The sequence below is a fragment of the Centroberyx affinis genome, unplaced genomic scaffold (genome assembly GCF_046629955.1).
Source record: "Centroberyx affinis isolate AG114_WGS23_722 - 3 ecotype Tasmania unplaced genomic scaffold, CSIRO-AGI_Caff_v1 ptg000319l_1, whole genome shotgun sequence".
Taxonomy (NCBI): Eukaryota; Metazoa; Chordata; class Actinopteri; order Beryciformes; family Berycidae; genus Centroberyx; species Centroberyx affinis.
Window position 1 is genome coordinate 104,470 of NW_027278995.1, and position 72,089 is coordinate 176,558.

Genomic DNA, 72,089 nt, shown 5'->3' on the forward strand with positions numbered 1-72,089 from the left:
GTCTTCCTCCTTGACATCCATGTGCTCGGTCATGGCTAGAAGGTATCTGAATTTGTCAAACTCTTGTTGGCGGTGGGGCTCAGAACGTGTTTCCAATGGACAAACATGTATGACAGGTGATCTTACAATAATCAAAAATAAGATCCGTCTGAAGATCCAAGATCCGAAGATAGAGGGTTACTTTTTAATTGTTAGTCTTTGTTCAGCCATGTAGTCAAGAAAGGCTTTTTAATTTTTTTTCACCTGATCAGAACGCCTCTATGCTTGTTATTATGATATTCCCTGCGATCGCCTACAGCAACATCAACATCAGACAGCTCCCTGCTCTACTAGAGAGACACAGACCAACTCTCGCGAGAGACACGTCTCCTCAACAAAATGCGGATACCTTCTAGCCATGACCCATGTGCTCTCGTGACACTACAGATTGCCATGGTTACTAAATAAACACATTATGACAAAACTTTATTGTCCTGCAAATTGTTTGATGTGGTGGTAATGACGGCAATATAGAAATTCACAAATTGTACTTATGTTAAATATTTGAGAGGAAATCATTGAATCCACTGTATTTACATACTAAAAAGTATGTGATTTTTTTTCTTTTAGAGAATTACATGGCCAAATATAAAAAAAAATATCAAGAGAAAGGACAGTCACGTTGTACCTTCTCACTTCTTTTTCTACATGTAGCTGTGTTCCCAAAACACTCTCTCTCTCTTTAAATGAATTAGAAATGCCACCAGCAGTCAGGTTGGGCCTCTTTGTGAAATGAGGCAGGGCAAAATAATCAATATGTCCACCGCCTCTTCCTCTGACATTAGACCTTTCCATGTGGAGCCACAAATCTGAATTATATCTACACATTGATTTATACTAAAGCTGTGCATTGGTTCGTACTATACCTAGGCATTGATTTGTACTCTAGGCATTGATTTGTACTAAACCTACGAATTGATTTGCACTATACCTATGTATTGATTGGTACTACACCTCGGCAATGATTTATATAAAACCTACGCATTGATTGATACTATATCTACACATTGATTTGTAATAAAATCTATGCATTAATTTGTTCTAAACCTAGGCATTGATCTGTACTAAACCAAAGTATTGATTTGTAGTAAACTGAAGAGGGGTGACCTGTATTCTGAAGATAAAAAAGGGGGATAAACTGGTCACAGTCCTGTAATGGAACCGCCATCCAGGTCAAAATGACTCTTTCCCTTTTTTAAATGTTCCTATGTCTGTCAAAAATAAACAAGAACTTGAATCATCCAGTCCATGACTTGTATTTTACACCAACCCTTGGTCCTTTAGGTGAGAACTGATTTGTATATACTTTTTGAGGTTTTTTTGGGTGTATGTCACTTTATCCACTGATTTTACCTGCTTTGCAGTACACTTTTTGTTCACAACATCCCATATAAAGGAGAGACTAGAGACTTCAGAAAGCATGGCTGTGTTTTGTTTTGGTTGGGCTACCTCAAAAAAACTAAAGCCTTTTTGAGGATTTACTGCTGCACTAAGGAGAGATATGTGAAATCTTGACCTTCCTTAATCTTGTCCCTGACAAATTATTTGTTATTCTCCATGTTTTCTCTCACTGTGTGTCATTAAAAAGGAAGACCAACCTGTCCTGAAATATAACATGAAGGTAAATGGCTCACTGAGGCCCCCAGCCGGACAGCAGCGGTACCGCATCATTCCTGCTTAAATAAGTCATAGTTTCGGTTTCCAATTGTCAGAAATCAAAGTAAACCGTCTGCCAGCGCTTCAGTGTTCTAGTGGATGTGGAAGGAAACCGAGCAAGAGCCTCAACATGACGGAGTCCGCGGTAATGAAATTCATCTGTGCCAATCAAGGATCAGTCAACATTGATGAACTGGTGTTTATCGGCTGTTTTGGAGATTCCCAGGATGTGAGGGAGATTATCTCGAACCGGGAGAAGTTTGCTTGGTGTTCCTCCGGCGGGCAGCAGAAGGTGGTGGCCAAGACAGAAGTGCGACTGTGTAAAGCCAAAGACTGTCAGGGATGCAGCAGTTTACATCTGTGTAAAAAGTTCCTGCTGGGATCCTGTCAGTTCAGTCAGACGAGGTGAGTTACTGCCAAGTGTCATTATTAGTTCCTATTAATAAAGTCTGTTGTTAGGCCTACAGTGTGTCATGTGACAAGCCTCAAACTGGGCCTACTGTTACTTACAGTTGATAGGCGGGTAGGTTAAGGCCTGTGTCTTTTTAGGAAATTATATTGTTCATAAGGTTAACAGTTTTCAATTATTAGTAAAGGGGCCCTACTGAAATTAGCTTTTATTCTTTTTACATAAAAAAGGTGATTAAAGCTGTTTAATGAAGACCTGAACATTTTATTTTGCTTGAGTGGTTTCATTTAAAGTTACTGCAGTTTCAAAAATCAATTTGTTGTTAAAGACCTCATGAAATCTTTACTTGATTTGCTGGCCCACCATCAACATTATAAGAGACTTTACATCAGTGCATGGAGGTTTTCATTCCTGTATTGACTAGGAACAGGATAAATAAGATGTACTCAACTCACTCAAACCCATTGAATTTGATATGTATACCTCTTCACTCAAAATTGGTGTCAGGCCCTGTTAAAACTTCAAAATTAGCTTTACTAAATTTTAGATCAGTAACAAACAAATCATTTTTAATTAATGATCTAGAAAACAGAAACTAGATTAAGATAGCAATGCAACACTTATTGAAGCGTCCTCCAAACTGCAACTTTTATCACTTAGACAGGGCGGGGGGGAAGTAGCCCAATCAACCCAGATCAGTTACTGTACAGGCTGTAAAGTTGGCCTAGGAGTGTTCTCGTCTTTTGAATATCTGGCCTTTGTCCTCAAGGCTGAAGCTGCAGTACTTATTTTAACACTCTATCGGTCACCTAGGCAACTATCAGTTTTTCTCCCAGAGATTCACAAATAATATGTTTGATTCAAAGGCTATGGAATTCATCAACCTACTGGACAGTTTAGAACTAACTCAACATGTCACTGAGGCTACACACCAACACGGTAACACACTTGACCTGGTCGTGACGAAAGGGTTAATGATTGACAATGTATCAGTGTCTAATATATCTGTTTCCGACCACTACTGTGTATTCTTTGATTCTTGTTTGATTGTAACCAGGAACATGAAAAAAAACTGTTGTTCAAAAGCGGTTCGCAGATGTAACAGCAGCTTGAGTTCTCAGAGCTTGTAAGAGAATTGGACTCATGTCGTATAAACTGCTCAGTACATGAAATGGGTGATGCTTTCAGTAACAATCTGAGTAATACTAACAATGTGTCCTTTTATATATTTCATCTTTTTGTCTGTTCTTTATATGCCTTCTATTGATATAAAGCACTTTGAGCTGCAGATACAATGCAGAGGTCATTGTATCTCAACGGGATCGACCTGGTTAAATAAAGGTTAAATAAAATAAAATAAAAATATTGTGTATGAAAGGTGCTATACAAATAAAGGTTATTATTATTATGATTAGTATTATTACTTCCTGTTGAAACAGGATTTTTGGGGCAGGACATAACACAGGGAGAGATCATTCAAAAGTGTAAACCAATGGGAGATCAGTTAGGGAGAGAAAGGCAGTTTTATTTGATGGGAGGAGTGGAGGGGACAGACTGTTAAAACATCTGTGATGTTTTATTGGTTGGAATTTATATTTACACCTCCTGGTGCAGCATGAGGTCACCAGTAAAAATGCACTGTTTCCTAGGAAGGAAAAGTAACTGGAGTTCATTTCATGGGGACGTTAAAGGCAGTTTCAGACATATGGTGCGTTCAAGTGTTGGTGGGAAATTCCAACGAGGACTCCCAAATCGGCTGCTAAACAGTGTTGCATTCATGTGCTATTTTATCCTGTACAACAAGTGATAATAATTATATAATGATCTTTATTTATGTAGCACTTTTCAAAGCAAAGTTACAAAGTGCTTCACAATCAAGAAAATGATAAACAAACATGGACGTCCTGCAGCTTAAAGGAATAGTTCACCCAAAAATGAAGATTCAATCATTATCTACTCACCCTCATGCCAGTTGAAACTCTAGTTTAGTTTGTTAGTCCATACAACAATCCCGGTTCCAAGCATGACTTTGTAGCAGCGTTCTCCAAAACAACTGAAGTCTATGGGGACCGATCTTTAGAGTTCAGAAAAGAGCAGAAAAAGAACTGAAAATATCCATAAAATGACTCCATATAGCTCCTGAAGCATAATCCAAGTCTCCTGAAGCCAGCAATCGCACAGTGAGTGGAAAAGACCGATACTGACGCCATGATTCAGAGCAAACCTTCACTACAGCCAAAAAACGTTCAAAAAACATTGCACGTGCGCAGTTGTGAATCTCCTCCACTTCCGTGTTTACACTACTAGTCATAGGGCTACGTCACACAGTGAGAGGTCTTCCCAGATGGTTCAAGAGAGAGAAGCCTGTGAGACTCTGTGACCGGGCGTCATTGCAGAATACGGCTGTGACTTTTCACAACAATCCGGCTAATCGCTGGATGTCCAATTCTCTGCTAAATCCTTCTTTGCCGTCTGGTTGTGTAGTGAACTTTTTCCTCCGAGAATTACCGTTCCAAAGTCCGGGGAAGAAAAGCGGAATTACTGCTTCTGAAGCCAACTGCTGTGTGTGACGCGTGTGCTTATTAATAATAATAATAATAATAATACTAATAACAATAATAATAATAACTTTATTTGTATAGCGCTTTTCTAAAAACAATGTTTACAAAGTGCTTTACATACAATAAAGCCCAAGGAGACAGTGATGTAAAACTACCACAATTAAATAAATAATAGAGCTGAATAATACAAATAAATAAAAAATAATAAAAATAGGAATAAAAGGTTATACAAGAGATAAGCAGATACAACTAAAAACAAACAAACAAAACAAACAGAGATACAATTAAAAACAAATGGAACTTTACATAAAAGTGTGTGCCTAACCACAAGAGAGCAATACAATGGAGATACAGGTACAAGTGCACTACCGTTCAAGAGATCAGAACCACCAAGAAATCTCCATGCCCTCGAAAGAAACCGTTACCCCAATCCACCAGGGCAGCATCAAACGGATCAAGGAATACAGCCAAGTTTTCAATGGAGAGACAGTCCTGCGCGGAACACCAGCCGGCTACAAAGAATGGAGATATGTGAAATAATTTACATGTATAGTGTTAGAGTGAGCGGACATTTGAAAGTCTGATAACTAAACGGATAGCGTTATATAAGTCACTTTCAGCAGAGTTTTTCAGTTTGTGTGACTAGGCGTGTAAACAAGGAAGTGGAGGAGAATCACGACTGCGCTCATTATTCTCATCCTGAAGCGAATAAAAACTGAGTAATATGGGGCCTTTAATTTTAGGAGAAGATGCCGCTTCTCCCATGATCTGAAGTCTGCACATAATGTGAAGATACTGAGAGAGCATGAGCTGGAGGATCTGGACCTGAAGGAGCTGTGCACACTGCTGCTGCAGAACGACAACTTCTTCCTGCCTCCTGTAAGTACCAGACTGGAAAGAGGATCAAGAGGGAGGGGGGATTGAAATTTGATTGATTGATTGATTGATTGATTGATCAATTGGGCAAGGGCTAACCTCACACAGCCACACCTCCAGCTCAAACAGAGGTCTGGAGAAATTTAAACCCAGTTGTTGGTTAGAAAAGTGCGGTGACGCAAGTTTACATTGTTTCTAACCACCTTTTTCCCATTCTCATCCATCTTCTACAAGATATGTCATGATTACAACAACGGTGACGGGCCGTACGGCCGGTGTCAGGATGGTGATGGTTGCAACAGGCTCCACATCTGTGAGAAACACCTGAAGGGAGTCTGTTCCTGCCCCAGGACTCATGACTTTTATGATCCGCAGCCGCTCAAAACCCTGCAGGGTAGAGGCATGCCCGACCACCTCATTCGCTCCATGAAGTCTGTTTATATGAACATAGAGGCTTTGAGGAGCAAGGGCAACAGGGGCAACAATGGCAACCATCAACTGCAACAACGAGCCTGTTCCACCAGTGACATCCTTGCTGCTGTTCACGCCACAGCTGCTAGCAGCGATGACACACTGAACAGAAGACAAAGGCAAAGACCCAAGAAAAGCCAGTTTGCCAAAGGTAAATCCAGTAAGACAGTTTTGAAAGATTCTATGGTAGGATAAGCTGTATTTACGGGAATTCAAGGAATAGTTCCCCCAAAAAAGAAAATTTGTCATTATCTACTCACCCTCATGTCACTTGAAACACCAGTTAGGTTTGTATGGTAATATCATATAGAGCGAGTTAGCTGATAGAGCTTCGTTTCAGCTTAATCCAAGTGTTCTGAAGACAAACGACAGCACTTTGGGCCCAAAAGTATGATATTTACCTCATTATTGCCTAGATTTTCCCCACTTGTTCTGTACCTCGCAAATGCTGCCTTCAAATGCTATTGGAAATATTATAATTACATGTAGAGCGTGCTTGAACAATCCATTGAAGGGGTAAATACAAATGGGTTAGTCAAATCTTACATACCCAAGATACCAAGATGTGACATTCTCACTCTTTAAGTTTTAGGTGTCACACATATACACCAACTTTTAGCCAATAAACTTATTAAATTATCAATTACAAAACTGATGCAAAAATGATCCTCTTCATTCTGCCATTGCAGCACAAAGTAGCTCTGTCTTGGTTTCTAAAATAGTCACCAAAAAAGTTACTTTTGTTTCAGGGTCGATTATTAAAATTGAAAGTACTTGAATATGCGACAGGTTGTTTTTATAACTTTGAAACTCGGAAGTATGAACATACAAGGAGCACATGAAGACACCAAGACTCTTCCACCAGATTGCGGTAGGGCAACCAGAGCTCTGTGAGTGGGGAAAATCATGGCGATAATGAGGTAAATATCAGAGTTTTGGACCCACAGTGCAATCGTTTGGCTTCAGAACACTTCCATTATGCTATTTGGAGTAATGTTATGGTCATTTTTTGACCGTTTTGGAACTCTAAAGAAGCGGTCTCCAGCCACTTGTTTTGGAGAAAGCCGAAGTGGAGCTGCACCATCTGACTCGCTGTGTGTTAAATGGACATACACACTTCACCAGTGTTTCGACTGACATGAGGGTGAGTAGATAATGACAAAATCTACAATTTTGGGTGAACTATTCCTTTTAAGTTGTAGATAAGTGATTTTTTGTTTTTTAATGATCACTGCACTGCACTTCCCAGAGATCACCTGTCAAGCAAACAGTGTGGGCGGAGCTTGGATTTTCTGTTGATGCAGTTTGAGTTTCTCTCTTCTTTGTCTGTTCAGCCATGGTGGCTATCACTGCTCATGCTAACTACCCAGTTCTTCTTCTTCTCTTTTTTCCAAACAAATCAGAAACATAAAACGCATCACTTCCTGTTGATTTTTCTCAGGAAAGAGCTACCTGACACCGGCTGTTAAGAACAGCAAATGGAAAAGCTTTCAACTGGATATAGGTTGAATGGCTGTTGGGTTATATCACTCACAGTGAATGGCAAACCAGACATTTATTTATATGAAATCATCTGATTATTATTCATGTTGTTATTTTGTTTGTTTCCATTAGATAAAACTGAGATATGCTTGTACTTCATCAAGGGACACTGTAAACATGGTGGTGAGTGAATTATAGGTAATCCTTTAAGCTAGTTTCATATACAGTATATGAGAAAAAATAATCACATCACATCAGCTTGATCACAGTATTATTAATCTCTTTTTTTATACAAACCTTATTACTGATGTGTTTGGTCATACTCTTCTCAGAACGGTGTCTTAAAGTCCATGAGAAGCTGCCGTACAGATGGCAGGTCAGACAGGGACAACAGTGGACCGCTCTGCCTGACAATGAGGAGATCGAGAAGGACTACTGTGATCCTGAAAAGACATACAGGTACAATCTGCTGGCAATCACTGAGATTACCGTGCCACATGTTGATATGGCAATTATCGATATGGATTTTTGAAGGCTGATTCGGATACTTTTGGATTGAAGCTGCCAACAGACGATATTTTGTGGTGATATTCAATATATTTTTTAAAAATCTCTAAAAAATTAAAAAGTATTGAGTATATTGAGTAAGTATATTCCCTCTGGATTATCTTCTCCTTAGGGTGGAAAAGCCTCTGAAACAGCATTTAGACCATCATGGGACACTAAAACTCTCCACTGAACCCCAGACTAATGACTAGCTAACAGACTAATTCTTTTCAGGTTAGCAGCTCTTTAAGGCAGAGTGAGGCAGGTTTCATTGAAAGTTTTATAAACTGACACCCTAAAGCTGCTGAGTAAAATCAGATCCTCACCTCCATTACATCAGCGGGAGACGACAATGAATGGCCGATCCAATTTGTATGAAATACCGACCTGATTGTTCGGCATACCGATACATCGGTGTAATCCTAATGCCAATAGATCAAGTGATTTTAAAGGGAATTTCCATTTGCAATAAAGGGAATTCAAAGAGAATTTCAAGGGAATTCATAGGGGAATTCTTTCCTTGTCTATCATTAGAATCTAACAACTCTGGGAAATTTTATTCCCTTTTCATAATCTCACTATCTTAAATTGCTCTTTTTAACCTCTAGTGAATTCTCTCGCCAGGGGTTCTCGGAGCCCCAAATAGTCCTTATGCATCCTGTAACTGGGATAATGTCTTACTAGTTAAATCATTGTGAAATGTTATTTGATACAACGCTTCTTTCTGCCTTTTCTGCAGCAGTCACGGCAGCCAAACTGTATGTTTTGACACGATGACCTGCGGATCAAACAAAGTACGGCGACTCTCCACCGCTTCCTCTGTACTCCATCCGACCTTCGTTCTCACCACAGAGTGGGTTTGGTACTGGGAGGACGAGTTCAGAAACTGGAACCTGTACACTTCAGCTGTGAGTCAATCACAATCAGAATTACTTTATTCCCAGAGTAACAATAACGTACAGTTTGTCTTGGAACATGACGACAGCTCACACAGTGACATGAGGAAATACTGTTAAACATGACCTAGGGACAATGGCAATTCGCGCTCAATATCAGTATGACAAAATTCAATTCAATTTAGGCAGTTCAGATACAATCTCTTGCCACTAATCTCTGTCTGTACCTCTCATCTGGCTGCAGATTGGTCAGTTGCTCTTTCAGTTGTCTTCAGAGGTAAAAATGGGCTTTTCTTGCTTTATTTGACCTGAGTTGCAGACCGGTGGACGCCTTGGAGCAAACATCAGCAGTGCAGAACTGGAGCAGAAGTTCCTGAATGATGAGAAGAATGTGGTGGAGTTCAAAGCCGGTTCGCAGACGTATTCACTCAATTTCCAGGGTAAGCAAGGATTATTCAATTTACCTCAATAATTCCAGGTCCACAAATCTTAAAGTATTTTCTGATGAAGTAATCATAATAACATGCCTTCTTTGTCAGACATGATACAAACAAATAAGCAGTACGGCACTAAGAGGCTGGTGAGAAGACGGCCTGTGTTTGTCTCCTCAGCTGATGCCCAAACAAAGAAAGTGAGGTAATGCTGCTGCAGTTCAAATGCACTGTGTACATTTCTGCTACATATTTTTTCATGGCTTAGCAACACCATGCAGATGAAGACAGGCTGCAAAACATATTTATTGAATGTTTAGAGTTTTCTAAACTGGCAAAATTTTTGAAAATTGATGAATTTTTTTTGAAAAGTTAACACATGCCATCTGTTGGGCGCTTTTGTCCAAATCAACTTACTGTAAAAAGAACAAATACAGTACATTTTTAGTGGGAGATGGAAGTGCTAACCCTGGCAGTGCTAGTGCCTTGCTCATCAATTTGCCTTCTGTCTGCAGAAAGCCTGTGGGTAATCAATCAAATTTCAAAGCTGTACCAGCACACTGGGACAAGACACAAATTCCTTTAACAGGATTCAAGGTAATGTATTACACACTTTAAATAACTGTACCTTCAAACTGCAACTTAGTAAGAAAAGCCACCTTTGGACTCCTAAACGGTATCCACTGCTGCTGTTAAGTCTCCCCAGAAGTTTAGGGGCCCTACCAATGTTGAGTCTCTCTGCTGCTTCAGACCTGACTAGATTGTTGTTCACTGCATAGTGTGTCGTTAAATGTGATCTTGAATTTCTGCACATTTATCTTCCTCTGCTCATAAGATGCCCATAACTCCACTAAATATCCTGTTGAGAGGCAACTCTGTCACTCTGAAGCCATAATCCATCAATGCAAACTGAGAAATGTCTGCTTTATTAATAGAAATAGCTTCCGTACTCCTTTCAGGCACTAATAGGAACTACTTTGTGTCTATTGATGAGTTTGTCTCTGAAAGGGTCAGTATGACATGTGGAGTTCCACAGGGCTCAATCCTTGGCCCTCTTTTATTCAACCTCTACATGCTTCCACTAGGACATATCATACAGAAAAATAGCATTAATTACCACAATTATGCAGATGACACTCAGCTCTATATATCTCTTTCTTCAAGTGCACTTTGGTCTTGTAGATTGATTCTCTGATTCGGTGTATTGAGGAAATTAATGACTGGATCTGCCAAAACTTTTTTCACCTAAATAAAGACAAAACTGAGGTAATTATCTTTGGCACTAAGGAAAAGAGGCAGAAAATTAGGACTCACCTTGTCTCCCTGTCTCTCAAGAGTAAAGACCAAGCTAGGAATCTTGGTGTTATTATGGATTCCGATCTCAATTTTAACAACCAATTACAAGCTTTTTATCACCTTAAAAATAAAACCAAAGTAAGGGGTCAGGGTATAGCTCGGTTCTCACTATTGCCAGCAATGTTAAAAAGCCAACTTTCTGTCGGCCATAACTCTGTCTGTGATCACTTATTTTGTGTTTCAACATAATGCATAACACAATACAGCTGTTGTCACTGACATATGTTTCTGTTTCTGTTGTCAGAGGACTCCACCACTATAAAAAAAAGTGATTTGATCAAGGGTCACAAAATGTTAACAGTACAGAAATTAGCGTTAGCCAGTTAGCATTTTGTGACCCTCGATCACAGCTACTTGCGCAGTCGTCTGACAACAGAAATAGAAAGATATGTCAATGACAACACCTGTATTGTGTTATACATTACGTTGAAACACAAAATAAGTGATCACAGACAGAGTTATGGGCGTCAGAAAGTTGGCTTTTTAACATTGCTGGCAATGGTGAGAACCGAGCTATACCCTGCAGAAGTACGGCAGCTATGTTTGTGAAAAAAGGTCTATTGAGGCAGAAAGTAAAAAACCTTTTTTGCAGCGTACCGTCTAGTTCATCCTATTCCTTATCAGCCGGTGTTGTTTGAACAGTCTTATACTGCTTATGTTCCTGTAATCATTAAGCTAGACATTTAAAAAATATAATAACTGTCCTCTGTGTTGTGTGTCTCTTCCAGCGAGTCTCCCTCCAAAGCTCCTCAGTGGAGTATCAGGAGATTGAAGGCCTGTTTTGTAACACCATGAGAGGCTTTGACATTGTCCAGATAGAGAGGATTCAGAACAAAGCACTGTGGGAAGTCTTTGAGTGGTACGTCTTTAATTGCAACATACTGTATGTCGAAATGTCACTTTGACCTGACTCCCCTTCAGATAGAGGGCTTTCAAGTGATGTGTAGCACCCTTAGTTCTAACCACAGAACTGGAATGGATAAAATGGTCATTCCCATTTAAATCAGCGTTCTAGGTTCAAGCAGCGGCCATTTTTATGTGTATGGTTTGACTAGCTTCCGTATAAATTGACTTAAAGCAAGTTGCCAAGGTGAGAGGTTTTGCAGCAAAGACCACAGGAGCTTGTATGCCGCCTTGCTGCCATGGATTGCTAATATGCTAATGTTGACTGGAAGAGCTAGAGAGAGAAGTAGAAATCTTTGATAAAGTTACATTAGCAGGGCTGCCAACTCTCACGCATTGACCGTGAGACGCAATTGACACTTTTCACACGCTCTCACGCCACAAGTCCATTTTCTCATGCAGTGAAAAACAAATTCATAACTGATAACGTCACGGCGCGAAAAGAGACACTAACAGCACACGGACAGACAAGACAGAGCAGCACAGTGCAACAGCAGTACCGTGCAGCAGTGAGTTATTCAGACCATCGGGGGAAAGTGAGAAATATACACAAATCTATTATATTGTAGTGTATTCCCATGCATGGTGCTCAGAGTAATCTCAGTCAGCGGCTTTTCTGCTCTTCTGAAATCTAGTAATATAACATAATTTTACACTTTTGGTTAATATTATACAGGTTTGCTGTTTCTTGACTTAATCCAAGAGGTTAGGTGGTGTAGAAATGCAGGAAAGTTGTTTTAAATTACTATTTTTTTTCTGGGGGTGGACCCAAAGACCCCCCTGCCAATTATGTATCTTTTTGTGGTGGAGGAACATATTTAAGTTCGAGGCAGAAGAACATATTTAAATTCATGGTGGAGGAACGTATTTCAATGTGTTGCGGGGGAACGTCGTGTCCACAGCCGCTTTAGAGTTTGTGTTCATTTCACGTATTTGTGTGAGATCATGTTGCTTGTAGAAGCTAGTGTTAGTAGTGCCTAGTTGAATGTCAGCATCAACATTGGTTGCAATTTGCTAAATGAGTAGAGTCTAGGGCTAAAGACAAGACAGTTTACTGTGTCACTATAACCTATATTTGGAAACAAATCCACCTTATCAGACTACTAACTTTTACTTACAGTGTTACTGAAGGGATCTAGCCACACCAAAAAACTTTTTCAGCTAGCTCCCTTTTTCTAGCGCGACTGTTAGATATTTAGACATATTTGTGCAGAGCCAATTCTCTAGTGGACTTCCATTATGGAGACAGATGTTATTGCAATGAAATGTATGATGTAACTGCAAAGTCTCTTTCTTGCTAACTGTACCAGTTTATTGACCATATGCTTTTTCTAACATCTCTTTTTTCCTGATTAACAGGCAAAAGGATAGGATGAAGAACAACAACAGTGGGCGAAATGTGATGGAAAGAAAACTCTTCCATGGCACAGACTCTAAACACGTAGACGCCATCTGTGTCGACAACTTTGACTGGAGAATCTGTGGGACTCATGGAACCTCCTTCGGGAAAGGTGAGTTGAAACAAATATATTTCTCATGCTAATTGTGTCGGTAATAAATGATATGCACATTTCATGTAAGTCATAAATTAATACATTTATAAGTAATGAATTAAACTCTGAGAGAATGGAAAACCAACACATTCAATTCAGTGTTTGCACTGCAGAAAATGTCAGTCTTAACCTGTGTTGGGGAAAGTTACTTTTGAAAATAACTAGTTACTTTACTTCGTTACTTGCCCTAAATAGTAACTAGTTACATCACTCTTATTGTACAGAAATCATCACTAATCATCGGGTTTGGGACACAGCCTTAAGTAACAAGCTACTGTTGTCTAAAGAAAACATCAAGGCAGCTTTCAGTCTCCTGGTTCCACAGTAAATACTCAGTGGGGGTTTGGACCGACTGGATACCTTTCTGCCGTCACTGTATCACACCCGCAGGTGATTCTGACTTTATCAACACTGTGAAACATTGGCTCCGTGTTTCTCTCCATAAAAAAGCCTTGAGAAAAAATATGCTATTGAGATGGTTAAAAGGCGCATCAACCGGTGAATATCAAACTTCAAACTAACTTCTTCCCGGTGATCAACGGAGCCTTAATTGATCCGGTCTGGTCTCAAAATATATCTTCAGGTTAGATAGTGAAAGCTAAACTTACAGTTATCCTTCTCTTCGATCAGCTCAAATGTGAATATTTCCAAGTTCTGCAGTTTGTTGTGTTCATTCTGAAAGCGAGTCGTAACCTACGAGCCTCCACCGCACCGCAGCCTGCTGCAGTCTAATATCATGTAGCGTACAATACCTTAATTTTTTTAATTTGCACTAATTAAACATTTAACCAGTTGAAAGAAAAATAAAAGTAGCAAAATGTAACTTTGAGAAAGTAACTAATAACTGATTACACAAATCTAACGCGTTAAGTTACTCGTTGCCACGAAAAAGTAATCTGATTACTGTAACGCGTACCCCCAACACTGATTTTAACAAGTCATCTATTCTCATACTCAGTCTTAATCCAAGTAAATTATTGAAAACAGTTGATTTGCATAGGAAACAATGCAATTATCTCACCTGAAAATGGATACTTTTTTGCAGTCCAGGGAGTCCCTAGCACAATGAAAAATAGTCTAATTTCACTATTACTGTTATTTCATTCACTAAAACTTAATATAATGACAGAATGTAGAAGAATATGACTACTTTGATCATAGATTTTACTCTACTTCATTCTCATCTATCATTTGAGCAGTTTGAAAACCTGTCACAGTTAAGATGGATATTCTTTGCAGGGTGTAATGTGGAAGGTGAGTACTGCTTGGTGACAACATTAAGGTGACCAGATGTTTTAGAGCAAATTAGGGGACATTTTTGACTCACATGATCGATTAAAATAAGAAAAGAGAGGGCATAGAGGGAAATCTGAGGCATTTCTCCGGGAACAGTGCCAGTTGGGGACAAAACACCAAATCCCGGGACTGTCCCTGCAAAACGGGGACATCTGGTCTGCCTAGACGATGTCAAAGCAATCTCTTCTCTTTCTCTCGCCAATCTCAGGGAGTTACTTTGCCAGGGATGCCAAGTACTCCCACCGCTACACCGGCCAGTCCGACGTCAGATCCATGTTTATCTCGCGAGTCCTGGTGGGCGACTTCACCCGAGGATCCTCCAACTACCTCCGCCCTCCCTCCAAGGACAGCGGGGACACGCGCTTCTACGACAGCTGTGTGGACAACATCAGAGATCCCTCCATCTTTGTTGTGTTTGAGAAACACCAGATCTACCCCGAGTACCTGCTCCAGTACAAGAAGACCTCAAACCCCCTCCGTTGGTACAATGGTGCAGCGTCGGTACCAGCACCAGCAGCAGTTCCCCCACGCGGACCATATCCCTCACTTGGCACATCAGTTCCCCGACCTAGCAGACCAGTTCCCTTACCTAGTACACCAGTTTCCACTTCTATCTCACAGTATCACCCACCTAGCGCACCAGTTTCCACACCCATCAAACCAGTTCCCTCAGCTAGCGCACCATTTTACACACCCTTCAAACCAGTACCCTCACCTAGCGTAGCAGTTTCCACTCCTATCTCACAGTATCACCCACCTAGCGCACCAGTTTCCACACCCATCAAACCAGTTCTCTCACCTAGTGCACCAGTTTCCACACTTATCAAACCAGTTCCCTCACCTAGCACACCAGTTTCCACACCCATCAAACCAGTTCCCTCACATCACAGACCAGTTTCCGTACCCCTCAATCCATTTCTCTCACCTAGCACACCAGTTTCCACACTTATCAAACCAGTTCCCTCACCTAGCGCACCAGTTTCTACACCCGTCATACCAGTTCCCTCACCTAGTGCACCAGGTTACACTCCTACCTCACAGTATCGCCCACCTAGCTTACCAGTTTCCACACCCGTCAAACCAGTTGCCTCACCTCACACACCAGTTTCCACATCCGTCAAACCAGTTCCCTCACCTAGTGCACCAGTTTCCACTCCTACCTCACAGTATCGCCCACCTAGCGCACCAGTTTCCACATCCGTCAAACCAGTTCCCTCACCTAGCGCACCAGTTTCCGTACCCCTCAATCCATTTCTCTCACCTAGCACAGCAGTTTCCACACTTATCAAACCAGTTCCCTCAACTAGCACACCAGTTTTCACACCCGCCAAACCAGTTCCCACACATCACACACTAGTTTCCATACCCCTCAATCCATTTCTCACACCTAGCACACCAGTTCCCACACATCACACACTAGTTTCCATACCCCTCAATCCATTTCTCACACCTAGCACACCAGTGTCCACACTTATCAAACCAGTTCCCTCACATCACACACCAGTTTCCATACCCCTCAATCCATTTCTCTCACCTAGCACACCAGTTTCCACACTTATCAAACCAGTTCCCTCACATCACACACCAGTTTCCATACCCCTCAATCCATTTCTCTCACCTAGCACACCAGTTTCCACACTTATCAAACCAGTTCCCTCACCTAGCGTACCAGTTTTCACACTTGTCAACTCAGTTCCCTCACCTAGTACACCAGTTTCCATACTCCTCAATCCAGTTCTCACACCTAGCGTACCAGTTGTCACACTCGCCAAACCAGTTCCCTCACATCACACACCAGTTTCCATACCCCTCAAACCAGTTCCCTCACCTAGCACACCAGTTTCCACACTTATCAAACCAGTTCCCTCACCTAGCACACCAGTTTTCACACTCGCCAAACCAGTTCCCTCACATCACTCACCAGTTTCCGTATCCCTCAATCCATTTCTCTCACCTAGCACACCAGTTTCTACACTTATCAAACCAGTTTCCTCACCGAGCGTACCAGTTTTCACACTCGCCAAACCAGTTCCCTCACATCACACACTAGTTTCCATACCCCTCAAACCAGTTCCCTCACCTAGCACACCAGTTTCCACACTTATCAAACCAGTTCCCTCACCTAGCACACCAGTTTTCACACTCACCAAACCAGTTCCCTCACATCACACACCAGTTTCCGTACCCCTCAATCCATTTCTCTCACCTAGCACACCATTTTCCACACTTATCAAACCAGTTCCCTCACCTAGCGTACCAGTTTTCACACTCGCCAAACCAGTTCCCTCACATCACACACTAGTTTCCATACCCCTCAATCCAGTTCTCTCACCTAGCACACCAGTTTCCACACTTATCAAACCAGTTCCCTCACCTAGCGTACCAGTTTTCACACTCGCCAAACCAGTTCCCTCACATCACACACCAGTTTCTGTACCCCTCAAACCAGTTCCCTTACCTAGCATACCAGTTTCCACTCCTAACTCACAGTATCGCCCACCTAGCATACCAGTTTCCACACCCTTCAAACCAGTTCCCTCACCTAGGGTAGCAGTTTCCACACTTATCAAACCAGTTCCCTCACCTCACACACTAGTTTCCATACCCCTCAAACCAGTTCCCTCACCTAGCACACCAGTTTCCACACTTATCAACCCAGTTCCCTCACCTAGGGTACCAGTTTCCACACTTATCAAACCAGTTCCCTCACCTATCACACCAGTTTCCACACTTATCAAGCCAGTTCCCTCACCTAGGGTAACAGTTTCCACACTTATCAAGCCAGTTCCATCACCCAGCACACCAGTTTCCCCACTTATCAAGCCAGTTCCCTCACCTATCACACCAGTTTCCACACTTATCAAGCCAGTTCCCTCACCTATCACACCAGTTTCCACACTTATCAAGCCAGTTCCCTCACCTAGGGTACCAGTTTCCACACTTATCAAGCCAGTTCCATCACCCAGCACACCAGTTTCCCCACTTATCAAACCAGTTCCCTCACCTAGCACACCAGTTTCCACACTTATCAAGCCAGTTCCCTCACCTAGCACACCAGTTTCCACTCTTGTCAAACCAGTTCTCTCACCTAGCGCACCAGTTTACACTCCTATCACACAGTGTAGCCTTCCTAGCGCACCACTTCCTCATCAAGCCGGATTACAAAGTAAGAATCCAAATGTGTCATTGTTCAAGGTTGAATGAGAAGTGAGCTCACATGTTTAATGATAGATCGAGGTGGAAAGTGTGTAGTAATGGGAAGCATTTCAAATTCTGTTAATTAGTTAATTTACCAAGTGCAATATGGCATTTGACTGGCCTTGAATTACATGTAATGCTTTGACATGTGGGTGATTCAGTTTTAGCGGATGACATGATTGAAGTAAGAAAGATTAAATCATGCGTATTTGACATGACAACGGAAAGTGTCACTTAAAATTTCCCAATGCCAATTTCCATCGTGGCTGTTGATGGAAGATAAAATAACTCAATCGTTACAACATAAAACACAAAAAACAAGAAAGATTACTGACTGGTTATCACAAAAGCTGGCAGAGTAATCAGTAAATCATGGCTAGCTGTGGTTTATGGGTATTATCAGCACAAGAATGCATGTTGAGTCAGTTTACTTGCATATTCAATTGTTATTTTAGTCATAGATTCTGCCTCACAGCTCTCTGACCAGCAGAGGGCGACAAACACAAATGAAAAATAAGGGCTAAAATTAACAGAATTTGATTTGTCAAATGTAAGTGAAGTTTTGATGAAGATATGCCTTTCTTATTTCTTTGCGAGAACATTTTCAGAATATTTAATTAATATGGTGCTGTTTTCTAAGGCTCAATTGAAGGTTTTTTGGTTACAAGTGTTAAAGTGGGTAATCATCTCTTCGCAACATGCATATTCCACTGTAACTGAATATTTTGCCTCAGTCCAGTTTGTTCCACTGTTCACAAACACTACTGAAACTTTTCTGCTTCAAAATGAATTTAATATTCATGTTTACCACACACAGAAGCACAGAGTTATTTTGAGAGTCACATACACAAAGCTAGAGGTCGTAGTTTGAGACTTACATGCAATAATGTTTAAAAAATATTTGGGTCTAAAACAGACTTTTCTTGGGGGAAGTTGCAGTTCTTACCTTAATTTAATCAATTTCTCCCTGAAGTCCGTTGACGGACCACAGCATCAGTTGCTGAGTGTTCAGTGTATCGGATAACATACAGTAGCTGTTTCTTACTGTTGGCATACTGAAATAACAGTTTTTTTTAGTTTTGTCATTGTTATCTGTTATATACATTTTTTTGTGTGATGCCCACAAAAGGGTTTTGTGATTTTGATTTAAACATGTTTTAAATCTTTAAATCTTTAACTTTTTCCAATATATTCTTAGATTCTGTCAAGAAAGATAAAATTACTCCAACATTTTAATGAGTCATGTGTTTTTAAGAAAATGTGAAGGAAGGGCTTGTAATATAAAAAAAACAAAAGGTATATGAAAATGTCCAATTTAAACAATGAGTAAATTTATCTAAAAATATACCATGTGTTGGTAATGACAGACGGTTGTGGTAATGACAAAATGTTTTGGTAATGACGTAGAAAAACTAAAACGGCTTGAATCTCACATATTTCTTAAAGCAATATTCCACTTTGTTTTAACATTATTATTTATTTGGCACTTGACTGCGATGAAAACCAGAATATAAACTATTCACCAAGATCAGATGCAGCTGGACGAGTTTGTAGCGTTCAGATTTTTACTTCCCATTCATTTGAATGAGCCACGAAAATAGCCTGAAAACTGACATTTAACATGTTGGTGAACAGATTCAACAACAGATCCTGCTTTTAAGACAGCAAAGCATCCTGGGTCATCGCCATTTTGCATCTCTATTCTTGTTTTACACTAAAATTAGTATTTAAAAGTAAAAGTAGATCCGGTCTCCCAAACAGGAACTATCCTAAATGGTATATCCGATATGTTCTCTTCTATCAATAAAAATGCTATTCGGCGAAATTCTGTTCTAAAGCGTCTCTCTCTCTCTCTCTCTCTCTCTCTCTCTCTCTCTCTCTCTCTGCCACCAGCAGTCAGGTTGGGCCTCTTTGTGAACTGAGGCAGGGCATGGAAAAAAAATAATATGTCCACCGCCTCTTCCTCTGACATTAGACCTTTTCCAGCCACAGATTAATTATATCTACACACTGATTTGTACTAAAGCTGTGCATTGATTGGTACTACACCTAGGCAATGATTTATATAAAACCTACACATTGATTGATACTATATCTACGCATTGATTTGTAATAAAACCTATGCATTCATTTGTTCTATACCTAGGCATTGATCTGTACTAAACCAAGGTATTGATTTGTACTAAACTTAAAAGAGGGGAACTATATTCTGGAGATATAAAGGGGGATAAACTGGTCACAGTCCTGTAATGGAACTGCCCTCCAGGTCAAAATGACTTTTTTCCTTTTTTAAATGTTCCTATGTCTGTCAGAAATAAACAAAAACATGAATCACCCTGTCCATGACTTTTTCTAAACTTGTATTCAACCCATGGTCCTTTAGTGGTTTTGTACTTTTTGAGTTTTTTTGTTTTGTTTTGTTTGGTATGTCACTTTATCCACTGATTTTATCTGCTTTGCAGTATGATATTTTTTTCCACAACATCCCATTTCATAAAGGAGAGACTTTAGAGACTTCAGAAAGCATGGCTGTTTTATTTTGGCTGAGCAACCTCAAAAAAACTAAAGCCTTTTTGAGGATTTGCTGTTGCAAGGAGAGATTGTGAAATATTGACCTTCCTTAATCTTGTCCCTGATAATTTATATTATTCTCCATGCTTTCTCTCACTATGTGTCATTAAAAAGGAAGACCAAACTGTCCTGTAATATAGTACATGAAGGTAAACGGCTCACTGAGGCCCCCAGGCGGACAGCACCGGTACAGCATCAATCCTGTTTAAATAAGTCATAGTTTCGGTTTCCAATTGTCAGAAATGAGACTAGCGGCTGTCAGTGCTTCAGTGTTTTAGGGGAAGTGGAAGGAAACCAAGCAAGAGCCTCAACATGACGGAGTCCGCGGTTATGAAATTCATCTGCGCCAATCAAGGATCAATCAACACTGATGAACTGGTGTTTAGCGGCTGTTTTGGAGATTCCCAGGATGTGAGGGAGATTATCTCGAACCGGGAGAAGTTTGCTTGGTGTTCCTCCGGCGGGGAGCAGAAGGTGGTGGCCAAGACAGAAGTGCGACTGTGTAAAGCCAAAGACTGTCAGGGATGCAGCAGTTTGCATCTGTGTAAAAGGTTCCTGCTGGGATCCTGTCAGTTCAGTGAGACAAGGTGAGTTACTGCCACGTGACATTATTCTATTAATAAACCCTGTTAGGCATAATGTTACGGTCTGTCATGTAACGGTGACAAGCCTCAAACTGGGCCTGCTACTGTGTGTAGTTACTGTTGATGGGCAGGTAGGTTGTCTTTTTAGGAAATTATATGGTTAACAGTTTTAAATTATTACTTAAAGGGGCCCCACTGAAATTCACTCTTTTTACATAAAAAGGTGATTAAAGCTGTTTAATAAAGACCTGAACATTTTTATTTTGCTTGAGTGGTTTCAATCAAAGCTACTCCATTTTCAAAAAAACATTTTTTAAAGACCCCATTCCTGCTTTTCATCGTTGTGCACAGGAAATAACGACAGATCACAATTCATTTTGGGTAAGATACACTCCTGGAGTTGACTCGTTCCCCCGGTCCTTGAAGGGTCGATCTCAGAAAGTTCACTTGAGTATTAGAGTAATAAAATGGCACTTAAGATGGCAGGAGGGATTCAAGAGGGGAAGTGCTGAGGGGAAGTCTTTTTTTTTTTTTTTTATTGCAAGGAAAATGTACAAAACAATGTACAGAAAGAGTAAACCAAAATACAATAAAATATCAACCAACAATGGTGGATATGTAGCTGTAACACAAAAGAAAATAATAACAAATATGCACAATCAAATTATTCAATGGCACAAGGTAAGATAAATTAAAAAAGCAAGGACTGGGACATGGACATATAATTTTTTTTGGCCTTTCTGTTAATTTTTTTCAAATGTTTCAGTGATTTCAAGTAGTTGACAAAATAGATTATAAACGGTGAAAGAGGGTGTGGTTCCTCTTTACTTACAAGTGTGTATATGGTATTTACCCCAAATAATTACTGGAAGATTGACAGTGTCAGAAATGTTAACATCCAGATTGTCAATATAATAATTTATATCCACATGTAAAGTAAGGTATGTAATCCATTTTTAATTTTTATTTTTTTTATGGGAAGTCAACAAGGGCAGGTTGAAACGACTAATGAAACGCACCGCCTGTCTCCTTTACTTCCTTGATTTTATGTATTTCCTGTTGAAACAGGATGTTGGGGCGGGACATAACACGTTTTGGTTTTATTGGTTGGAATTTATATTTACACCTCCTGGTGCAGCATGAGGTCACCATGAAAGATACTCTGTTTTCAAGGAAGGAAATGTAATGGGGACGTTACAAAGGCAGTTTGGGATGTATGGTGCGTTCATGCGCTATTTTGTCAGAAAATCGAACCTGTAAAACAAATGATAATTATATAATTATCTTTATTTATGTAGCACTTTTCAAAACAAAGTTACGAAGTGCTTCACAATCAAGAAAATGATAAACGTGAACGTCCTGCAGCTTAACAAGCTAGTTTAACAAACTTTATTTAAACAGATGTTAGTTATGATGGTTAGTCTGGCTAACTAAAAAAGGTGCATGTGTACAGAAGTGTGTTCTTACCGCTAACTGAAACAAAATATGATTTTTCCACCATGTTCAGAAGTTTAAGGGTTATCTTTGCATCATAACTTGGAAAATCGTGTATAGCTAAATTTTCTATGACTTTCCAACTTCATCCAAGTTTCAAAGGTGTTCATGTGAAATTTCCTAGTAGCACGTGAATGCATTGTCAGTCTTCAAATTCAGTTGATAAATGTATTTTTTATCAAAATAATGTGTATTTGCAAAATGTTTTTAAGAACATTATATTCTCATCCTGAAGCAAATGAAAATATATGTGGGGCCTTTAATTTTAGGAGAAGATCCCACTTCTCCCATGATCTGAAGTCTGAGCATAATATGAAGATACTGAGAGAGCATGAGCTGGAGGATCTGGACCTGAAGGAGCTGTGCACACTGCTGCTGCAGAACGACAACTTCTTCCTGCCTCCTGTAAGTACCAGACTGGAAAGAGGATCAAGAGGGAGGGGGGATTCAAATCCGACTGATTGATTGATTGATTGATTGATTGATTGATTGGGCAAGGCTAATCTCACGTAGCCACACCAGCTCAAACAGAGGTCTGGAGAAATTGAAACCCAGTTGTTCGGTTGTGCGGTGACGCTGTGGGCTGCCGTCATCATTCAAACCAGTGAGATTTGGCTCGGGTGAAGCCTAGCACTGGTTTGGGAGTTTGAAACAGGATTCTCCCACAATCCCCCTGGAAACAGTACTTCTGATTCGTTTTTATTCCTGGCTAGAACAAGCTTCCGTTGTTAGCTTAGCTATAATGCAGGCTACTTCGCGGATTAAATTTCAATATACAGACTCTTTGGGTAAACTAAACAAGCAAGATAAAAATGGATGAAAATTTTGTGGGGCTATTAGCCGCTGCACATCGTTTAAACCTTGCCTTTGTAAAGTTTTGTTTCACTAGTTAGCTAACTGTAGAAACAACTGTAGTAAACAAGTGAGCAGCAGTGCCAGGCTCCGCCCATAGCTCCGTCCTAGTGAAATTTACTGACTGGTTTGAATGATGACTATAACCCACAGTGTTGCCACTCTTTCCTAACCAACTATTGGGTTTAAATTTCTCCAGACCTCTGTTGTTTGAGCTGTCTGGCTACACAAGATTATATTGTTTGTAATCACCTTTTTCCCATTCTCATCCATCTTCTACAAGATATGTCATGATTACAACAACGGTGACGGGCCGTACGGCCGGTGTCAGGACGGTGACGGCTGCACCAGGCTCCACATCTGTGAGAAACACCTGAAGGGAGTCTGTTCCTGCCCCAGGACTCATGACTTTTATGATCCGCAGCCGCTGAAAACCCTGCAGGGTAGAGGTGTGCCTGACCACCTCCTTCCCTCCATGAAGTCTGTTTATATGAACAAAGAGGCTTTGAGGAGCGTTAACGCCACAGCTGCTAGAAGCGATGATGGACTGAACAGAAGACAAAGGCAAAGACCCAAGAACAGCTCAGCAGTTGCCAAAGGTAAATCCAGTAAGACTGTTTTGAAAGCTTCTATGGTAGAATAAGCTGTATTTCCGGGAATTAAATGAATAGTTCCACCAAAAATGAAAATTTGTCACTATCTACTCACCATTATGTCAGTTGAAACACCAGTTAATTTTGTATGTCAATAATAATACAGACCAAGTTAGCTGATACAGCTTTGTTTCAGCATTCTCCAAAACAACACAAGTGGCTGGAGACAGTTTTCTTTCATAGCATTCATTTCGATGTCTCGCTATTCGTATCTTCAGAAGCTTTTATTCCACTAAGCCAGCCCTGAGTGGCTGGCAGCCATGATGCATACGTCAGGACCCTCCTTCTATATATAGGGCTTACACTGCGTCACTCTCTCCTGCTGATACGGCAAACTAACTTAACTGTTCACAGACGGAGCACAGAAACTCGCCGAGCGCTAGTTTTTGCTGTTGTTTAGGGCTTCGTCCTGCCTTCTCCATAGGTAAGACGCTGTGAGAGATTGCATTCGCTCTAGTCTGTATCCAAACAGTAGAGTTGTTCGCTGTGGTTAGCTCCAAGCTTTCCACATAGCTAACTCCGGCAGCTAGCTTGACTGGCTACTCACCGTCCTGCTCCACCTGGATTGGCTTTGGGCTCTTATTACTCCAGGTGTTAGCCACCGTTTAGCACTCCACGCTAAATAGTCACAGCTGCAAAGCTGCCCCACACCAAGAGGGAAGAGAAGACCGGTGCTCGCCTCTGCAAATGTGGGAATAAGATTTCGAGCAAAGACACACACCAGGTCTGCTCTGCTTACGTTGGGCTGGAACATGCCCAGGCAGCTATCGATTCCCCCGGCTCATGCGGACATTGTACTCGGTTCATGATGAAGAGCCTTTGGCATCGGCTAGCTCACCAAGCTAGCCTCTCGGAGTGCAATCCTCTCCTCGCTGTTGCTTCCAAGGAACACCAACCTGGTATGAGCGATGAGGAAACACCGATCCCAGCTAGCCAACGCTGGGGTTCGGTGTTCAGTGTCTCTGACCCGCTGGCTGAGCCGCCCCTCCTGCTGGATTTTGAGGAGGAGGAAGGGTCCGTGGGAGAGGAGTTTCTCGTATTCGATGAGGATGAGGATGATTCCTCTTTCATGCTGCTGACTCAACATGTTAGCGACAGCCCCCTCAGCGTGTCGATGATTGCAGGTGCGGGAGGGTATACCACCCGTCCCCCACCCTCAGCATCGACATGTGCACCACTGAGAAGCTGGAAATCCCGTGGCTGGCTGTCGCAGCGGAGGTCTCCTGATCCCGCTACGAGGAGAAGAAATTTCCCCAGGCCAAGAGGGCTGCGAGGCACCTCCTCCCGGCTTTCCCTGAGCTTTTGTCCAGTTAATTGTGTATTCTGGTAACTTGCCAAATGAGGTGATTAGATCTGGGAGAGAGGGAACTGATTTTTCTGGGTTCTGCAAGTACAACAACACATCATCTGCATATAAACTAATGAGTGTTTCACACACCTCCCACTTTTAGACCTTTGACATCTGGGTGACTTCTTATTTTTAGGGCAAGGGTCTCCAGCGCAACGGCAAAAAGGGCTGGCGAGAGAGGGTAACCCTGCTGTACTGAGCGATTTAAAGCAAATGCGGTGGATTTGTAACCGTTAGTTAAAACAGAAGACATTGGGCAAGCATATATTGTTTTTACACATGATATAAATTATTTGCCAAACCCAAATCTGTAAAGTGACTCAAACATGTAGGGCCACTCAACCTGATCAAAGGCTTTCTGTGCGTTGAGGGATAAAATCGCCGCTCCCCTGGTCTTCCCATGATCTGCATATATGGTATTAAGGAAGCGCCTTATATTAAAAAAGGAACACCTGCCTGGGATGAACCCCGTATGATCAGAGGAGATAATAGATGATAAATGCTCATTTAGCTGGTTAGCCAGCACTTTAGTGATTACCTTTCTATCAAAATTTTGGAGTGCAACGGGCCTAAAGCTGGCTGGGTCTGTTTCCTCCTTACCTTTTTTAATATAAGACAGATGTTGGCCTCATACATTGTTTTAGGCAAAGCTTTGTTTTCCTTAGAGCTAGAAACCATTCTGAGGAGTGCAGCGAAGATGTCATAGAATGTCTTATAGAATTCGCAACCAAACCCCTCGGGCCCAGCTGCCTTTCCAGATCGAAATTACTTAAAGGCAGAGATTATTTCTTCTACTGTGAAGTCAGAGTCTAGGTCCTTCCTAGCAGCATTGCTAACTTTGGGCATATCAAGAGAGTCAAAGAAATCATTTAAGTCAGATTGGGTGGCAGCACATTTAGAAGTGTAAAGGTCCATGTACAACTCTTTGAACTGGTCATTTATTTCCTTGGGTTTAGTCAGCAGGGTGCCCGCTCTTGATTGAATGCTATGAATCGATCTTGTGGCCTGAGCCCCTTTAAGCTGCCGCACAACAGTCTCTCTGGCTTACCACTCAGTACAGATTGCTTTTATCTTAATTTTAAGAGAAGATTATTAACTTGACCAATCAAAATACAATTGTACTAATATTTAAGCTTCATTATCATTATCTGTGCACTTTACGCCCATATTTAGATAGAACTCGTGGTTTCAGGAAAGGGGACCAGTTGTTTGTGTCTTGGGTTGCACCCTGCAAGGGTCACAAAGCAGAGGCTTTCTCACTGGATTGTGGGGGCTATTGCACTGGCCTATTCAAGCTTCTTTTTGTGACTTTGAAACAAGGAGCACATGAAGACACCAAGACTCTTCCACCAGATTGCGGTAGGGCAACCAGAGCTCTATGAGTGGGGATAATCAAGGCGATAATGAGGTAAATATCAGAGTTTTGGACCCACAGTGCAGTCGTTTGGCTTCAGAACACTTCCATTATGCTATTTGGAGTAATGTGGTGGTCATTTTTTGACCTTTTTGAACTCTAAAGAAGCGGTCTCCAGCCACTTGTGTTGTTTTGGAGAAAGCTGAAGTGGAGCTGCGCCATCTGACTCGCTGTGTGATACGTGGACATTAGTGATGCGTGGGTCAATCCGAAACCCATGGGTCCCACAGGTTTATCCGCGGGTGGGGCGGGTTAGGGTCAACTGAAGATGATATTGAGAACGGGTCGGGCGGGTCAAATAGGCTACACACACACAGTATACACACACTGGCTACGCATTCTACAAACGAACTCACGCCCTGAAAATTCAGGTATTGTATTGTCGTGTAAATGTCGACGTTAAAAGTATCAAGTCCATGCGGTGGAAAAAGAGAATATGACGCCGCTGTCGGTGTCAGTTATTAGGATCTTATGGATAAATTGATGCATCTGGTTACTGGTGTTACTGGTGTCAAGTAAACTGAAAATACATGCAATGGTATCCGCCATATTGGTCGTTACTATGGTTACAGACATTTTTTACAACGGAGGAGTGGAGTGACTCCTGTTACCTGTACATGCACAGTCCTCTATTTTTATTTTTACACACTGCAGCATTAAGTATTAAGTATTAGTATTACCTTAGTTACACAAGTCTTTGGAAAATTACCTGGCCTCCTGAATCTTTTTTTTTTTTTTCGAGTTGCGGATCGGTTTCGGGTCGTTTGACGTGTATGAAAACGGGTCGGGCAGGTTCGGATATGTGCAGATGTCGGATCGGGCGGTCGTGGGTTGAAAAAAACCTGACCCGCGCATCACTAGTGGACATACAAACAGTGTTTCGACTGACATGAGGGTGAGTAGATAATCACAAAATTTTCAATTTTGGGTGAACTATTCCTTTAAAATGGTAGCTTTTTATGATCATTTAGTCTCCATCTTTGCTAAGCGCTCATTGCTGTGGTGTTTCTGCACTCCACTTCCCAGACATCACCTGTCAATCAAACACTGTGGGCGGAGCTTGGATTTTCTATTGATGCAGTTTGAGTTTCTCTTTTCTATTACTTCATGTTGTATTTTTGTTTGTTTCCATTAGATAAAACTGAGATATGCTTGTACTTCATCAAGGGACACTGTAAACATGGTGGTGAGTGAATTATAGATAATCCTTTAAGATAGTTTCATATACAGTATATGAGAAAAAACAATCATATCACATCAGCTTGATCACAGTATTATTAATCTCTTTTTTTATACAAACCTTATTACTGATGTGTTTGGTCATATACTCTCCTCAGAGAGGTGTTTTAAAGCCCATGAGAAGCTGCCATACAGATGGCAGGTCAGACAGGGACAACAGTGGACCGCTCTGCCTGACAACGAGGAGATCGAGAAGGACTACTGTGATCCTGAAAAGACATACAGGTATACTCTGCGAGATTATCGTGCCACATGTTGATATGCCAATTAGGTTTCGATTGTTTTGGGTTTTTGAAGGCTGATGCTGATACTTTTGGATTGAAGCTGCCGACAGACGATATTTTGTGGTGATATTCTTTTTAAAAAATCTCTAAAAAAGTACTGATGTTTCCCAATGGATTATCTTCTTCTTAGGGTGGAAAAGCCTCTGAAACAGCATTTAGACCGGCCTGATATTTACACAAACGGATACATTCTAACCTTAATGCCAATAGATTGAGCAGTTTTAAAGGGAATTTTCCTCTGGAATAAAGGGAATTTCAAATGTTACTCCTGTTTAATAATTTTAACCTTACATTTATTTAAGATTAATTAATGAATTAATATCTAGTGATTTCTCTTGCACAGGGGTTCTCGGACACCCAAATAGTTATGCATCCTATAATTGGGATAAAGTGTTGAGTTAAATTACAATCAACAATCTATTTGTCATTTTGCTCTGGGGCCCCTTGGACTGAACCCCACTTTGACAACCTCTTCTCCTGTAGAAATGTTATTTGATGCAACGTTTCTTGCTCCCTTTTCTGCAGTAGTCGCAGCCAAACTGTATGTTTCGACACGATGACCTGTGGACTGAACGAAGTACGCCGACTCTCCACCGCTTCCTCTGTTCTCCATCCGACCTTCGTTCTCACCACAGAGTGGGTTTGGTACTGGGAGGACGAGTTCGGAAACTGGAACCTGTACGCTTCAGCTGTGAGTCCAGAATCAGTCACTTTATTGGCTTAGTACAGGATCATAATAATGTACAGGAGTTTGTCTTGGAACATGTCGACAGCTCAGTCTGTCACACAGTGACATGAGGAAATACCGTTAAACATGACCGATGGGAATTCGTGCTCAATATCAGCATGACAAATTTAGGCAGTTCAGATACAATCTCTTGCCACTAATCTCTGTCTGTACCTCTCATCTGGCTGCTGATTGTTCAGTTGCTCTTTCAGTTGTCTTCAGAGGTAAAAATGGGCTTTATTGCTTTATTTGACCTGTGTTGCAGACCGGTGGACGCCAAGCAGCAAACATCAGCAGTGCAGAACTGGAGCAGAAGTTCCTGAACGATAAGAAGGATGTGGTGGAGTTCAAAGCCGGTTCGCAGACGTATTCGCTCAGTTTCCAGGGTAAACGAGCATTCAAATACTCAAATTACCTGTTACCTTACCTTATTAAAGTATTTTCTGGTGAAGTAATCATAATAATATGCCTTCTTTTTCAGACATGATACAAACAAATAAGCAGTATGGCACTAAGAAGGTGGTGAGAAGACGGCCTGTGTTTGTCTCCTCAGCTGACGCCCAAACAAAGAAATTTAGGTACTGCTGATTACTCCTGACAGTTCAAATGCACTGTGCATATTTGTCCTACATATTTTTTTATTGCTTAACAACACCATGCAGATGAAGAGAGGCTGCAAAACATATTTATTGAAATTTTTGGTTTTCTAAATTGCTCTACCCATTCAGCTACACAAGAACCATCAATTTCCCTTCTCTCTGCAGAAAGCCTGTGGGTAATCAATCAAATTTCAAAGCTGTACCAGCACACTGGGACAAGACACAGATTCCTGAAACAGGATTCAAGGTAATGTATTACACACTTTAAATAACTGTACCTTCAAACTGCAACTTAATAAGAAAAGCCACCTTTGGACTACGGTGTCCACTGCCGCTGTTAAGTCTCCCCAGAAGTTTAGGGGCCCTACCAGTGTTGAGTCTCTCTGCTGTTTCAGACCTGACTAGATTGTTGTTCACTGCACAGATTGTTGTTAAATGTGATCTTGAATTTCTGCACATTTATCTTCCGCTGCTCATAAGATGCCCATAACTCCACTAAATATCCTGCTGACAGGCAACTCTGTCACTCTGAAGCCACAATCCATCAATGCAAACTGAGAATTGTCTACTTTATTAATAGAAACAGCTTCCATACTCCTTTCAGGCACTAATATTGATAACTGACAGCAAAGTGATTTCCCTGACAAGTATGGAGTTTGCAGTGGAGCTGATGGGCATAAACTTGCGTTTGATTTCTATCTTGTATAAACCCTGCACCATCCAGCAAACCAGCCGCCAGTCACATTTTAATGAATATGAAATATTCATTAAAATGTGTAATATATAGGGACTTATAGCAACAAAGCCATGCAATCGGAAATGGATTCTAGACAATGTTGGGGGAATTGAGCCACAAAGTAAAAAAACTTTTCTTTGCAGCGTACTGTCTTTTCCATCCTATTTCTTATTAGCTGGTGTTGAACAATCATACTCTACTCATGTTCCTACAGTCATTATGATCTTTTATGCAGTGTATGGGTAAAAATATTAACTATCTTCCTCTGTGTTGTGTGTCTCTTCCAGCGAGTCTCCCTCCAGAGCTCCTCAGCGGAGTATCAGGAGATTGAAAGCCTGTTTTGTAACACCATGAGAGGCTTTGACATTGTCCAGATAGAGAGGATTCAGAACAAAGCACTGTGGGAAGTCTTTGAGTGGTACGTCTTTAAAAGCAACATACTGTATGCCGAAATGTCACTTTCACCCGGCTCTCCCTCAGACAGAAGGCCTTCCCACCGTGTAGCACCCTCAGTTTTAACCACAGAACTTGAATGGATAGAACTCATTCCCATTCAAATCAGTGTTCCAGGATGGCGAGCGGTGTCCATTTTTATATGTATTTTTATATGTATTAAAACGACTTACAGCAAGTCACTGAGCTGAGAGGTTTTGCAGCAAGAAAGCAGCTTCTGTGTCTCTTTTCTGCCACGGATTGCTAACATGCTAATGTTGACTAGAAGAGAGAGAAGTGCAGTCTTTGATAAAGCTACGTTAGCCTCGTCGATTACGACTCCGACTTCTTGTAATGGAATTGATGGAAGCGATTCTAAATCAATTCCACATGAAAATCAACACAAAAATTAAAGTTTTACGCCGGTTAGCATTCAACCAGTGAGCCTTGAATGTCTCCCTCTCCCCTCCCCCCTCCCCACTTCTTGTGAAATGGATCAGACCAAGGCAGTTGAACACAGATTAGTATAGATAGACCTAAATCAGAATTAATTTATTACAAATTAATTTAAATGAAACAGTTTCTATGATTCCAGAGTCAGGAATTGATTCCGTTTATTAGTAGAATCGATTCTCAGAATCGACGTGATGGAATCGAGAATCAACTCTTTTGGTGTTGGCTCTTCATCCCTATTGCTAATGTTAGCTTGCTAAGCACTCATGCAGCAGATGCATCTGCACAGTTCTCAAGCAAGTGTGACAGACTTTACGGCCCAGACTTGCATTGTCACCATAGCAACTAACCCTAAATTCCATATTTGCCATTTTATGCTGTACTAGCCAAATTGCTATGGCAAACAGTAGAAGGACTGTTCCATTCAAGTTCTGTGGTTCTGACAAATCTGCTGCATTTTGCAGTTATATCAATTTAGCTTGTTAGCTAGCTAACCATAGTGCTGGTCAGCTAACCATCACTGATTAGCACACTAGCTAACCTATCTCTTAGAAGCTAGTGTTAGTAGTTGAATGTTAACATTAACGTTTGTTGCAATTTGCTAAATGAGCCTGCTGGCTAGTTAGCTAGTTTGTTAACTGAGCTGACTCTTCTCAATTACAACTCAGAGTGTCTTGGAGTAGAGACTAGGGCTAAAGACAAGACAGTTTACTGTGTCACAGTAACCTACATTTGGAAACAAATCCACCTTATCACACTATTAACTTTTAGAGTGTTAATGAACGGATCTACAGCCACACCACAACAAGCTTTATTCAGCTAGCGCTCTGTTTCTAGCCTGGCTGTTAGATATTTAGACATTATTTGTGCAGCCAGTTCTCCAGTGGACCTCCATGATGGATGTAATTGGTAGAAAATGTATGATGTAACTGCAGAGTCTCTTTCCTGCTAATTGTACCACGTTATTGACCACAGGCTCGTTAGATTTCTAATTTATCTTTTTTCCTGATTAACAGGCAAAGGGATCGGATGAAGAAGAACAACAGTGGACAAAATGTGACAGAAAAAAAACTTTTCCATGGTACAGACTCCAAACATGTAGACGCCATCTGTCTCGACAACTTTGATTGGAGAATCTGTGGGACTCATGGAACTGCCTTCGGGAAAGGTGAGCTGAACAATATACACACACATACACATCTATATGTGTGTATATATATATATATATATATATATATGTATATCTATATATATATATATGTATATTGTGTGTGTCTATATATACATAGTGTATACTGTGTATATTGAAGAGAATGTATATATATTTCTCATGCTTATTGTGTCGGTAATAAATGTAAAGTTGTGCGATTTCATATAAGTCATAAATTAATACATTTATCAGTAACTAATTAAACTAAACTTAAGTAATTAATAAAAAAAAATATTTCAATTTAATGTGTTGGAAAACAAACATATTCAATCTGTGTTTGCAATGCAGAAAATCTCAATCTTAACAAGTCATCTAGCCTCATACTCAATCTTCAATTTAAGTGAAAATTCTGAAAATTTAGGGATTTTCTAGAAACAGGACATCATCTTAAAACAAGGACGAATAAGGTTGATCACTCCAGTAGTATCAAGAAAATGGCGCTTGGAAGTAAATTCTTGGAAACAAGTTGAATTATCTCACCTGAAAATTGATATTTTTTGCATAGCACAATGAAAAATAGTCTAATTTCACTGTTAATTCAGCCACTAAAAGTGAATATAATGACAGAATGTAGAAGAATGTGACCACTTTGATTGTAGATTTTACTCTACTTCATTCTCATCTATCATTTGAGCAGTTTGAAAAGCTTTCAAAGTTAAGATGGATATTCTTTTCAGTGTGTAATGTGGAAGGTGAGTACTGCTTGGTGACAACATTAACATCAAAAAGAAAGAAAAAGAAAATAAGAAGAAACAGAGTGCGGGCTATCTTTGTTATTTCAAGACAACATTAAGGTGACCAGATGTTTTAGAGCAAATCTGGGGACATTTCCGGGGACAGTGCCAGTTGGGGACAAATCACCAAATCCGGGGACTGTCCCAGCAAAACGGGGACATCTGGTCTCCTTAGACCATGTCAAACAAAACAATGTCTTCTCTTTCTCTCTCCAATCTCAGGGAGTTACTTTGCCAGGGATGCCAAGTACTCCCACAGCTACACCGGCCAGTCCGATGTCAAATCCATGTTCATCTCACGGGTCCTGGTGGGCGACTTCACCCGAGGATCCTCCGATCACCTCCGTCCTCCCTCCAAGGATGGCGGGGACACGCGCTTCTACGACAGCTGTGTGGACAACATCAGAAACCCCTCCATCTTTGTCGTGTTCGAGAAGCACCAGATCTACCCCGAGTACCTGCTCCAGTACGAGGAGAAGATCTCAATCCTCTCCTGTGGGTGCTATGGTGCAGCATCGGCACCAGCACCGGCACCGGTTCGCCCACTTAGCAGACCATATCCTTCACTAGGCACACCAGTTCCTCCTCCTAGCCCACGGTATAGCCCACCAGTTCCCCGACGAGGCAGATCAGTTCCTCCGCCTATCTCACAGTATAGCCCACCAGTTCCCCGACGAGGCAGACCAGTTCCTCCCCCTATCTCACAGTATAGCCCACCAATTCCCAGACGAAGCAGACAAGTTTCCACACCTATCAAACTGTCCAAACTAAGAGAATTCATGGACAAATTGGATTCATTGGATCATTATTATTATTAATCGAATTTATTATATGATGTTTTTGTCATGATCTGTCCCTCTCTGCCATGATCTGTCCCAGTCTGCCCCTGTCTGCCATGATCTGCCCCTCTCAGCCCTAGCCCTTGTGTCTGCCATAATCTGCTTCTGTCTGCCCCTGTGTCCTGGTCAACCTCTCCTTTCACTCCCCAGTCCTGCCATCCTCTTGCCAGCCACCAGATGTCCTCAGACTTTCCCTCCTTCAGCACACACACATCTGTCAGCCATCAGCCCATTAGTCCTGTTTCTTTGCCCCCCTTCACCTGTGTGTTTCCAGCCATTGGCTCCCGGACTCATTCCCCTCCTGCCAGCTGTTCCTTGTGTGTCATTAGTCCCTGTCTGTATATATAGGCTGTGTTTTTCAGTTTGTGTTGCCAGTTTGCCAGTTTTGTTACGTATTGTGTTCCTCGTGTTCCTTGCCTGATTACCTGCCCTGATTCCCTGTGTTCCTGTGTTTCATTTAGTAAGTCTTTTTCTCTTACTACCCGCCAGCTTTGGACTTGTTTGTTCAGTTTTTGCCTTTTGCCTGTCGGCCTGTTTGAATTCTTGCCTTTTTGGATTACCTGCTTTATTTTGTACTTTGCCTCAGTTCATTATTAAAACCTTTTACGTAACCCCAGTTATCTGTGCCGGTCTTACGTTTGGGTCCGGACCCTGGGTTTCTCCACATATGTGACAGTACGAACTGGCCCCTATGGACCCAGCAACCGGCAATTTCGAGGAGGAACTGGGTCAGCTGTCTGTTACCCTCCTGGACATTATTGATTGTTGGGGAAGGGCTCCTAGTTGGGAGTCCAGACAGGTAGCTTTGGATATGGCATGCAGGGAAGTGTACGCTAAGCCTTGGCTGAGGAGTTCTTTACCTGAGTGGGCTAAGAGCTTCTTCAGCACCATGGATTCTCACCCTGCTTCCCAGTGTGCTAGCAACTGGCCAGCTAGCTTCCAGCCTGCACCTCTGTCAGCATCTCAGCCTGCTTCCCGGCCAGCTAGCTTCCAGCCTGCTATCTTCCAGCCTGCACTTATGTCAGCGCCTCAGCCTGCTTCCCGGCCTGCTAGCTTCCAGCCTGCATCTCAGTCTGCACCTCAGCAGTTTAGGCTCGGGTTCATGAGCCTGCAGCCTGCCTGTCTTGAGCCAACTAGCCCGTTATCTGCCTGTCCTGAACCTGCCTGTCCTGAGCCGGCTAGCCTGTTACCTGCCTGTTCTGTTCCTGCCTGTCCCAATCCTGCATTCCTTGAACCCCATGAGACTGATTTGGATCAGCTGTGGAGCCACCCTGACGTCCAGCAGTCACCCTATGAAGGGACTCGCCTTACCATTTTCACAGGGAACCACGGAGTCTCCAGAAGGAGGCGAGGTCTCCGCTGCCCAGCGCCACGGAGTCTCCACTGCCCAGCGTCATGGAGTTTCTGCTGCCCAGCGCCACTACTGAAGCCCAGCCTGTTCCTGCTGAGCTGCAGCAATCCCCTGTTCCCGCTGCGCTGCAGCAATCCCCTGTTCCTGCTCTGCAAAAATGCCCTGTTCTTGAGCTGCGGCGGGCTCCTGTTCCTGCGCCGCAAAAGCTCCCTGTCCCCGAGCTGCGGCAGGTCTCCTGTTCTTGCGTCGCAAAAGCCTTCTGTTCTTGAGCTGTTAAAGCCTTCTGTCCCAGCTGCAGCTGTCTCCTGTTCCTGAGCAGCAAAAGCCTTCTGTTCCTGAGCTGCAGCAGTTCCCAGTTCCTGAGCCACAGTTGTCCCCTGTTCCTGTGCTGCAGCAATCTGCTGACCCTGAGTTGCAGCAGTCTTCAGTTCCTGTTCTGCTGCAGTCTCCTGTGGTTGTGCTCCTGCAGCCTCCTGTTTCTCTGACTCCACCGGCCATACCTGCCATCGTTCTGCCAGATCCCCAGTCGTCGGCCGCGTCTGCCGATGCCCTGCCAGTCCCCGTCGGCCATTTCTGACGGCCGTTGCAGGACTCTGGTCCTGCATTCCAGTCTCTGGTCTACTCCAGTAACACCAGTCTCCGGCCTCCGGTCCTGCACTTCAGTCTCTGGCCTCCGGCCCTGCTCTCCAGCCGCCGGCCTCCGGTCCTGTACTCCTGCCATCGGACTCTGTTCCTGCACTCCAGCTGCCGGCTTCCAGCCTCGCGCTCCAGCCGCCGGACTCCGGTCCTGAACTCCAGATGCCAGAAGTTGATCCCGCAGTCTGCCCCGACCTGCGGCCGGATCTTCTGGTGTCGGCTGCATTGACTGACCTCCAGCTTCGTCGTCGTGCTGCCTACGTCGCCTGTCTTCAGAGCTGCTCCGCCACTCTGGTCGTCTGCCTGCCTGTCCTCCAGACCTGCTCTGCCGGTCGGAGCTGCTTCTTCTACGTCGCCAGCTTCCAGGTCGATCTCCGGAGCTGCTCCGTCTTCGTCGCCAGTATCCAGGCCGTCATCCAGACCTGCATTGCCCTTCTGCTCTGCCTCCAGGCCGTCCGCCTGAGGCTTCCTGCTCGGCCTCTGTCCGGCCTCCAGGATGTCCGCCTGAGGCTTCTTGTTCGGCGTCCATCCTGCCTCTAGGCCGTCCCCCTGAGGTTTCCTGCTTGGCCCCTGCCCTGCCCCCAGGCCGTCTGCCTGAGGTTTCCTGCTCCGCCCTTGTCCAGCCCCCAGGCCGTCCGCCTGAGGTTTCCTGCTCCGCCCCTGCCCTGCCCCCAGGCCTCTTGTCCCTGACTCCCTCCTCCAGACCCCCTCCGCCCACCCTGCTCGGTGTTCCTGATCGGCTGGAAGGGTGGGTGATTTCAAGTGGTTAATCATATCTTTTCCACATGTGGATTCCACTGTAACTGAATATTTTTGCTTCAGTCCATTTTGTTCCACTGTTGTAAAACACTACGTAAACTTCTGCTTCAAAATAAATTGAATATTTATGTTTACTGCAGACAGAAGCACCAACAGTTAATTTGAGAGTCACATACACAAAGCTCGAGGTTGCTGTGTCGTAGTTTAAGATTTGGGTCTAAAACAGACTTTTCTTGGGGGAAGTTGCAGTTCTTGCCTTAATTTAATAATTTTTTCCCCGATAAGTGAAGTCTGCTGACGGATCACAGCATCAGCTGCTGTTGTTCAGTGTATTGGATAATATAGTTGTGTCTTACTATTGGCATACTAAAATAACATTTTTGTCACTGGTGTTTGTTATATTATTGTTTGCAACATGTAGCTGTGTTCCCAAAACACACCCAGCAGTCGGGTTGGGCCTCTTTGTGTATGCCTAAACCTAGGCATTGATTTGTACTACAACTATGCATTGATTTGTAATAAAACCTACACATTGATATGTACTTTACCTATGCATTGACGCATACAATATCTATGCATTGATTTGTAAGTAACTCTGTACAATAAATAACTTGCTTGTGAGTTATGTGACTTTTGTTTCCAAGCCCTGGTCAGTTTGAACCTAAACAAACCAAATAGGAAAAATACAACAAACTCAGCTTTTCCACTCTGGTTCAGACCGAAGAAAACAAACTGTAGGTGTGATCTAAGAGTTTTTACAGAAAGCAATTCAATAAAATATAGCCGCAAGCGGCGATTGAGGGGTCCAAGCACAATTTGATAAGACAGACAGATAGACAAAACATTACAGAAGGTAGAAAGGCACACACAAAAACTGACATGTTGTGAAGTTCGGACATGCAGTCTAACACCGGCTTTTGTGTTGGCCCGTGACTTCTGTCAAGTTAATCTTTTCATAGGGTCATTTGTCCAAAGATTAGAAACTTAAGACATTATGCTTAGTTATCACAAGCTTAGTGGTGTGAGGAGACAGCGTTACCCACGGGATTTGAACCCACAATCTTTTGCATTGCAGACCTATTCATTAACCATTAGGCTACTGAGTCCACTGGATGGCCGTTGAAGGAACATCAAAAAATAGGGCCAAGTTATGAGACTGTCCAAGCTATAGGCTATTTAGGGACTATGGTCAACTATGGTACAATACCACCAAATGTTGCATGCTACCTCAGAGTTGACCTGTGCACATATGTACCAAATTTGTTTAAGGCAGGCCAACAACTTCCTGACTTATGGCAATTTTTGTATATTAGGCCTTGCATACAAATTTTGAAAGCCAGTTGTAGCAAAATGGTATGGACTATCAAAAAACTGCTCGATAACTTTTGTGCAGGACAGTCCAGACATGCTGTGAGCGAAAATTGGTGAAGATTGGACAAAATATGTAGGAGAAGAAGTGAAAAAACTGTTTTGGACAAAATTCAACATGGCGGAAAGCCTTGTGGGCTGAAATGGGAGTGGCCTATATGGATAGATGCAACTTGGCCCAAGGAATCCAGCAATCATTTTGTTCCTATGATCTACAGTCACCGAGTTATAGCCTTTTAAAATGTGAAATGTTGCTATAGCTCCCCCTATAGGTGAAATGACACTTTTTTTTTATATTAGCTCAGAGTACATACCTGCACACGTTTGGTTACCATAGGACAATGCATTCCTGAGTTATGGTGATTTTTGTGAAATAGGCCCCACCCACGACAGTTGACCAAACTTTGGAAGTCGATTATATGAAAACGGTGTTGAATATCAAAAAACTGCTCAATAACTTTTGTGCAGGACAGTCCAGACATGCTGTGTCGAAAATTTGGTGAAGATTGGACAAAATAGCGGAGGAGTAGCGAAAAAACAGTTCAAAATGGCGGAAAATCTAGTTAGGCGGAAATGGGCAGGACCTATATGGATGCAGAATGAACCAAGGAATCCAAGGAAAGTGGAATTTTGATTGTGGCCCATACGGTTCAGAAGTTATAGGCCAAAACGTAAAGTTGCTTGTTATAGCGCCACCATGAGGCCAATTGACGTGGGTTTTCGACGTATCTGACAAGTTTGGTCGCTGTAGCTCTTACGGTTTCTGAGATCCAGATACTTTTAGGGCAGAAGAAGAAGAAGAAGCGGAATAATAATCCTAACAAAAACAATAGGGTTCCCTGCACTACGTGCTTGGACCCCTAAAAATGGGTTTTAAGAAGAGATTTAAAAGACTGATTCAGTGTGCCTAGACAACCTGCCTTCTCAGCAGGCAGGTTGTTCCACAGTGTAAAGGCCGTAAAGGAGAATGTTTAGTCCAGAACAGGGACAGCAGCTCTGACTGTACAGTAGATCCACTAACAGACACTTCCCAGGGAGATAATGGATCTGGCTGTCACTCCTACAGCGTCCACGCCTCATTATGCGTTCGCTGCCCATTGAGACTGAGCTGCCGTTTCCCTGTGGAAGCTGCAGCTGCGCCCCGCAGGATGCAGCAGCCCACCCAGTGACAGTAAATATCCACTGACATTAACCCGCCTCAACAGCTTCTTCCTGTCTGATCCGGGCGACTGGCGGCTGCTGGGTCTCGCTCTGGCTGTCGTTGGTGGTGGATGGAGAGGAATCCTGCAGAGGAGCTGCCAGGGATCAGCGTGTCGGGAAATCCGGTTTTCCTGTATTGCCGTAAGTTATGAATTAAATATGACTCCTTCCCCTTTGTTTGCCTGCATCCCTCTGCTGTTTGAGGTGTTTATGGTTTCTGCTGAGTCATGATGATGGAAGAGTGCCATGTAGCGGCAAAAACCCGGAGGAGTGGAAGTGAGTCCGATCTTTATTTGGCTGATCGCAGGCAAAGTTTGTGTCGAGTTTCTGAAATGTTTGTGGTGATTTGAATAACAGCTGTGGTCAGCAGATCTGCAAGCAGCCTCAACAAATCAATAATCCGCCTGTTGATATGGTTATTGTTGTTAAAGGTTTATGAAAACACGGCTGTATTTTTTATTAAATCTCTCTCGCTCTTTAATCCTGTCAGTACCTACTTTTGTAAATGTTTAAAAGTGCTGCATTCAGCATTTTAACATCAATAAATCATTCCGCCTCTACTCTGCATCCTCCATTGTTTCTCCACCTGGTGGATCTGGAGGGAAATCTGCTGGATCGCTTTACGGCACAAAACAGGAAGAGGTTCTTAATTGGGAGATAAATCTAGTCAAAATCCACTCCTGTGCATCCACCTTAAAAGTGCTACATGTAAAATTTTAACACCATTTCGTCATTACCACATTCATTTTGATACATCAGTATAATTACCATAAACGACGGACTGCTTTACGGCACAAAACAGGAAGAGGTTCTGTTCTTCCAGAGCAAACGGAGCTAAAGCTGAAAGAGTTTCTGGCAGCAGATGGTGGAAGGAGGGAAAGGAAGATGGAGGAATCACTTCCAACATGTTGATCCTCTTCAGGGAGGGGGAGGGGGGGCAGGAAGCAACGGGGCTGATGGGAAATGTAGTCTTAATGTGGAGAAACACAATAACTAACAATACTACTGGAGTGAGATAGAGGAGAACAATCAGCTCCAACATGGACTCACTGGTTTACAGTAATTTTGCCAATTTTTGTGCATCTGCAGTCTGTACTTTGGTTGTTTTTCTTTCCCGTTTTTACATTTTGTGAGTCGCAGCAGGACCGGATCACAGAGAGGAGGGACAATAAATAATAAATGGCTTTTTAATAGAGAAAACTAAACCGTAATTTCGACTCCGATGACATCAGAGAAACACGCTGACGCCATCGAAGAACCAAAGGGAAGGTTCAACCAATCAAACCAAAAAAAAGCAGCTAATAATAGACCTACATGAATTGATTTAAACTAGGATTCATGTATTTGTCTTTCAGTACAGAGTGTAGCTTTAAATCTGGGATTAATTATCTAAATGTGCTGTTTCCCTCCTGAGGGCCGGAGCTGCTCATTAAACTGTCATTAGCACAAACACAGTCTGAGGATTTGTACGTTAATTCATGAATTAATTAAAAGTTTTCATAATCCAGTTTTGTGATTATGGTTCAGTTTTCTAATGATCTGATCCCAGAGGAAGAGTGATGATTCATAATCTGATGACAGAAATGTGACTCTGATAAACTGGACGTGCATTTTAACATCATCATCATCATAATTATCTATTCTTTTTCCTCTTTCTCTTCTTGTTCATTTTATTTTATTATCTAAACATTCTGATATGTAATCAAATAGACATCTAATCAATATAAAAGATCAGATCTGTATATCAGAGATGTAATCATATCTAATAAAAAATAAGATAATATAAAAATTGAGATATAAAATATGAGAAAAGAGAATGAAAAAAATATAGAAATATTATAATAATTGTGTATATAATATAAAAATCAAATAATCACATATTAAACAGTGCTATAAAAATCTGATAATAATAACAATAACAAATATATATTTTATGTATTAATTTATTTACTAATTTAGTTACTTTTTTATTATTGTTAATGGGGAGATGAAAACCTTTAGAGAAATGGGTTTTTGACCAGGGAAGGAAAAGGCTGACAAGAATGGATAAAAGAGAAGAAGAAGAAGAGGAGAAAGAGGAGAAGAGGAGAAAACCTTGAATAATATTGGCTGATAATAGCTGATATCTATCGGCATCTATCAGTATCGCCCTGGAAAAACCCATATCAGTCAAACCCTAGTGTGTGTGTGTGTGTGGAGAGAGAGACCCTGATGAAAAATTACCATTACATACTACTATGCTAACTTCTGTGTTACCACTAACCACTATATTATATATATTACATTTTTGAATATTTTAGAATTTTAGTAGCTAATAATCTGATTTTGTTTTTATATATCTAATTATATTTCAGATTTTGAAATTCAACTCTTTATTCTAAAATTCACAATTTATAATTTACATTTATAATTGTGTGTGTGTGTGTGTGTGTGAGAGAGAGAGAGAGCGAGAGAGAGAGAGAGAGAGAGAGAGAGAGAGAGAGAGATGAATCCTTCACATCTCATCCCGTATCGGTTTCTTCGCTGATTCTCTCCAATCAGCTTCCTGCGCTGACTGCGGTAATGAATGCATTAGATTACACCCCTCACGTTCCCGGCATGCATTGTGGGCTGGAGAGAGAGAGAGAGAGCGAGAGAGAGAGAGAGAGAGAGAGAGAGAGAGAGAGAGAGAGAGAGAGAGACTTGAGACTTGACTGGGAGGCTGAGGAGGACCGTGGACCGGAGCGCAGAAGAAGAAGAAGAAGAAGAAGAAGGCGCAGAAGAAGAAGAAGCAGAAGAAGAAGAAGAGGAAGCGCCATCTGACACTGACAGCTGCTCAGGTAAATCGTGCGTAATTTGCGCAAATATTCCCACGGTAATTTTGTATCCAAACAGCATTTATGCGCGCGCGTGTGTGTTTCGTGTCGCGGTGTATTTGGTTTCGGGGCGATCAGCTGCTCAAACAATGAATCACAACGTTCCAGGTTGTGTTTTTTTTTTCCTGCAGATCAAAGGGTTTTTTTTTTTATTGCAAAAAAGCGCAGCGTTTTGCTCGTGACCTGCTGCTGCAGACTGCCTCTGCTGTACGGGGCTGTTTTTTTTTTTATATTTGCCTGACTGGATGGTGTGGTGATGTACAGTATGGGATTCCCTCAGCCATGGCTCTGCTGCAGGCTGCCATTCATTTCAGTGGGGGTAGGGGGGTGGGGCGGGGGCGAGGGGGGTTCCGTTACAGGTCTGTGATCAGTTTATCCCCCTTTTTCAACCTCCAGAATACAGCTCCCCTCTCTTTTAAGGCTGATATGAATCTTTATATCATGAAGCCACTGCATGCATCCTAACACAGAGTATCAAACTGATGCAGAGAGAAAATCACAACATAAATTCATGCTTTTCTGTGTTTATATCGGTTATTATTCGCCTTATGATGATGGTTATGGGTTCCCCAGCTGTTTATTTACCACTACAGCCCAGAAAGAAGCTGTTATCGCCTATACTGGATGAAAATGGGCATGTTATTAATATTAAAATGACTACTGAGGCCCATCACAAGGTGCAGCGCTGCCTGTTGGAGTGTAATAGTCGATCACATCTCTGTAATCTTCCTGCTGGGGCTTCAGACTGGCTGTAGTCGATAGTGAGTTTATAGTGGTGGTTAATGGTGTTTTCCTCTGCTGTGGAGTCACTGTGGTACTGCTGGAGGGACTTACAGGTTTGTATAAGATCACTATCGGCCTTTTTCATTTGGGATGTGGCAATTAAGTGCAAGTGTCAAGAGCAGTTCAGGTTGGAAAATCCATCAGCTGAAATTAGGGCTGCAACTAACGATAATTTTCAGTGATCATTTTTATTAATCATTTAGTCTATAACATGTCAGTAATAATGACAAATGTCCATCACAGTCACCAGAGTCCAAAGTGATTCTTAAAATTTCTCCCTCAGTCTGACGAGCAGCCAAAAAACACAAAGGATTCATCTTATAATGAGATGAAACAGAGAAAAGCAGCAAATCTTAGTGTTTGTGAAGCTGCAACCAGCAAATGTTTGGTGTGTTTACCAGGGCTGTGCAAAAAAAAATCGATACAGCTGAGTATTGCAATATTTTTTTCCATGATACTGTATTGATTTTCCAGCCCCTCTTATCGATACATTAAAAAAAAATATATTCATGTTTTAAACAGATTTCAAATGTCCTTAAATTAACCTCAAATCCCTTTGAATTAAATAGTTTTGACTCAATTTGTCTACTGAGTTATCAATATAATGTGATGTACATATTAGACTACCCAGGTGGTACACAGCAAGTTGTATTTTCAGCTCTATTTTTACATTTTCAGTAAATTATGTAGAGTATTGCAATGTGTCGTGATACAATCATATCGTGACCCATGTGTCGTGATACGTATCGTATCATGAGGTCCTTGCCAATACCCAGCCTTAGTTTTTACTGATAAATGACTAAAACAATGAACTGATTATCAAAAATATAATCGATTAATCTTCTGTGGATTGACTAATCCATTAATCGACTAATGGTTTCAGCACTAATTGATACGCCGGGCTTTACTGCAAATATACTTTGTCATTTTGCAAAAGCGTGATGAGGTCACTTTGATCCCGGCTGGAACTTCTTCCGGTCTCTTCCCGGCCGGTTCGAGCCTGTTTTCACCTCCACAGCCCGGCGGCTCGGCTCCTGTTATCTGGATACTGATAATAATGACGCCACGCTGCCAAATAAACACCATGAAATATTAATCAGGCAATCAGGAGGCAGGCAGAAGCGTTCCTCCATAACCAGTTATCTGCTTTGTCTCCGAACAGATGCTCCTCAGCATGAAAGGCTCGCTGTAAACACTCTATTATGTTTATGGGTTTTTTTTATTCTGGTGAAATGATAAACGGCTTCGTGTCGAGCGAACACAACAACGCTGACCTTTCATTTCTGCTCAACACCGAGACTCCAATCAAAATGGAGAAAAAACAAAAATCGGGAGTGTAACATCCTGTTTTTGACTCTTTGAAGTGAAGGGAGGGGACTGATGAAGAGGTAGAGCTGGGCGATAATTCAATATCATCGTCTTTCAGTGAATCGTATGGTGATGAAATGGTGATTTTGGGGATGTCATGACATACAATTCTGCTGTATAAAATGAGAACAAGCAAATTTGATTTAAAATCTCAGACAAAATGAGGTTTGGTAGGAATATTAGTTGAAAATCTCAGTTTTGTTTGACATCACACCAAACATTACCATTCGGTTCAATGGGATGAACATTAATTTGATTGATTTTGCATACGTGAGCCGTGTTGTGATTAGGGCTGGGTATCGGTACTCGATACCTTTAAGGTATTGACTGAAATAATCCAGTACCAAGTAGTATCGAAACTTCTCCAGTCAAACGATACCTGCATTCGATATTTTTTGTACACAGATCTAGGAAAAAATGACTATTTGTCTTGTTTTGCTCGCAGCCAATCACCGCAAGCGTTCTTCTATTTAACGCGACGTGTGATTGGCCGACTGCCGCAGCAGCTACAGCCCATACAGTCTGTGGAGGTGAAGTCGAGTTCAGCGTGCCGAGATGCCACCAAAACGTTAAAAAAAAGGTATCGAATGAAGTACTCTATTGGTATCGGTATCACTTTAAGGATACTGGTATTGGTACTGGTATCGTAATTTTTTAAACGATACCCAGCCCTAATTGTGATAGATATTGATGACTGTAGGGGAGCGGAGGCCGGTTTGGTCTGAATGAAGCTTCTTCTTCTTCTTCTCTGTGTGAATCAATGAGCAGCTGAACTGAGCCGACTCCCAACTGCTGCTGTTAAAATTAAAATGATTCATCCACAACCAGCTAGTCGCAGCCAAAAGTGAATATGAATGGGATAAATGATACGCCAGATAGTTAGACCAGTATGGGCTTCTGAAGGCCGACGCCAATATTTTTGTATTTGAGTGCCGATAGCAGACATTTTGTGCTGATATTCAGTGTCTTTAAATTTGACCGTTTTCATGGCAAAAACAAGTTTTCAGTGTTTCCCCTCAGAGTTTTCTTCTCCTCAGGGTGAAAAGCCTCTGAACACTTCAGAGCATCATGGGACACTAAAACTCTCCACTGAAACCAGACTGATGAGACTCAGCAGCTCTTTAAGGCAGAGTGACATCACAGCTGTTCAGTGGGAGAGAAACTCTGGGAGACATTACTGCCTTTAGATGGAGAATTACTACAAACAAACATTACTGAACAAGACACAAATGGATGATTGGAGTTTTTTTTTTTTAGTTCTACAAACATTTCTCTGAGGCAGAAACAATCTCATTGGTGTTAAACCTCAGTGGGCGGAGCCAAAGAACTGCGGTTTTTCAGAAGGCAAATCAGCTAATTGGCGAACTTGAATGGCAAAGAAGTAACTAATAAAAATATAAATAAAAATGCTAATGACTTTTTTCATTCCTTCCTGATGTTGAAGGTCAGCAGCTAGCTAACTAGCTTACCTAGCTAGCTATAGGCTAGTATGGCTAGTTTGAACTTGAAGGTCAGCTAGCTAACTAGCTAACCTAGATAACTTAGTATGATAGATTGTATTTTTTCAGTTAGCAGCAGAGTGCTAGGCTTCATAATATTAGCTTCCTCCTCTCTTACCTCTTGTCTTTTTCACTGAGCTTCAGTCTAATGTTACTTAGCCAGAAAAACTGTGGTTCTTTGGCTCCGCCCACTGAGGTTTAACTCAACCAATCAGATTATTTCTGCCTCTGAGAAATATTTGTAGAACTAAAACTACACTCTGCTACTGGCTACTTTATTGTCATTATTTTACCTGCATTGTTGACTGACTGTGATCATATTTTTATTAGAAAATATACAAACCTACATGATTTGTTATGATGGACTTTTTTTTTTGCAGTGTATTGTTTCTGTATAGTCCATCCTATTGATTATCATTATCATTATCTTGCACTCTGAGGAATGTTTGTAGAACTAAGACGTCTGGAGGCGTTTTGTTTTGAATGAACCTCGTCATGTTTTCTCTGTAACGGTCCAACATGTCAGTAAAGGCAGAGTGAAGGTCGGTCTGTACCTGCTGCTCCACCGCCTCCACAGCTCTCTGCATGCTGCGTGTGTGTGTGTGTGTGTGTGTGTGTGTGTGTGTGTGTGTGTGTGTGTGTGTGTGTGTGTGTGTGGCTGTGATGGCAGGATGCTAATGTGGCGTCTGCAGCGGTTCAAGGATGACTTTGTTATTCCTCCTGGAGGCTCATATTGACCTTTTATTAAATATCAGATATCGTCCAGTCAGTGTCGTCCACCTCAGATCTGACCACAGATACAGAAAAACAGGCTGGAAATTTAACAACATTTGATTTTCTTTGCATATTTTATTTATTTGTTTAGTTGTTCAGTCATGTTTTTTGGAGAGTTTTAGTGTCCCATGATGCTCTGAATGTTTCAGAGGCTTTTCCACCCTGATGAGAAGAAAACTCTGAGGAGAAACACTGAATACTGTTTTGTTTTTTTGGCATGAGAATGGATAAAATTAAAGACAGTGAATATCAGCACAAAATAACAGCTATCAGCAGGTTCAGTACAGAAATATCATCATCAGTGAAACCTATACTGGTCAAATCCTAGCTTCAGGTATTTATTTTCCAAAAGGGACTTATGCCGTTTTTGAAAATGGCATTTTGTCAATACCTGAGTTTCATCATTGAAAATATACAGTATTCAGTCTGAAAGAGTTGTCAATTTGTTAAAAACTAAATCGTCAGAATCAAATCCATCTAAGAACATTTTGTCCTGTTCATCACGGACCTGCTGAGCACATTTTGATTTTAGTTTTAGTTTGAGAAGCAGATTCAGACATGAAGTCGTCCCAGAAATATTTTATTTTCAGATATTGAATACCAGCACAAACTATCAGTTGTTTCAGTACAAAAAAACCTTAAAAAAAAGCCTTCAAAAACCTGTATCGGTTGAATCCTAGTACAGATCATATGATTGAATGCAACAGATATTACAGTAATCTGCACTCAAGCTGTATATCACTTTATGCCAGGTAACATTATGGTTGTTTAGGCTACAGTGACAGTCGATGTGGATCCATAATTGATTAATTAATTGAAGACTTGGGCTGATAACGAGTGTATTAATGGTTGGACTATCTGGTGACAGTGTGTTAGAGCAGTGATTCTTAACCTTTTTCATATCAAGGACCCCTAATTTAGTCCACATTAGGGCCACGGACCCACATTTGATGAGAGTTTGTCTCTTGAACCCAAATCTGAAAATATTTTTATTGTCAGATATGATTTTGTTCAGAATTCCATGACTATCTGTATTGTAGGTAGAGAGATAACAGAGAAACTATGATCAAAATAGTCATTCTTCTACATTCTCTAACTGTGTTAACTTCTTGTAAATGAAATAATGCTGAAGTTTAACAATTCATCAATTTGCTGAGGACCCCGTGGAACCCCCTCAAGGACCCCTGGTGGTCCCCGGACCCTACGTTGAGAACCACTTGTGTTAGAGGAAGGCTCTGTGGCAGATATTCAGTAGCTGTTAGCAGCAACATGAAGAACGTGGCAGAGCGCGAGACGCACGGCGATGACTCACAGCGCTTTGAGTGGAGCTGCTGAGGAGCGGCGGCACCTCAGCTGTTGCTTCACACTAATTATTCACTGTTACTGATGTCAGAGTCTCAGTCGCTTCGTTTCCCAAGTACAGCAGACAGGAACAGGACAGAACAACAGGAGGCTGCAGGAGTAGATAACAGTGGATAACAGGAGCAGGGAACAGTGCATGACATGCAATACACAGCAGACTACACATATAACTCTTTATTTATACGTGTGTGTATATATAAGAAAAAGCATTGTGTCAGTCTGTGCGTTCATGCAGTGTGTTGCAGCTGTGAGTCCAGCTGTGCAAAGGAACAACATGAGATACCAATACTGAGCAGGATGGAAATAAGTATGACATCATGGGACGTTTGGACACGCTGTGGCTCGTGAGGTTAAAGGCGTTATGTATAAAGAGATATGCAGACATGAGTAGTGCAAGATAATGATAATGATAATCAATAGGATGGACTATACAGAAACAATACACTGCAAAAAAAATGTCCATCATAACAAATCATGTAGGTTTGTATATTTTCTAATAAAAATATGATCACAGTCAGTCAACAATGCAGGTAAAATAATGACAATAAACTAGCCAGTAGCAGATTGTAGTTTTAGTTCTACAAATATTTCTCAGAGGCAGAAATAATCTGATTGGTTGAGTTAAACCTCAGTGGGCGGAGCCAAAGAACCACAGTTTTTCTGGTTAAGTAACATTAGACTGAAGCTCAGTGAAAAAGACAAGAGGTAAGAGAGGAGGAAGCTAATATTATGAAGCCTAGCGCTCTGTTAGCTAGCTGACCTTCAAGTTCAAACTAGCCATACAAGCCTGTAGCTAGCTAGGTAAGCTAGTTAGCTAGCTGCTGACAACATCAAGAAGTAATTAGCATTTATATTTTTATTTACATTTTGAGTTCTTTCTTTGCCATTTAAGAGTGCTAATTAGCTAATTTGCACTCTAATTTGTTCTTTTCAGCTCCACCCATTTAAATTTAACTCAACCAATGAGATTATTTCTGCCTGTGAGAAAGCTCCAGCCTGCCAGACAGCATCAGGAGTGTTGTGGACTGTGAGTAACAGATATTATGAAACTCAGGCAGCGACTCCCACAGGTTTATTTTTAATCTCCCAGAATGCCGCAGGGCAGGTTAAAAGCCGTCTCCCATCCCGGCGTCTCCTCTCTCCTTCCCAGCTCTTTCCGTCCCTCTCTCTCTCTCTCTGCAGAGCGGCTGGTGACTCTGAACCTCCAGCTTCCTCTGTCATGAATAATAAAGAGCGTGTTCGGCTGCTTGTGGCGACATAGACCGCTCAGTCCTCCAACGCTCCTATTAAGCTCATTATGATTCACTACTATCGGACAGTGTGTGTGTGTGTGTGTGTGTGTGTGTGTGTGTGTGTGTGTGTGTGTTGAGTGTTTTCCCAAGAGCCTGCACTGCAGTAAGCAGGAAGCTAGTGGAGGCTAAACAGATCTAAAGTCAGTTCACCACCTTTTCAGACTGACATTAATCTTTATAATATGGCAGGGCAATAATTTAATATTAGTATTATATAATTTATTGTCTTTCAATAGAATCATATTGGGTTGAAATAATGATATTGAGTTATCCTGATGCACACTTCTGCTGTCTAAATTAATGATAAATATATATATATACATATACATATATATATATATATAGTTTTATTTTATTGAAAAAACGAGAATTTTAGTTTTATCATACTTTATATTAACATGTAGTTCAATGTAATGAACACCACTTTGATTATTTAACATGTGATTTTGTATTTTTAAGCATATATTGTTACAGTATATATTGATATTGAAATTAATTGATTTTGTCATAGTATCAGTATCATATCATAGTATCATCATAGTAAATGGTGTTAAGAGGTATTATGAAACTAATGGAAGTAATGAGGATCGGGTCTTTTAAGGGGAAAAAAAGCACAAATTAATGCTTTTCTCAAAGTAGAATTGATTTTTGTTTTTATTAGTGGTTTTCCTTACATTGAGTTTACCCAGCTTTTTATTTGCCACTAAAATGTAAGTTTTAGATGCATGTAATATGTATTGTAGCTTATATGTAAGCCTATTCTTTACAAATGTCCTGCCTTCAGAAGCAGTGGCAAAACATCAGGGTGTCATTTTGTGACAAAGTGATAATCTCCTATTATAATGTGAATTATGGTGTTTTAATATCTGTTGAAGTGTTATCCTGTCACTGATACTCATGTAGGGCTGCACAATTAACCATGTATTATCCTAGTGATTTTAGTTCCCACAGTTAATAATCATAAAATGTCAGCATATTAGCAATATTGATATCGCTAATATACTTTATTTCACCCAGATTGTCCACTGTAGCAGAAAATAGTCCATATCTTCATATGAGATTAAAATAAAATGCAATTAAAATAATTTTGTTCCTCAAATCAGCAAGACTGATAATAAATAATAATTGTCCTGATCATTTTAGTCATAATCATGCCGCTCGGCTACATGCGGTCACATATATCTGCCTTAGTGTTTTCCTCTGGTTGTGTTTTTAATGTTTGTTTTGAATTTTAGGAAGCCATTTACGATTTCTAACCAGGGACTGCAGAGGAAAAGTATTCCCCTGCAGACAAACAACTTTCAAAGTTGTACAAAAGCAAAGTACAGTCAAAGTCACAAAGAAGAGAAAGTTAAATGTTCTGTATAACAGCTTCAGTAGGAAACAGCCTGTATCAAACCAGCAGGCTCACAGGCCAAACTGAGTTAAATGTTGACAAAACAGAACTAAGACAGTCTGCCGTTATCGTTACATCCTCCGTTAACTGTTTAAACTCCACAGGAGAGAAGATCTTTCAGCTGGAAGTTTTTATTTCAGTCGGTTCCATGAGGAGCAGAAGACTTGAAGACACTTTGGTCTAATTTTGTCTTTTTGCCTCAGTTCTGATGTTAGGGAGAGATCACTGAAACAAATACTGTGACTGTATTCATTCATTCATTCATTCATTCATTCATTCAGTCATTCATTCACTCATTCATTCACTCATCCATTCATCCATTCATCCATTCAGTTATTCAGTCATTCATTCACTCATCCATTCAGTTATTCAGTCATTCATTCGCTCATTCATTCAATTATTCAGTCATCCATTCACTCATTCATTCATTCATCCATTCAGTTATTCAGTCATTCATTCACTCATTCATCCATTCATTCATTCAGTTATTCAGTCATTCACTCATTCATTCATTCATTCATTCATTCAGTTATTCAGTCATTCATTCACTCATTCATTTACTCATTCATTCAGTCATTCATTCATTCAGTTATTCAGTCATTCATTCACTCATTCACTCATTCATTCATTCATTCATTCATTCAGTTATTCATTCAGTCATTCATTCATTCATTCAGTTATTCAGTCATTCATTCACTCATTCAGTCATTCATTCATTCAGTTATTCAGTCATTCCTTCACTCAATCATTCACTCATTCATTCATTCATAGAACATAGAACTCAAGAGTGATACTGAAGAAGAACATAAAAGTTCCACATGGTGTAAAGCAGGACTCCCCTCTCCTCTGTGGTGATAAAGGAGTTGGATGGTCTATCTAAACATGGTGAAAGTATCAAAACTAAATCCACACAATCCATATTAGTGCAGCGAGCCTCTAAACGAGCCGTTTGGACTTCCGTAACTTTGTGACGTCACAAAGGTTCGCTCATTATCATTTTTGTAAGAAATAATAGACTAACAAAGTGTTTTTTTCAAAGCGGTTGAGCGGTTGTCGTTGTTTATTACCGGAGAGTTTTCCCTACCTGTAGCCGCCGGGCCGCGGCGTCTCAATTGGAACAGAGGGGTCGTTAATATTAATGAGCCTTAAAGACACGGCGACAGAAACGGCCTGTTCTTGGTAAGGCTCAGAGAGATGCTGGAAAATGAACGTGGAGAAATGGATTGAGAGTGTTTTTGGTTCATGACACCACACACACAGCTTTGAATGGACAGAAAGACACTAAATAAAACTCTGGACAGTGGAGAATATGGAGCTTATGGAACCACATTCTCCGGTTCAGAACGGACTCCTCTTCCTCTTTCATGTTTATTTTTCAACGTTTTCCCCTTTGTTACTTGAGGTTAGCTAGCTAAAACTAATTAGATAGCTTGCGGTTTGCTGTCAGACTGTCGCAAAGTCACCAGAATGATGTAACACTAATTTGAACTCGTGCTCTCTCTGTTCCTAATGATGCTCAATAGCTACAGTTTGAGAGAGGAAAAGATCTAACGTCGGTGAGTCCAGATTGAGTCCAGAACGCACTCGCTGCTGTTTAGGAGACACTTTGGATTTCGATTTATCACTTGGTGGGCGGAGCAGAAAGCATACAACACCAGAATTTAATTTGGACAGACGAATCTATGACGACGTCTCAATTAGAGGAGACGGGACGCTCTGCTCTGCTGCAGCCCCACTTTGAGACCGAGGCCGATAAGACGGACGTACTTTCAGATAAATATCTTGTCTAGTGTTGCAAAATTCCGGGAATTTTCAAAGTTGGAAACTTTCCATGGGAATTAACGGGAATTTATGGGAATTAACGGGAATTTATGGGAATTAACGGGAATTTATGGGAATAAACGGGAATAAACCAGGAATTTACTAAATTGAAGGTATGCTCTTAATAGGGAACTTAAATATAGTTGGGGAAAATATATTTTAGCATAATCCTGACTAAAACAACCAGATATGCAAGTACAGTTGAATATCTATGCTATTCCTCAATCACATCCACATAGCACACTGCTTACTGCACATTCATGTTTTTGTTCTTCAATGAAAGAATTGATTGTTCAATAAAATATTTAACACTTGATAAAGTTCTACTTACAAATAAATCTGTTTTAATTGTATTATTTTGGATGGATGTCTGCTTATAACAAAACAAATATTTATGCTTGGATATGATACCTTTCCATTAAATTACCCTCAATTCCCAGTTAATTCCCATTAATTCCCATTAATTCCCATAAATTCCCATAAATTCCCATAATTCCCATGGAAAGTTTCCAATTTGGAATATTTCCAAAATTCCCCAGCTTAACTTCCCATGGAAATTTACCGGAAACTTTCCGGAAATTTACCGGAAATTTTCCACCCCTTTGCAACCCTAATCTTGTCTAATGCAGCTTTAAATACATTTAAATATGAGGAGGGTCTGAAGCCTTCCAGTGTGCGGTGGAATATTTCCGTCTGTGTGTGTGGGCTGTTTCCTGCTTTGACTTCATTCAGGCACTCATCTCTCTATCTGTATTATCTCTCTCTCTCTCTCTCTCTCTGTCTCTCTCTCTCTCTCGTCAGGTCGGCAGTGACAGAGGCCAGGGTTTATGTGGCTCTCTTCCAGCGTGGGTGTGTTCAAACTGTCTTTGCTGTCTTGAAAAGAGGAACAAGAGGCCGGCTTTTAAGGGTTTAATAGCTTCAGATGGGCAGAGAGGGGGGGGGGGGCAGAGACGGAAAGCAGCTTATAGGACGGAGAGAAAGTGGAGAATGTGCCAGCGGTGTAAAGATAGTGATTTTCTACGTCTTTAGTGCAGATGGTCCCCGACCGGCTCCTTATCTGGGTCCAGTGGGATCAAGGCGTTACAAAGACGGCTTAGCTGGCAATCAGAGACCGTGATTGTGTTGCTGTTCATTCTGCTTTTCTTTATTCTGTCTGTTTTTTGGCATTTTAATCCCTCTGCTCTGTAATTGACATACAGTATTAAGATCTTGCGGTTTCCTCTATAAAGTGTGGTGCTGTATGTATAAATTTACATTTTGACAATGGCAAACACTGGTGTGCATGTAGTGTGATTATTCATTTGCCAAGATCCGAGTTCAGGTCCTCCTGTGTGTCTGTGCTGCTTCCCTTTTATGAGATGAAGAATGGATCCTGCTGCTTTGATTCCCCACAGTGTGACACACTCTCTCACAGTCCTCAGCTCATGATGATACACTGTGTTTCCTTAGCGGCTTTGCAGTTGCATCACAAATCTCCCAGCAGCCCGTCTGGCTCCATCATGGAGGTCCAAAACTGAGCTGTGAGAAAATAAAGTCTAAATCTCTAACAACCAGGCTGAAAACACAGAGAGCAGCTGAGTCAGCTTGTTGTGGTGTGGCTGTAGATCCATTCAGTAACGTTCTCAGTAAAAGTGAATAGTGTGATAAGGTGGATTTGTTTCCAAATGTAGGTTACTGTGACACAGTAAACTGTCTTGTCTTTAGCCCTAGTCTCTACTCCAAAACATGAAGAGTTGGAGCTTGAGAAGAGTCAGCTCAGTTAACCTGAACAAACTGTTAGCTAGCTAACTAGCCAGCAAACACACTGATGTTAATGTCAACATGCTAACGCTAGCTGCTACTAGCTATGTTAGCTAGTGTGCTAATCAGATCTGTTAACAACAAGACAGTGATGGTTAGCCAGTTAGCATTTAAGATAGCATAGTCTAAACACAAAATTGAAATGATGTAATGATCATTCAAAAGCAGCACAGCCATGTTTATTCTGTTGAGAAGGCCAAGTTGAAAGTTTAGAAACACAGACGTAGAGCTGGGCAATATGGTTGAAATCAATATCACGATAATCATAAGGATTTTTCTCGATATCAATATATATCCAGAAATATTCAAATAATATTCCTACCATACCTCATTTTATTCGAGTTTTTAAGTAAAATTTGCTTGTCATCATCAATTTAGACAGAAGAAATGTGTCACGATATTAAAATATCTTCATATCATCACACTGTTAACAGGCAGCCACTGTGGTGTGTACAAGACATCAATTGATGGTTTGCTTAACAGATAATATGTTTGGCTAGTTTACAAGCTGACATTATCTAAACACAGGATCTGACAAATGTATTGGTGATGAATTGATCAGTTCCCAATCAATAACAGCACAGAAGTTAAGTTATGTCAATTCCATGAGACTGAGTTGTAAGTTTAGAAACACGGTCAGCTGTCGCCAAGCGCTGTGGACCTCCAATATGGCCGCTGTGGAGCTCACATTACACCTCCTGGGTTTGATCCCCTGTGACAGCAAGCATCCGCCCTGCTGACGTGCCTTTGAGCAAAACACTGAATCCCTACCAGCTCCATGCAGGGCTGCTGTTCTGCAGCTGACCTCTGACCTCTGACCTCCCTGTGGAGGGTGAGGGCAGGAGAAAAGAGAATTTCCCCCTTGGGATTCAGATGAGGATTGCAAAAAGAAAAAAAAATCAATGCAGTCAGAGGCAGAAGCTGCTGTCCCATCCTGTCGGTCAGCTGGATGGGAGCCTGACCCGGACTCGCTAAACCGGTTTCTCTCTCCAGCCGGCCCGCTGGTATTCATGAAGCTTATTCAGAGAGTCATAACAGAAGCTCAGATCAGCCTGATTCTGACTTCCACCAGCCTCATTCTCTCTGGTTACACTTACTAGAATAATAAAATAATAGAAAAATAAAATACTACTATTACTACTATACTACAACAACAACAATACAACAACTATCAATAATAGCATAATAAAATGTATTGTAATTATTGCAAAATATGACATATTAACATAATTAATACAAATTATAACAATATTATTACAATATTATTTACTGTAATATATTCATAAATACTATTACTACTACTACTAATATTATTATTACAGTAATAATTCCAGTAGTAACTAGAAGGGCACTCGGAGAGCGCAGACCTCCGCCAAGGTTCGTGCTGTTATTGCTTGTTTGTGAGTCGGATCCGGATCCGCTCCAAAATTGAATGGGTTCTTCCTTGGCCCATGATACAGCCTTCCACCAAGTTTCATGAAAATCGGGCCAGCAGTTTTTCCGTAATCCTGCTAACAGACAAACAAACAAACAAACAAACAAACAAACAGCACCGAGAACATTAACTCCTTGGCGGAGGTAACAGTTAGTTAGTTAGTTAGTTAGTTAGTTTGTTAGTTAGTTTATTTTTATTTCTGTGTCATGCCAAACATCTGGCCCATCCCACATGGGATTACAGGACACCACCATTTTACAAAACATACATCTTCCGGTGATACATATAAGAGCAAAAAATAAATAAATAAATAAATTACCACATTATAAAGTACTACTATATTCTTTCAAATAACATATTTGAAATGATAGGTTTCAAATGAACAATACACTGAAAAGAACTGCTACAAACTTACAGTTTATCTTGATAAAGAGCTTTTTTTTCTTTTTTTTTTTAATAATAACATTATGCCGCTCAGGGAGGTCAGAGGTCAGGCTCAGCCTCAGACTGACCCTGGATCTGTACTCAGTGTTTTGCCTTCAGCAGGTCGGATGCTGCAGCTTTGGTTGTGCATGAAGTCTTCCTGATGGTCCACATGGAGATCTGCCCCCCCCCCCCCCCGTGTCTCTTCCCCATTACACCCTCCTCCGCCTTTAACTACCAAAACACTGCCGCCCGCCTGGGACGCAACACCTCGGCGAAAAAGCGCTTCTGTCTCAGTCCAACTCCATTTCCTAAGCGAGCGGCCTGATTTAAATCAGGTTGAAGGCTCCTTCTCCTCGCTCAGCCCCTCGGCTAATCTGTTTGAATGTGTCTGCTCCGCCACACTGGGCTCCATGTGTCACAGAGCTGTTTGCTTTCTCCCGGCAGACTGTTTCTGCTCCGTAATGAAATGAGCTGTGAGTCGGTGCTCTAAATTTGCATCGCCGCTGCTGTGTCACTGAATTATATTTATTTTTTCCATCGGATTCCACCCAGCGCTGCCCGGATGGTTTTACGATGCTTATGCAAATCAGATTTAGAAGATTCATTGCTGTTATGAAACTACCTTAGTGCTCCATTTTCCAGATGACACATAAGATATTTGTTTGGCATCTTGGGCTCCGTTCACACCGCAGCTGAAAGTTTCCCGATTCAGATTTTTCTTCCCTCCCATGTGACTCAGATCTGATGTTTTCTAATCGGTGTGAACAGCAAAAACGATGCATTTTTTCACGCTATAAAATCAGGCGTGCGACCTACATGCGGCTTGTATCTGAGCGCTCAAACCTGTATTTCTCAGCGTTGCCATGACAACAAGCGAGTCTCATTCACCTGAGACAATTATCATAATTGCGGCACCTTGGCAGCTTGTCAAAGCAGCGTTGGCGTGGAGGCCGACGAGACGCAAATAGACGACTTGATTGGTATTTGGGGCGAAGCCTCAATTCAGTCAAAACTCAAAAGTTCATACTGTAACTGAAATGTGTTGAAACAAATCGGATGTGATGTGTTGTGTTATTGTCGCTCAGCCCACGTGTGTTTTCAGCATCACTGTCAGTTCATGTTGGTATTGGATGTGTGCAGAGGTGGAAAGTAACTAAGTACATTTACTCGAATACTGTACTTAAGTACAATTTTGAGGTACTTTATGCTACTTTATACTTCCACTTCACTACATTTCAGAGGGAAATATTGTACTTTTTACTCCACTACCTTTATTTGATAACTTAAGTTACTAGTTACTTTGCAGATTCAGATTATTAATACAAAATATGATCAACTAATAAATTGTGATGTATTATTATAGATTACTGTAAGCTACCCAGCAGTATATAAAGTAGTGGAAATCAGCCCCACCTTTTCCAGCTGCAACATTAAAGTGATGCTTACACATTAATGCATCAATAATTATAATTCAATAATATAATATATACTGTATTATTCTGAAATGGGCCATTCTGCATAATGAGTACTTTTACTTTTGTTGCTTTAAGTACATTTTGATGCTAATACTTTTGTACTTTTACTTAAGTAAAAGATCTGAGTACTTCTTCCACCTCTGGATATGGGTTACATCCTAGAATAGATATGAACAGTCATCCAAAAAACTCAGATACTGTATGAGCAGGAGTTCAGAACTGATCATGAAGTCCTGCAGTGTGACCGGAGCCTCACTCCCCTCCTCTGTCTGTGTTTCTGTGCAGGACTTCAGGATCTTTTCCCCCTCGTCTCCTCTGGCCTGACCGACCCACCAGCCCCAAACCATGAACTACCTTCGCCGGCGCCTGTCAGACAGCAGCTTCGTGGCCAACCTCCCCAACGGCTACATGATGGATCTGCAGAGGCCGACGCCCCCCGGCTCGTCCACCTCCTCCCCCGCCTCGCCGGCCACGGAGCGGCGGCAGCCCCCGAGCCTGCCGGGACAGAGCCAGGCCTCGGCGCCGGCCTCCGCCCCCGCCCCCGGCCCCGGCCCCGCCCCGGCCTCCGCTCCCCCCTCGGCCCCGGGGAGCTTCCTCAGCTCCTTCTCCAGCGTGGTGAAGAGCGCTCAGATGGCCCAGAGCGTCGCCGCCGCCGCACAGGCCAAGGCGGCGGCGGCGGCGGCGGCGGCGGCGGCAGACGGAGCTTCAGCGGGAACCACGCAGCCGTCCAAACCCGTCGTACGCAAACCCAAGATCCTGCTGGTCATCGATGATCAGCACACAGACTGGTGAGTGGAGAAGTGTTGTAGCAGCTTGATCTCACACAAATACATGAAATTAACACGACTTGTTAACACCAAAGTAGGTGTCGGTGGCACATAAAGTGTGAAAATTGCGTTTTCCCAGCATGAAACGGTTCCCTGAAGGAGACACGACTGTAGCCAGGCAGCAGAGTCTCAGTGCAGCAGCTCAGCGACAGGCAGGGTGTTGTGTGTTGTGTGTGTGTTGTGTTGTTGGAGAGGACAGTAATGGGCCGAGTAGGTGGAAGTCATACAGATTGTCTAAATAAATAAGTATAATAAATAAACATATCATTATATAAAGATATAATAGGAGATTGACTTGGTTACACACAATATCAAGATCAAGCGAAAGGTAAAGAAACACGTTTTATTTCTCTGTAGGGTCTTTCCATAATGTTGTCAGACACTTATAATAACAGTCTGAGCCTGTCAGTGGCAGAAACATAACAAACTCTTTTAGTGGACGTACATTGACGGTCCTCATTTGCCCGTCGGATTACCTTGCAGCCTGTTTCACGGCTGCCGGCTGAAGCGATCTCGCTCAATACTGGACCAATTTCAAAAATTGTTGTCCCCTTTAGTCACTTAGACACAAAAAGATGGGAAAATAGGGTTGAAGAATACCGAAGTTATCCTTTAACCAAGTTGTTTTAGTTGACTAAACTTAAAGGGGGGGGGGGGGTATCCTAGGATGTGGCAATTCTTAGTATTTATGGTGATTTTGGTTCTTGGCGGTGTGAAGTAATCACAGTAAAAAAATGGAATCATGTTACTGTGCGGTTTCCCCACAGTCACCAACCATAAAACACGCCCCCTTGTACAAGCCAGTCAGATTTTGCTCCAGTTTCTATGTAGACGCTGGACTGTCTGAAATCAACCAATCAGTGCTAAGAGGGGGGGCGGGCCTTCTAGAATGGCCAGCCAATCAGAGGTGTGAAACAAACACTGGGAAGTGAATAGCTAAAGCTATAACTAAACAATTTTTACTGAAAAAAACTTAACAGATGTATTTTATAGACACCAGGTAATTATATAAAATTGCTGAAAAAGCAAAAGATACCCCTCCTTTAACTGTTAGCCGACCTTTAGCTGAAAATGTTGTAATGTCATAGAATACGTCATCAAAACTCATTTGCATATTAGTATAAGATTGTGGGAGTTTTGTGGGGAAAAATCACAGCGAAGGTGTCAAAATGTATGTAATACAATTCAATCAAGAACCTACTTGGATTTGTGTGATTAAAAAATTGCCATGGCAACAAGAGGAAGGTCTCTTCTTCCAGTGATGACAGAAATATTAAATGAGTTTTAATGGAAGAGAGGTAAATAATCTGCTGGTGTCTTTCTGCTGCACACAGTTGGGAAATTGATTTTTCATTGATGGATTGACGACATGCAGAGCCTCCGTACAGCTGAGGCTGAAATCAATGAAAAGTCACCAGTAGATCATGTTTGTCTCCCTAAATCAATAATCCACCCTTCCATTTAATTTGAATCGTTACTCCAGTGTCTCCCGCCGACATTTTCTGGTAAATCTTCTTCGCTCAACTCATCATTAGCCTTTTTCCAGCCGCTCGGGATTTATCTGCAGAATTAGCGGGCATCATTATGTAGCATCAGCTGTAAGTAAACCACAGTCTGACTCAGATATCTGCAGCCCAGGATCCACAGGTCTGAAGCCGATCACTGAATTAAAGCCTCCAGCTGATAGTTGGCGCTCCGTTTTCTGAAAACCCTGCTGAAATCTGAGTCACACTTTTAATTACTTGAGACTTGACTTGATGCATGAGGAGAAGACTTGGGACTTGACTTGACTTGGGTTCTGGTGACTTGGGACTTGACTCTGACTTGTACTCTGATGACTTGAAAAGGTTTCTAAAGTCTTGACTTGAGATCTTGTGTTTGTGTAAATGACTTAGATTGAAAGTGATGAGATTTGTTCCAGCAGACGACTGAATTTAAATTCTGTTTTCTGAATTTGTATGGAATGATTGAATTTATTGAAGTTGAAACTGATTATAGAAATCAAACTCATGATGCTCTTACCAAGTTTTTATCCTATTAAAACCATATTGCATTGAAAAGTCCTAGATATTTAGTTTTCTTTAAGATATTAAATTGATACTGGACTCTTGATTTGTTCTGACTTGACTTGCTGTTCTACATTTAGACTTGAGACTTGTGCCTCAAGACTTGAGACTGACTTGGGACTCGAGCGAAGTTGACTTGGACACACCTCTGATTGTTATATAAAGGAAGAATAATAGCTGCTTTGACACATGTTTAGTTTCAGAAATAATGTTATCAGCCTTCAAAATCAAATGACATGACATGAGCCTTTCGGTGGAAACATTAATCACCTTTCAGTAACAGTAAAATAAAATTCAAAATTCATTAGGCTAGAAATCAAGTTAAACAGGAATATATAAAATATATAAAATAGTAATAACAGTGGCAATAACAGCAGTAAAAATAACAATTAACCATTTATGTGTAAGCTATACTAACAAGAAAGAAAGATTGCACAAATAATACACCAGATTTTTTTCTGTTCTTACTGAAGAAAAAGCTTCCTGACAGCAGAGTCCAGATCAGAACAGACGGAGCTGAAGTGAAGCTGCTTCTGTTCCAGGTTCCAACTTGTTCCAGTAGAACAAAAAACTAAAAAATGTGATTAAGGTTAATCTCATGTCTAAGTGACCACCGATCATAAAGATGCAAAAAATAAATGTATGCATTTAAATTTGCCCATCGATTGAGTTTTCTTATTTTTTCTTTAATTTCATTTTATTTCATTTCCTTTCATTATGTTTTACTGTATTTTATTTTATATTTTATTTTATTCTATTTTACTTTTCTTTTATGTTATTTTAGTTTATTTTTTAAATTGAATTGAATTTAATTTAATTAAATTAATTTAATTAAATTTTAATTTAATTTAATTTAATTTAATTTAATTTAATTTAATTTAATTTAATTTAATTTAATTTAATTTAATTTAATTTTACAGTCCATTCCGTTGTTGGCCACTGAGCGGCGCTGCAGTTCAGCTGAAGCTCCAGACAGAAAGCCCCTGTCACTTCTCCCCATGTTTTGGAGCTTCAGTGTTGCAGGGAGGAGTTTTGCTCAGCAGATGGCGCTGTGTGATCTCTGATCCCCTCTGCAGGTCTCAGCAGAGTCTTCCTCTGCAGGTCTCAGGAGAGTCTTCCTCTGCAGGTCTCAGTAGAGTCTTCCCCTGCTGTCAGTAGAGTCTGAGACCTGCAGTGTTACAGCTTCAGATGCTCGGTGCACAGCAGGGAATAATCCAAGATGAAATAAGGCTTCAGATCTGTCTCATATGGAAATGTATTGAAAGCTGCACTAGACAAGATTTCTATCTAAACCCCTCACATCATCTTATCAGCTTAGATCACAAAGTGAGGCTGCAGTGGAGGAGAGCGTCTCAGTGCAGGCCCATTCACATCTAGAGCAACAATAACTATAAAGATAACTATAAAAAAAACTCTATGGATGAAGATTATTCTTCACGATGACAAATATCACAATATGTGAGAAGAAAGCTGTAGTTGTTTGCATGTTGAGACAGAACAACAGGATTTTTCCAGACTGTTTTGTGCAATTTCCAGATGTATCAAGACCGGGAAATTACCAAATCCTTTATCCCAACCCTCTCCAGCCCTGAGGAACCTACATGGCATTTCCTCCACTAAAGATTTAACAGATTTAACCTCAGAGTGTCAGACCGGACACTTCAGACGCTGCAGGTAGAGAAAGCAGCAGCTCAACAGTTAACGCTCCTCCGACCCGCTGAGAGAAGAGCAACTCGTAATGAAAAAAAAAAAGAAAAAGGCCAAATATTTGGCTGCTGCTTTGGCAACGTGTCTGAGGCTTTTTCTGTCCCAGTGTTTGCTTTCAAGACGAAGTGAAACCTGCAGACAGTCCAGGTCTCTCTCTCCTACTGATGCAGGAACAGCAGGAATAATAAGAAATATGTTCGCTGCTTTGGTGCTTAATAAGCATTAACTAACCCTTAATTAACAGTTAACTAATGTGTAATTTACTAATGTGTTCATGTTAACTAAGGTATTAATTTATACATTATTTAATAGTTTATAAAGATGACTATTAAATGTATAAATTAATACCTTAGTTAACATGAACACCATTAGTAAATGATTACCAGACACATTAGTTAACTGTTAGTTAAGGGTTAACCCTTAACTTAGTGATCCTTATTGTAAAGTGTTACCATTTTATCCCTGAAATGTCCTTCATTTCTCATAAACATTAATTATCCATTAAAAATAACATAGCTTTAAAAAAGTAAGGTTAGTATCGTGGGTTTATAAGGGATTTATTCATGGGTTGGTTCACAGACACATTAAGTCAAACATTAAGGGGAGTTTAAGGAGGTTTTGATGGGTTCTCCTCCATTAAGAACTCCCTTAACTCATTTTAAGGGGATTTTGCATGAATTAAGGGGTGAATTAATGTAAATGTAAGGGTATTTTAAGGGATTACTGGTTCATAGAGAACTCTCTAAACCATTCCAGAGAAGGGGTTTCAGCACCAAAGCAGTGAACATATTTCCTATTATTCCTGCTGTTCCTGCATCAGTAGGAGTGAGAGACCTGGACTGTCTGCAGGTTTTACATAAAATTAAGGTTTCGTAGTCGTTACAACCACAAAGTCACATTTCTAGCTTCTGTATACAGAGATGTAATGTACTGTCACAGTGGGTACAATCATTATCAGAAGATCTATAGTTTGTGTACTGCAAATGTTTAGGATTAGGGCGACAACTAATGATTATTTTCATTATCGGTTATTTTTGCAATTTATCATTTAGTCTATAAAATGGCAAAAATAATGACAAATTCCCATCACAAGTTCCCAGTGCCCAAAGTGATTCTTCAGATTTGACCAGCAGCCAAAAAAAAACAACAAAGTATTAATTTTATAATGAGATGAAACAGAGAAAAACAGCAAATGTTCGCATCTGTGAAGCTGCAACCAGCAAATGTTTGGTATTTTTACTGGATAAATTTAAGTGGAAGTAAAGTGGAATTTCATGGAATTCAGTTCTGTTTCCTGTCATTCCAATTCAGTTCACATTCTGTTTCCTTACAGCTGGGAGACTTTCACATTCACACTCAAGTGTCAAGGTCAAGTTTCAAGTTTATTTTCCATTTACATAAAAAATACATTGGAGTTCTTGATCACGAGCCTCACGTCATTCAGGCAAAAAAACACATGAGAGACGGGGTTAAAAAAAAAAAGGACAAAGACACATAAGAAACAAAATAAAAGCACGATAAAACATAAAACATATACAGCAGTTACATGCATTGTCGGCAGAGTCACCGACAAGAAAACCACTAAATAGTAAACACAGTGGAAATGGAGGATTTTAACAAGTTTATTATTGCTGTTGTGGAACGTAAACATGGCGTGGACTCCCATCTCCTCTGTGGTGATAAAGGAGTTGGATGGTCTATCTAAACATGGTGAAAGTATCAAAACTAAATCCACACAATCCATATTAGTGCAGCGAGCCTCTAAACGAGCCGTTTGGACTTCCGTAACTTTGTGACGTCACAAAGGTTCGCTCATTATCATTTTTGTAAGAAATAACAGACTAACAAAGTGTTTTTTTCAAAGCGGTTGAGCGGTTGTCATCGTTTATTACCGGAGAGTTTTCCCTACCTGTAGCCGCCGGGCCGCGGCGTCTCACGTTTCACTCTGGAAACGGTTAGCCAATCGGAACGGAGGGGTCGTTAATATTAATGAGCCTTAAAGACACGGTGACAGAAACGGCCTGTTCTTGGTAAGGCTCAGAGAGATGCTGGAAAATGAACGTGGAGAAATGGATTGAGAGTGTTTTTTGGTTCATGACACCACACACACAGCTTTGAATGAACAGAAAGACACAAAATAAAACACTGGAGAGTGCAGAATATGGACCTTTGAAATCCTCGCCCCCTCAACCATGATTCATGGTTTTCTATGTCAACTTTTCTCAGTGTCAACGCCCCCTCTGCACAGAGTCTGGATGCGTTGCTTAGTCTCGCTCTCAGATCCTTGATATTATATCAAAGATCTGAGAGCGAGACCAACCTGATGGTAGCTGAGTGATGAGGCCGCTGCCTGGGTGGCTGGGGTCAGGGACTATTTTCTGGGCCTTATCACGGCACCTCTTAGCATAAATATCTCTCACAGATGGCAACTCTGTCCCGATAATGTTCTGTGCTGTTCTCACAACCTCGTCGATACAACTTGAAAATTGAATTGGAGTGACCTGGAGTTTACTATGCATTCTCAGGTCAGTTCATGAGTGGTCCAAACCCTGCTGGACAGGTTACTCAGTATTTGTGAATCCTCCTGGCATGGTGAGCGTATCAGAGTCGCTCCCTCGCTCCCTCTCCTCCTCCTGGTCATTCCAGCGGCGAGGCTCAGGGTTTCTGGGGAAACGCCGCTCCGTCCTGACAGCCTGCTGACTGACGCACAATACACAGCGCTGAAGAAAGTCTCAGAGAGCATCACCGCCACAACGAACCCCTCTCTCTCTCTCTCTGTCTCTGTGTCTCTCTCTTTCTGTCTCTGTCTCTGTCTCTCTCTCTCTCTCTCTGCTTTTTGCCAAGTCGCTGTCAGTCTGTTTGCACTGCTCTCTGAAGGATTTGAGCATCTGATTAGTCCGTTCAGCCTCTTCTCTGGCAAAGTGTTCCTGCAGCTACCAGAGCGCTCAGAGAAACTCCCACCACCCCAAACCTCATGAAGAGGGGTTCAGTTTCATGTTTTGTCCAAAGATAAAGAAAGGAGGGAACCTGCTGCTGAACATCGAAAAGGAGGAAAGAGGCAGAAAATCCTGTGATGGCGTTTATTAATCCACGCTCCGTTACACAAAAAAGTGCAAAAGTTAAAAAACCAAAACTCCAAACACCAGGAGGCAAACATTTCAAAATACCAGAACCTTTTTAAAAGGTAAAGACAGTCACATGACCAGGACGCCGTAGCCACATGATCGCTTTTAATCACATGACCTATGTGCTTATTGTTGGGAGAGAGCGTCCATCAAACGTGATATCTCAGGTGATTTCTCTGACATCACTGGTCCAATTTTGACAAAACTTGGAGGGATGATAAATTTTTGCACTGTTTTCCAGCGTTTAAAAAAAATACATTTATTGGCCTGATGAGGGCGCTATAGTTAAAGGTCAAAATTTCACCTCCTACACTATCAATCCAATTGACACAAAATGTGCAACACACATCCAGCTATCTGTACAAATTACACTGATTGATCTAATGAAGTTGCTATAATTAAAGGTCAAACCGCAGACTGTAAAACAGATGGAGTAGTGAGTGTCTTCTGAAGGGCCGTTTTGAAGCCTTCAGATTTGTGTTTGTTGACATTTTTGGGAGCCGGAGCCACCAAAGAGAGGCAGCGGGCGGAGCCAAGGTGGAGGAGGCGGAGTTTGGGTCGTCTGCAGAGCCGCAGTGCCGCCTGCTATTGGCCCGTAATCGGCAACCTGTCGATCACTGGACAGGCGACCTGTCAATCACTATCCTATGATAATATCCTGTTAATGAGAGTTATTTTGAAAATCTTCATAAGGATACACATTAGAAGAAGTGAAATTAGCTACTGACACCAAAACCTCTTGTGTAAATAATTTATTGACTTTATATTTTTATCAGAAGTTGGTTGTGGTCAGTTGAGTTGGGCAGTTTGGAGTCTTTTTTGGAGCCAATCTCTAGCGGACGTTAGAGGAACTGCTGCTGCTGAGCTTCAGGATTGGTCAAAGCTGATAACTCAGATACTACTGGACAATTTTGACAAAATTTGGAGGAATGACACATTCTGTGTTCTGCTGTTTAAAACATTACACTGATTGGCCTGAGGGATATAATAATAAAGGTGAGATTTTCAATCTTTGAAAGGCTTTAACTGCTAAACTATCGGTCCGATTTTGATGACATGCTTGCATCATTCACAGGGGGACGCATGAGCCAAACCAATACATGAGAAATTTCATCTTTATTTAAAAATATATGTTATGTTATGTATATATAAATCTCTATAGAAAATCTAATTTAGGACAATATCAAGTTTAGTGCAGTGCATACCAACAAGCAGGAATATAAAATGATACAGATTATAAAGAACGCTGGCAGAGCAAGTCCAGACTCATGACTCATAAGCTTCCTATTAGCGGGACACAAAAGAAGGAATATATTCTCATGGTAAAACCCCTCTGCATTGAGCTCCAGTGGGTGTTTACACAGTGGGTGTGTGCAGGACGGGGGTCTCTGTGGAGCCGGCTGTGGAGCGGTTTGTTCAGACCGGGGAGCCGGCGGCCCGTAAATTTAATTGATCATTTGGAGCGACGGCATGTTTTGCAATACCTTGAAACACATACCGGTCATTTTTAGCCCGGGTTTTGCCTCCTGCGCGGCGGTGACGGTGGTCCAGTATGTGGGTCAGTCACCGAAGATTCACAGCTTCCAAAGACGACAGGGAACGAGACGGCTAGGGACCCGGACTCCAAAGTTCAACAGCTGGGAGATGTTAAGGACAAGATTCCCCCCTCGGCGACCCAAATGAACACTAATGAACGGACTTAAAAGCGCAGATGGAGGGAAATGAAAAACGACGAGGCGGTGAGAGAGTAAGAGTGAGAGCGGACATGAGGGGGAGAGACGAGTGGAAGAGCAAAGAGTCTCTCTTTGTTCAGTGAAACGCTCTGAAGAAACGCTGCGGCGGAAACGTGTTACGGTGTGAGAGGCAGAGGCAGCTAAACCCCACACAGCCTGTCCCAGTGACCAGAGGCCTCGAGCGTGTGGCCTAGATCCTGCTACATGCTACATGCTACACACTACATGCTACATGCTACATGCTACACGCTGCACACCACACACTACACACTACACATTACACACTACACACCAAACACTACACACTACACACCAAACACTACACACTACACATTACACACTACACACCAAACACTACCCACTACACATTACACACTACACACCAAACACTACACACTACACATTACACACTACACACCAAACACTACACACTACACATTACACACTACACACCAAACACTACACACTACACACCAAACACTACACATTACACACTACACACTACACATTACACACTACACACCAAACACTACACACTACACATTACACACTACACACCAAACACTACACATTACACACTACACACCAAACACTACACACTACACCTTACACACTACACATTACACACTCCACACTCCACACTACACATTACACACCAAACACTACACACTACACATTACACACTACACACCAAACACTACACATTACACACTACACACTCCACACTACACATTACACACTACACACTACACACCAAACACTACACACTACACATTACACACTACACACACCAAACACTACACACCAAACACTACACACTACACACCAAACACTCCACACTACACATTACACACTACACACTCCACACTACACACCAAACACTACACACTACACACTCCACACTCCACATTACACACCAAACACTACACACTCCACATTCCACACCAAACACTCCACACTACACATTACACACTCCACACTACACATTACACACTACACAATACACACTACACACCAAACACTACACATTACACACTACACAATACACAATACACACTCCTCCAGCCTGCAGCCCTCGGCAGATTGAACACTGTCCCTGTTGCCTGTGAGAGGTGAGAGTTCAACACTTAGACCCACAGAGCGGTGGCACTGTCCAAGTGTCCTTGAGCAAGGCTTCTCCAGTGCTCCAGTGGTGACTGTTCCTGACCTCTGACCCCTCTGGTGAAATGCATCCATGTATGTGTGTCTCAAAGAGATATGCATAGAAAAAAATATTTATGATTACACTGTGTAATATAGCGATTGAAGTAAAATTCAGAGTTTGTGTTTCTCTGCTGTTTCTTTCTCTGATGGCTTGGAGGGAATTCCTGTTTTTTTCCATTTGACAGTCAGGTGGCTCCTAAAACCACCCAGTGGAACAGAACGGACGGCGTGATTCCCTGATAACCTTCACAAAAGATCAGCTAAATTTAGCCACCATTTAAATCTCTGTGTAACTCTGGCAGTGTCTTGGGGTGTGTATCTTCCTCCATGATAAAACCCCAAAATCAGTGATTCTGTGATCTGTTGCTCCGGTAGAGCAGACTGGAGAATTGTGTTTTTCTTTCTCTCTCCATTCACTGCCATTGTCTGGAGGAACAGTCTGAAAATCACTTCTAGCACATAAAGGAACGCCGACAAGTGAATCTCTTTCTTTATGTTTATTAAACCTTTCAGTCTGAACAAGTGGAACACTGAAATCCTCATGAAATGAAGAAAATAGTATGTTTACCAATAATTATAGATGAAAAAAAGTGAGACTAGTTTGTTCATTTAATTCAGAACATCCACTGTAGTTGAAAAATAGTCAAGTTCCTTATATAAGATAAAATTATTATTCCTTATTCCTTAAAATCACCAATATTCATGATCATAACATCTAGAAAACTGCAGCACTAGTTTCACCTTGACCGCAGACTGCAGCAGACCAAACACACCAGAGCACCACGTGAAAAAAAACTAAAAACTGTCCTTCAATCAGTGATTAGGACGTTATTAAAAATACCTTATTTTACTGTTTGTCAAGGCGCTCTACTCACTGGAAGGTCAGATTCTGTAATCATGGAAACTATGAGTCATTATTGCGCCCGGTCTCAAGGTATTTTGGAAGACTGTTGAAACTTCAGCTCTCCTCCAATCAAATAAACAGAGGATATTTTAAGGTTGTTTTGACTGTTGTTACTGTTTTGACCATGCTGCACTGAGCTGGGAGGGAGACATGTGCAGAAGAACACATACGACCTAAAAGCAGCTAAAGACATGATCATTTTACCACTGATTGGTCTGAGAAACTTGATTTTCATTATAAATATACCATATCTGCAGTGCTACCTAAACAAAAGGCACTCAGTGTATATGAAATGTGTATTTTGTGTCATCTGCTTGACAGCTTGTCTCTTGTTTTTCCACGCAGGGCGAAGTATTTCCGAGGGAAGAAGCTGAATGGGGAGTATGAGATCCGGGTGGAACAGGTACGGCAGATTTATTCATAACACTGATTATGTCTGCAAAGAGTTTTAGACTGTGAAGATTTTAGTCAATTCAAAGCTGTGGACTTGTTTATCTAATAATTCTGTTTTAATCACAGAACTTGAATGGATAGAATGGTCATTCCCCTTCAAAAAAACGTTCCTGCCATTTTTATGTGTATGTTTTCGCAGATTGGAGTTTTAGTTCTACAAACATTTCTCAGAGGCAGAGCTGCTCTGGAGGCAGAAATAATCTCATTGGTTCATTAAACCTCAGTGGGCGGAGCCAAAGAACCACAGATTTGCGTAGCACAAGTTAGCTAACTTGCAAACTAACGGCAAAGAAGAAACTCTGGTCAAAATATGAGTGAAAATATAAATGGTAATGACTTCTTTTTTCATTCCTTCATGATGTTGAAGGTCAGCAGCTCGCTAACTAGCTTACCTAGCTAGCTATAGGCTAGTATGGCTAGTTTGAACTTGAAGCTCAGCTAGCTAACTAGCTAACCTAGATAACTTAGTATGATAGATTCTAACCCATTTTTTCAGTTAGCAGCAGAGCGCTAGGCTTCATAATATTAGCTTCCTCCTCTCTTACCTCTTGTCTTTTTCACTGAGCTTCAGTCTGTGACTTAGCCAGAAAAACTGTGGTTCTTTGGCTCCGCCCACTGAGGTTTAACTCAACCAATCAGATTATTTCTGCCTCCAGCGCAGCTCTGCCTCTCAGAAGTGTTTGTAGAATTAAAAGTTTTCAGAACATCAAAACAGTCCCACAGGGATGAGTCTCCACATTACATCTTTGTTTTGCAGCCTTGAATAGAACAGACTGTAAGAAAATCTCAAGGTGACGACAGATCATCGGCCTCTAATGACCTTTCTTATCCTGCAGCTACTTGAAAAGCGTCCAGCTTTAACCTGCTTTTAACCCGGTACTGCTGTGCCAATATATATGAACAGAAATACGTTAAGTCTAGACACGCAGTATTTACAGTGGGGCGATAACATCTAATTTCCCTCAAAACGCTGTTTGGCCATACATCTGCAAGCCATTGTTGAGACTGGAGCTGTCTTTGAAATGGAGCGGTGGGTTTTTATGGGAGAAGGAAAAACGGACCACAAAGAGCTGGACCGGTGATTTTACAGCCTGTTTGCTCAGCGCTCTGTTGTGGTCACATCCCAGCCGGTCTGTAAGGGGCGGGGGGGGGATGGGGGGGGGGCTGGAATTAGCATCAAGATTTTTCTGTGAGACGTGAACTTAATTTGCGTGGAATTTTTCATCTTGCGGCGTCACGGCTATTGAACCCCAATAAAAACATGTGGCAGAGTTAATCGGCCACCCTAAACCAACATGGCCTCCGAGGGCCCCCGGCGAGCCTCCGAGAGCGGTAACTGACCTACTTAGATCTCGCCAGGCCCTCCCGCTCTTTCCCAGAAGCCCTCATCATCCTGCAGGATAACGAGTCGGCCCGCTAATTGCCTTCAGCAGCCGGCTCCACCTAGTCAGGTCGGACTCTTCGCGGGGCTGTTTGTGCCGCGGGACGACGGAAACCCAATCCCTGTGTGAAAAGGTTCGCCACACGCTGAGATGAACCCTGTTAGGAGACGACAGTAAAAAAAAGCAGAGAGGCCCCTGGCACTTTCTCCCTCTCTCTCTCTCTCTCTCTCTCTCTCTCTCTTCACTCCCACTCTCTCGCCGGCTCTCCACATCTCTACCCAGCAAACACTTTGACACTGAATAGATGTTGACGGGACGGCCTGCACCGACATTAAAAAAAAACGGTGTAAATTATCTTTCTTCAGTTCAAAACACTTCCCAAAGCTGCTTCGGTGTGGTTTTTTTTTCATATTGTACACGTTTTCTGCACATTTAGCCCGGACGTTGAACTTGGCGAACCTTCTCTTGTTGTCGTCCGTCAGATGCATGCTGGGTGTAAGCTCTCTGGACCGGCGCTCACAAGCCCCAAACCAACATAACTCTCTCTCTCTCTCTCTCTCTCCCCGCGAGGCTCGCCTGCTGCCTTATAAGGTGTCATCCTCAGACTCAAACCCAGACTCATGTGATGCTCGCGGACTCCTGATGCCAATCTGTACGATGGGCTGAGAGAGAGAGAGAGAGAGAGAGAGAGAGAGAGTTCTGCGATGCTGAAATCTGATATCTCTTAACCCCCGTCCACAGTAGATTTGTGAGCCCATTGTTGTGAATCATTCCTTCCCATTTACATGACCCACTTTGAAGTCACATTTGACGCCTCGGGGTCCCGTGTCCACCGGCTGCCTCTTATTTAGCGCTGAACAGATGCTGGGGGGGGGGAGGCGCCGGGCGAAGCTCTCGATGCTGCTAATCGACTGTTTAAAAAAAAAATGGTTTGAAACGGCTTTTGCTAAAAGTTGAAATATGTTGGAAGTCGTAGTGCCTGGTGCTCTCCCAGAAGGAAGCAGTGTCCTCAGCAAGATCTTCTCTTTCTCACATTTACTTCCCTTTTTTTAACACATATATTTATTGCCATTTTAGTTTCAACAACAGAGATCATGATAGAAAAACAAACAAACAGATAATACAGCACACGTCACCCCACCTCCCCCACCCAACCCTGGCCTAAATAAAAAACACAGAACTAGAAAAAAACATTTAAATTGCACATGACATAAAAGACAAAGTCATTACGTTCTAACAATGTACAA

General features: G+C 41.6%; 3 protein-coding genes across 3 annotated transcripts in view; all 3 read left to right on the forward strand.

The window, feature by feature from the left end:
• Positions 1 to 1,817: 1,817 nt before the first annotated feature.
• LOC139640977 (protein mono-ADP-ribosyltransferase PARP12-like) lies at positions 1,818 to 15,782 on the forward strand. The gene is made up of 13 exons (XM_071515180.1): positions 1,818 to 2,100; positions 5,409 to 5,544; positions 5,776 to 6,163; positions 7,627 to 7,677; positions 7,827 to 7,953; positions 8,780 to 8,948; positions 9,256 to 9,376; positions 9,476 to 9,572; positions 9,883 to 9,964; positions 11,452 to 11,582; positions 12,986 to 13,137; positions 14,684 to 15,621; positions 15,741 to 15,782. Exons 1-13 carry the CDS (start codon positions 1,826 to 1,828, stop codon positions 15,780 to 15,782), a joined length of 2,709 nt encoding a protein of 902 aa, XP_071371281.1. The 5' UTR covers positions 1,818 to 1,825.
• A 4,774-nt stretch (positions 15,783 to 20,556) lies between these two features.
• LOC139640978 (protein mono-ADP-ribosyltransferase PARP12-like) lies at positions 20,557 to 33,774 on the forward strand. The gene is made up of 13 exons (XM_071515182.1): positions 20,557 to 20,831; positions 22,592 to 22,727; positions 23,458 to 23,773; positions 27,725 to 27,775; positions 27,927 to 28,053; positions 28,638 to 28,803; positions 29,105 to 29,225; positions 29,321 to 29,417; positions 29,604 to 29,685; positions 30,462 to 30,592; positions 32,076 to 32,227; positions 33,226 to 33,498; positions 33,596 to 33,774. Exons 1-13 carry the CDS (start codon positions 20,557 to 20,559, stop codon positions 33,772 to 33,774), a joined length of 2,106 nt encoding a protein of 701 aa, XP_071371283.1.
• Positions 33,775 to 41,904: 8,130 nt separating this feature from the next.
• syn3 (synapsin III) overlaps positions 41,905 to 72,089 on the forward strand; it is a 141,344-nt gene continuing 111,159 nt past the window's right edge. Inside the window, exons 1-3 of the mRNA XM_071515179.1 lie at positions 41,905 to 41,975; positions 57,728 to 58,230; positions 69,353 to 69,410. Coding sequence (XP_071371280.1) covers positions 57,788 to 58,230; positions 69,353 to 69,410 — 501 coding nt within the window. The 5' untranslated portion in view covers positions 41,905 to 41,975; positions 57,728 to 57,787. The remainder of the gene's footprint in view (positions 41,976 to 57,727; positions 58,231 to 69,352; positions 69,411 to 72,089) is intronic.

Excerpts from the sequence above, each read along its gene's own strand:
- LOC139640977 (XM_071515180.1), top strand. The coding sequence starts at position 1,826 with ATGACGGAGTCCGCGGTAATGAAATTCATCTGTGCCAATCAAGGATCA. Across the intron at positions 6,164-7,626 it reads GAAAAGCCAGTTTGCCAAAG|ATAAAACTGAGATATGCTTG; the intron begins GTAAATCCAGTA and ends TGTTTCCATTAG. Across the intron at positions 9,377-9,475 it reads GTATTCACTCAATTTCCAGG|ACATGATACAAACAAATAAG; the intron begins GTAAGCAAGGAT and ends CTTCTTTGTCAG.
- LOC139640978 (XM_071515182.1), top strand. The coding sequence starts at position 20,557 with ATGACGGAGTCCGCGGTTATGAAATTCATCTGCGCCAATCAAGGATCA. Across the intron at positions 23,774-27,724 it reads CAGCTCAGCAGTTGCCAAAG|ATAAAACTGAGATATGCTTG; the intron begins GTAAATCCAGTA and ends TGTTTCCATTAG. Across the intron at positions 30,593-32,075 it reads CTGTGGGAAGTCTTTGAGTG|GCAAAGGGATCGGATGAAGA; the intron begins GTACGTCTTTAA and ends CCTGATTAACAG.